The sequence below is a fragment of the Pinus tabuliformis genome, chromosome 5_2 (genome assembly GCF_031772625.1).
Source record: "Pinus tabuliformis cultivar Carrire ecotype Pingquan chromosome 5_2, CPIR1, whole genome shotgun sequence".
Classification (NCBI taxonomy): domain Eukaryota; kingdom Viridiplantae; phylum Streptophyta; class Pinopsida; order Pinales; family Pinaceae; genus Pinus; species Pinus tabuliformis.
Window position 1 is genome coordinate 956,198,362 of NC_142306.1, and position 72,089 is coordinate 956,270,450.

General features: G+C 36.3%; 1 long non-coding RNA gene, 1 other non-coding gene and 1 pseudogene across 2 annotated transcripts; 1 reads left to right on the top strand and 2 right to left on the bottom strand.

The window, feature by feature from the left end:
- The first annotated feature begins 13,153 nt into the window (after window positions 1-13,153).
- LOC149162448 (phospholipase A1-II 1 pseudogene) lies at window positions 13,154-14,601 on the top strand (annotated as a pseudogene).
- A 34,892-nt stretch (window positions 14,602-49,493) lies between these two features.
- Window positions 49,494-49,582, bottom strand: TRNAS-UGA (transfer RNA serine (anticodon UGA)). Its single transcript has one exon. It is a non-coding gene; the product is annotated as a tRNA-Ser (tRNA).
- A 9,175-nt stretch (window positions 49,583-58,757) lies between these two features.
- LOC149162450 (uncharacterized) lies at window positions 58,758-59,649 on the bottom strand. Its single transcript, XR_016261551.1, has 3 exons — window positions 59,619-59,649; window positions 59,084-59,116; window positions 58,758-58,979 (listed from the first exon to the last, which is right to left on the bottom strand). It is a non-coding gene; the product is annotated as an uncharacterized LOC149162450 (long non-coding RNA).
- Between the last annotated feature and the right edge of the window lie 12,440 nt (window positions 59,650-72,089).

The window sequence follows — 72,089 nt, forward strand, 5'->3', positions numbered from 1 at the left end:
TACATGTTTTGTTACAATTTTGTTGCATTTCTGCTACAAATTTTGTTACATCTTCGTTGTTTTTTTTCCAATTTATATATCAGATTCATGATTAGACACCAATGTATGTGTTGGGACTCAGAAATGTCATATTTTCATCCACCTTTTTCTTCACGATTCCTTACATTTCATCATCCCATTAACCTTTTGTCATATCATTTTCATACATACATTTGGGTTTCACCTTCTTATTTTCCATTTTATTCATTTTTGTATTACAAGTGAATTTATGATTAAATATTATAAAATATACATATTTTTATATATATCTCAAGAATATGTGAGTTTTGTGATGTGTATGAAATATGTGAAGAATTAATATCTCCTCCACCATATTAAGGAGATAATTATGCAAGCCTATTCCTAAGCAAGAAATCATGGAGGATTTGGTTGGCATATCTTATCCAATTCCTAAGGAGAAAATCATGGAGGATTTGGTTGGCATATCTTATCCAATTCCTAAGGAGAAAATCATGGAGGATTTGGTTGGCATGTCTTATCCAAGATATGTGAGAGATTTATGGAGGATTCAAAGGGATCATATTTTGTAATAATGGGAAAGTAGTTAAAAATGCTTGAGAGATTTGTGGGATCATATCTTGTAATAATGGGAAATTAGTTGAGAGTGCTTGGGAGAATATTGGATATGTAATTATGAGAAGGTTATCTTCCTCGTGTATATAAGAGAGTGCTCTCTCTTCATTTTAATGATGAATGTGTTGGGTGTGGAGCCTGATTATCTTCTATATTCAAAGGTATCGCCACATAGGACCCCAATTCGAAATGCCGCCCGTAAAATATTTGCTGCAGGGGGGGTCCAGGGGGGGGAAACTGTGACCTTTGGGAGCCCCCCCCCTGGCGGGGGGTTTCGGGGGCAGCGCCCTCGAAGCTAAAAACAACTGTAAAATTGCCTTGTAAAAGTATAGTAATTTCTAGTCAATCTGGGCCATTCATTAGGCGGATGATCTGACGGTAGAACTTATGTTTAGTTTAGGGTTTTTTGCCCTAGAAGGCAACCCATCTCTTTGTATGAGGGTATTGTATTTGAGGCTGTGAGATAGATGTGTATTCTGTGTGTGAGCGAGAAATAGAGAGGTGAGGCTGTGAGAGAAAACAGAGGATATTACAGCGGATTTGTTGTAGATTGTGTCTCTTCATTTTGCTGGATAATAAAAAGGAAGGACTGGTTGTTCAGGGTGGACGTAGCCCAAACTGGGTGAACCACGTATATCTGTGTCTCTCTTGTTTGGTGCGTTTTCTGTGTTTATATTTCTGCAATATTTTATGTGTTCCATTGCTCCATAATATATAATTTTCTAACAGAATGATGGAAAGGAATTCTTAGTTTTTCATTTTTATTGTTATGCTTTCATGATTTGTAATTTGGTTTTTGTAATATAAGATATTTTTATTGTTGTGAGCTCACATATGTTGTTTGTCATTCAATTCTTCACATGTTGTATTGCTTTTCCTTTATGCAATTTCCTGCTTTCCTAGTTAGTGTTTCAATGCTTTTCTAGATTAATTTGATTTCAGTAATTTAGATTAGATTAGATTAGTTCCACTTCAGTCCTGCATATATAGTGCATGTGTCTTGTAAGTCTACAGACCTCGGATTGACAAATTAAATAGTTGGGCAAATACTACAACAGAATTAAACGAACATATTTTCACCCAACATTTTGGCGCCGTTGCCGGGGAGGCACGATGGATTGAAGTTTAGTTTGATTTTTCATGCAAGTGTGTTTAGACATGTTCCTAACTCTGAGGTGTTAAGGCGGTAAGATGTGGGGAATAGCCTACGCATCGCATTCGAGGTACCGTAACGGGCTCGACCTCTTATGGATGAGGGCATGTAGGGTGTGTTTACATTCATGCAAGTGTGAATTTCAATTTCTGCAAGTGTGTTTGATTTTCGCAACTGTGAAGAGTGTTTGATAAATTCATGGTTCATGGTTGTAATTGAAGAATTCAATTACTAAATTAATGAGTAGTCCTTGTAAGAGGGTTTAATTGAGTATTGAATTCAAGATTATTTCTGTGGTCCTTTTGTTTTTAATTCAATTTTTAGTGTGCTGATTTTTTTTGTTTTTTAGAATCTCTTTCAACATGGTTTAACAATGAGTTTCAACTTGGAACTACTCACTCAGATCCTAGCAGAAGTCGGGATCTCTTCTTCCTTGGAAGAGGAGATCTTGACAAGAATTAAAGGTTCAACTACTCCCCAAGAAACAAACGAAGATTCAACATCTGAAGAATCCTGCATATCTGATGGCGAACAATCATTTGAACAGGAGATCGAGGAAGAAGAACAGCAGATCGGAGAAGAAGAACAGGAGTTACAACATGATCTGAGTGAGAGAAACTGTACCTATCAAAGCTTTATCGAACAATGGTTCCAGGTAAGTACTAGATTAGATTCATCTTTTTATTTTTTAGTTGATTTGCAGTTACAACAACTAGACTCATCCACTCTTGAATATTTTCATCCATCATTTAAAGAATTGCTACTGAATCTATTGTTGTTATTGCTACGTGAGTGGCTTCATTGGAAGTTTAACTACACGTAACTAATTTGTAAATTCTAATTAGTATAGAGTAGGTAGGCTTTCAGTTTTAGTTTTTGCTTTCATTTTCAGTTTTTCTTTTACCTAGAATAAGTATGCTCTCCTCCTGCGTCTTTGTACGATCTCGAGGATCAGAAAATAGGGATGATTTAGACTAATTTCAAGAATAAATTCATGTTTTGCAATATGCTTTATCACAAACATCTTTCAATATGCAAATCATTATGTCCATTTGTTAAAAAAAAGTTTAGTTTCTTTCTCAATTTTAGTTTTTCATTGATTAAGAAAAAAAAAAAATTTAAATTTAAAAACTAACCATTTTTGTTTTTGTAAAGATAGGGTTAATTTCTTTTTTTTTAAGACTTAAAAAAAAAAAAAAAAAATTGATTTTGAACTAACAATTTTTCTAAGATAGGATACAATCTTATTTTTTAAAATTTAAACAAACAAAAACAAAATAATTCATGAAAACAAAACTAATTAAAACTCATGTATTAAAAAAAAAAATGATGGCGGAAAGAACGAAACAATCAATTGAGAGCCACCAGTTGAGGTTTCTGATTTTTGGAATAAATCCATGCGCATTTGGGGTGGCCTTTGAAGCTTAGTTTGAGAACCTTGTCTTTTTTTCTAAAGTTCTGCAAGTGGTCGACTTTCCCTCCCTCTCGTGGATTGAATTGATCATCGTCCTCTCCTTCGTCGAGAGTTCGACAAGCTCACCCTCCCGCATTGCTAATTTCAAGTTTTGCATCCTAGTCTTCGGTGGGATTAGTGGCCTCTGGAATAGCGCCCATGTGGACACTTCTGAAACCTGAGTTTAGTTCTTTCACTTCTTCAGGGTGATCTGTTGCAAGGGACTTAGGGCCTGAGGGTTCTTCATTGAGTCCTAGTGTTGAACCGCCAATTCAGTAGTTGGTTTACGTCTTTACAGAGAAAGCAGCGAGATAAGTCCTACCCCCCCTTGCTTGGGGTTACGCTTTCCCTTCAAGATCTGAAGCTTTACCACTAGACTGAGCAGCTCCGGAATCGATACTCATACCGCAAATCAATAAGGAAACAATCAAAACCAGAACCAGTCCGTCCTTGGCTTTCCCATCTACGCCCAGTATTCCTCTCTCTCTCATTATGCTCCAAACAGCCCTCAAGTGGGTAACCGATTGCGCATATCGATTTTTGGATACGTTCAGCCTGCCTTTCACCTTATACATAGGCTGCTCGCATACGTGCCCATCTCGTCCACTGTGTCCGCTGACTCCCGGGAGAGGAGAGCGCAACCCTCGGCCTTTCAACCGACCACACTCACCAAATTAGGATCGCAAGGCAGACTTCCCTAAATCGAAAATAAAAAAATCAAACACCCATGCAATTTTTGGATTCATCTTCCTAAATTGAGATTAAATGATTATATTGTTGCTTATTAGAAAGATCCCTTCCTTGCTGGCTACGAGTTTTTCTCCATCGCTTCTCTTGGAGGAAGCATTCTTATCATGAGATATACACAAATCCAGTAATCAAACTACCGTAGCATGCTTTGTGATCTAATATGAATTGACTGAAGAAGTGTGTAAGCAGATCATTGGGAATGAAGTGAGAAGCAAGGAAGGTAGAGGCGCTATCAAAAAGGAGTCCAGATGCTTTACGCTCAAGTCCTAAAAGCTGGAACGTGAGTCACTGTAGAACCCATACCAAACGCCTTCGTCATCCATTTGGGAGATCAGGTGCAGGTTGTGAGCATTGGGAGATTCCAGAGTGTTGTGCATCGAGCAGTAACCCACTCTTCCTCTGCGCGTATATCCATTCCTACGTTCCATCCCCCTTCCATGGATTCCTTCGTTGCTCCTGCAGCGCCCTTGATTGATGATAAGCATCCCGCTCTGTACCGAGGATACAAGTATGGGGACTTCTACGAAGCTTGGTCGAACAAGCCACCAATGGGTAAGGTTCTGTTGGATCACCTCAAGATTGAATATCCAAAGAAAGCTCGTTGAGTTGATTTCTGGTCTGCGCAGGATAGTTACACAACCGGTAGTTTTCATCTCCAAGCCCTTGGTCGTTTTTTTATTAGGGTAGGTTTTTGATTATTTTTGTTTTTCATCAATAAATAACACAATCGACATAAATAATAAATTAACCACTTTTGTTTTTTAATTTGTTATTTATTAACAAATGATATTAAAAAAAAAAATCAAATAAAATTGCCCTCATTCATTCATCAACTCACTACTTGTTCCCTACCAAATACAATGCCTTTTCAAATGTTTTCAATCAATTTTCCTGCAAACCAATAAAAACATTTTGAACAAGTATTGCACAATCAATGAGTACAGTGCATGGGGACATGCAATATTTCTAGTTGGGGGGGAAATCAAAGTATGTTGGATTTTTTTGTGAATTTGTGGGCAAGAGTTAGGATGCACATACTAACAAGTGAAATGAGATTGGTGTTATGTGTAGGTCAACGAGAAGCTTATGCAGAAAGCTCAACATTCCAATGCAACACCCTTTTCATCCACAATTAGTGTAACTTTGAAAAATAATTAAAAAAAAGGACATTTCATAAATTCTTGAAAATGCGCTAATTTGTTTTTGAGTCACTTCATACAGGAATGATCAATGGAGATGGCACACAAAGGTAATAATTTTTATGCAGGAATGGTGCTAAGTTTTTCAGAGTGAAGACAATCTAATGCAAAAGTGATTTTTTTGAAATCACAATGAAACATGCATCATTGGACGCTTGAAGGAACTAATTCTTCACTGCACATTTTCCACTACACAAAAATCCTTTTGCGTCATGACTACTCATCTTTTTCCTTTCAAACGCCTAGACCATCCTTGTGTTGCAGCCCATCTTCCATTTCCTTATCTTTCACGACTTCATGCAGGCCTATTCTTCTGAATCGCATACATCCCTTTATCCTTTTCAGTTTATTTTTGCCTTCTAGTTTGCCTTTTGAATAAAACTCATTCCCTTTCCATAATTACATTGCCTTGATTTCCTAGCCATGCTGATCCACACTGCTTGTCCATGAGTTCTTTCCATTTATATTCCTACCAAATCTTTTTGTACAAACTCGCGTTGACTGATGTGGGATTCCTTAAGGCCCACCTTTCAACAAGTCTTGCCCCATCAACATCAGCACCTTATCTGGGAAATAGACTAGAGTTCCTTTTGAGTACCTAGAGGCTTGCATGCCTTAATGGCCAATTCTCTCGCTGACGATCATGGGAATACATCAATGTCCCTTGATCTTCAGATCTTGCAAGTGGCTCGACCTCAACACATCCATTCGCACTTTGCAAGATGTACTCGGGTACCTTGGCACTCATTGACATCAATGGTGAGTTGCCTCGCATTGGTTAACGAGATGCATCAATGGCCGATAATCCAATGATTTCTATTCATGCTCGACATCGACATATTCATTCGCATGTTTAGAATTTGAACCATTGACCAGAGAATCCACAGTATGAAAACCACAGATCTCTTAAATCCAAAATGTTTAGAATTGTACCATCGGGTTTGTAGTGGATGGAGACTATACACTTTTTCACGACTCCCTCAGTAGTTATAGCAACATGCATTCTGATCTATGAAAGTACCACAGTTCCTCTTTCAGCATTTATCTTTTCCATGATTCAGCATCAGCAGTTCAGATTCCTTCATTTCCCAGGATCCAGTTACAACAACATCACTCACATTTTCCTGATCCAGCAGCAGCAGTAGCTACATTCCTATTGCATAGTTCATCATTCTTAGGTAAGTAGAGGTATGCTGTTTTCTAATATTTAATCATGCAATTCCTTATATACTAACTTGAATATTTTGGAAAATTCCCTCACCATGCTACATTTCCTTTCATAAGCCATGTCAAGTTGCATGAGGACATGCAACCAATTCAGTTGGGGGGGGGGGGGGGTGGAGAACTATATTCACTTTCATGATTCCATTTCTTCACCACTATCACTCCATTTACCATTCACCAAAATTTATTTTCCAATGATACTTTGTTGCACTTTGCTTCATACGCAATAATGGCATGCTTCATTAATATTACAAAAGGGCTTTCTTATGCACATTATGATTTCCAGTGAGTGTTTACATTGTTATTGAAGAAAAGAGAACAGAAAATGAAATGAATGTTGTTAACACAAGAACCAACATTCTTTGTATTCATGGTTGTCACACAAGAACCAACCATAAGAAAATGTAAATTGTTACTCATGTCTTTCACATATCTTGGAAACATTCATTATTAAAAGACATCATCATGTAACGCCAAAGTTCAAAATGCCAAATGTTCTTAAAGAGACCCATGCATGGTTGCATGAGGACATGCAACAAGTTCAGTTGGGGAGGATGTTGGGACTCAGAAATGTCATATTTTCATCCACCTTTTTCTTCACTATTCCTTACATTTCATCATCCCATTAACCTTTTGTCATATCATTTTCATACATACATTTGGGTTTCACCTTCTTATTTTCCATTTTATTCATTTTTGTATTACAAGTGAATTTATGATTAAATATTAGAAAATATACATATTTTTATATATATCTCAAGAATATGTGAGTTTTGTGATGTGTAGGAAATATGTGAAGAATTAATATCTCCTCCACCATATTAAGGAGATAATTATGCAAGCCTATTCCTAAGCAAAAAATCATGGAGGATTTGGTTGGCATATCTTATCCAACTCCTAAGGAGAAAATCATGGAGGATTTGGTTGGCATATCTTATCCAATTCCTAAGGAGAAAATCATGGAGGCTTTGGTTGGCATGTCTTATCCAAGATATGTGAGAGATTTATGGAGGATTCAAAGGGATCATATTTTGTAATAATGGGAAAGTAGTTAAAAATGCTTGAGAGATTTGTGGGATCATATCTTGTAATAATGGGAAATTAGTTGAGAGTGCTTGAGAGAATATTGGATATGTAATTATGAGAAGGTTATCTTCCTCATGTATATAAGAGAGTGCTCTCTCTTCATTTTAATGATGAATGATGGAAAGGAATTCTTAGTTTTTCATTTTTATTGTTATGCTTTCATGATTTGTAATTTGGTTTTTGTAATATAAGATATTTTTATTGTTGTGAGCTCACATATGTTGTTTGTCATTCAATTCTTCACATGTTGTATTTCTTTTCCTTTATGCAATTTCTTGCTTTCCTAGTTAGTGTTTCAATGCTTTTCTAGATTAATTTGATTTCAGTAATTTAGATTAGATTAGATTAGTTCCACTTTAGTCCTGCATATATAGTGCATGTGTCTCGTAAGTCTACGGACCTCGGATTGACAAATTAAATAGTTGGGCAAATACTACAACAGAATTAAACAAACATATTTTCACCCAATAGTATGCAAGCATAATGCAAGTATTGAACAACCCTATGAAAGTTATCTTCCATAACATACAAAGTAATTGATGTATTGAAATATTGAGTGTAAATGCATGGAGTTATTTACTGACTTTAAATGGCAATTCAAACAAAATTCCCAATTCAGACAAATATATCCTCACCACCTATCAAACATACATTAAAATACTCAACAAAACAATAATACATTAAATACATGTAATACACTAATAAATATTAAAATCAAATTGAAAAAAATGTATCACAATAACCTGGAAAACCATGCATTGTTGGAGTGAGGGCGACCTCGGTTATTGAATTTTTCACACTCAAATGGTTCATCTTCATCTGCAGTGATATTCAAGTCAACATTCAATTTGGCATTTTGTTTGCTTGTTTTTCTTCTCTTTTTGGGGCTCAAGAAACTCTTCCCTCTTCGAAGATGACTCAAAAGCACCCAACCCAAATGTGAATTCATAATCTATAATATGAAGATTGTTGGTGTCATCCAACATTTTTTTAACCAAAGCAATGAATTGTTCAGTCTTGATAATATTATTAAGAGGATTGTTTTGAACCAAGTCTATGTAGCCAAATAAATCCTCTTTGGCCAAATCATGTCCTTCAACATTTACATCAACATTGTGACTATCCATGGCAAATGTGTTTGCATCTTCACCAAGATCTGATATTGCCTCTATATTTATCTCAGGAGGGTCATTTTATGAATCAATTGTGCTTTGATTATTTAGTAATTGGGTTGAATCCATTGAACGAGAAGGAAACCAACCCACCTTTATGGCATGATTGAAAATGTTTCCACAAATAGACCATGGGAAATCACAAGTTAAGAAATTTGTGTGATGACAAGATATTTCTTATTAGGATTGGATTGACTCCTCACCCAAAAAGCATGAGACATTTTCTCATGAGGGGTGCAATCACTATCTAGAATTCTTTATTCTTTTTTCCTTTGATATTTCAATTTTTTTCTCTTTCCTATAATTATTCAAAAATCCTTCCTTTTTTAGAATTTCCTTAAACCGATAACAGGGTTCAAAATTTGTGAGAATAACATATATGAACCAATGCATCCTACAAGCACATTTCTTTATTCTATCAGATAGAAATTTTTTCTTTAGGTAATAGTGATATGGCTCCACAACATTATTTATCACCTGATTTGCATGGGGAAAATCTCAACAACCTTTTACCCACATCCCTAATTGCGAAAAAGTTGTGTTAATGAATATATTTCACCCGTATGAAAACCAAAAAGGGAAATGTAAGAAAGAGTTTGTCAACTTACAAATATTGTCACCAACAACCCAATTCTTATGGAAATACTCTAGGAACTTCTCCTCATTAGAAAATTTGTTGAAGAAATCATTAATTGCATTGCTCACTTCAGCACTGGAACAATAATTCATAATTAAACCCAAATCACTAAACATCTCTTTTTTTGTTTCTGGACTATTGGCAAATCGATTCACATTTTTTAACCATGCTTGACTTACATTCCAAACACACAAGATAACATTGCACCTTGTGAATCTCTTGCCACATTTAATTCATTTCAAGCGTGTTCTTTGTGTAATAAAGACAAGTTGCACTGTAAAAAAAGAAGATTGAAGTTACCCTAAAGCACCGATTTAAGCTAATGCATCATCAACCATGAAGGCATTAACTTTCCAACCATGATCAACTTGGTGACACCTATGAATGAGGTGCTCCAACCATAGTGAAATGTCCAATGATGTATTACGTGATGCCACCACCCATGCAAATGGCACCCCACTTTGTTTTTCATCAAACACCACGAGTGTGTACAATTGATACTATCACATTCAAAAAACATACAAAGTCAACTTCAACTAATTAATCATTATCAATTAGTACAAATCATATTATTGTACTAAACAAATCATTCTTAATACACTCACCCCATATTTATTTGTGGATAATGTTGAATCCATGGCTATTAGGCTATTATTCGACAACTTCACCATGGTATCCAACATCCACTTTGTCTGAATTCCAACTATAAAAGGAATCTCTCCACCATTGGGCTTTTGATAAAAGAAAAAAACATCTTGGTGTTTTCTATACCCAAGGTTCACACTCATTTCATCCTTCTTATGCAATTGATACTTTCCTTTCATTAGAAGATTATAGATGTTAACATCTTTCCTACACAAAAAGAAATCCCTATCTCGAGTTGTGGCATCCATGTTAACATATTTTTTAACATGAATTTTGCAAACCGAGTCAATCGACACTTTCAAGAAGAAACAACTCTCTATATAGGAAACCATGTCCCTTGATAACTTTGGTTGATGCAGGGACCTAACATCACTCGAAGTGTCATGTTGGCCATGACAAGGCCATCCTTGGCTATCTTCAGGCTCATACATGTTATATGTTATTATTGCTATCTTAAGGATCTGAACCATAAATTTTACAATGAAATGGCATTGGCAACCCCTCTTTTTCACAAATGAGGAAATTCACTGCATTTCATTTTGTCCTCTTCTTTCCTCGAGGCCATATGAACAAGCATAGCTACATAAAAACATTTGAAAAGTCAATACATATGAATCCATGAAAAATGATCGAGCACTATTAATACCAACATATAAACCATGCATCTCTAAAAAATTTACACTTCATATCACGAGGAAGTAGTAGGACTTGAGCCTAGGCGTTTATTTTGTACCCAAGTGAAAGGGCATGGAGGATCTGGGTTCACTCCCTCTCCTCTAATAAAGTCTCCAATTCTATTTGAAGGGATTTTTTCAATTCGACCAATCTCCATGTGTTTTCCATGTACTTCAGACCAATCTAAATCCTTTATAGAAAATATGATCTTTTCTTTAAGGTCTTGTTCGAGAAGGGAAACGATTGTTTCCCATTTGACTTTCTTTACCATTTTGTGACCCAAGAGGTTGTTGCAATAGTGACCCAGCGAGTTGCCATGATGGTGACCTAGTGAGTTGCCACAACTGTAAATCGACGAGTCGCTGCAAAGTTGAACTAATGGGTTGCCACAATGGTAAACCAATGATCTGCCACAATGGTCAACTAGTGAATTGCCGCAATAGTCAAACAACGAGTTTCCACAACATTTAACCATCGAGTTGTCGCAATGGTTAGCCAACAAGTCCCTGCAAGGGTTAACAAGCGAGTTGTCGCAAAGGGTTAACAAGTGAATTGCTACAACAGTTAACCATTGAGTTTTCGCAATCGTTAACCAACGAGTTGCCGCAACGGTTAGCCAGTGAGTTTCCGCATCAGTCAACTAGCAAGTTACCACAGCGATGAAACAATTTGTTGCTAAAACAGTCAACCAATGGATTTTTTGCAATCAAATTTGGTGCTCTCCTAACTCTTGACAAGGAAAAACAAGTCGTGTGCTCTCCTAATTCTGTTAAGGAACTAGTCAAACAATAGAGTATTGCCTGCATAAATAAAGAAAGCAACCTAGAACAACATTTCTTTTATATAATAGTATGCTAATAAATTATATAATAGTATAAGCACAAAGATATATACTGAGATTTATTTCCGGAATCTTAATTAGTAATGTGGAGGGTGAAGGGTTTTACAAATTGGGTTTTAGTAATGTGGAGGATGAAGGGTTTTACAAATTGAGCTTTAGTATTGTGGAGGATGAAGGCTTTTGCAAATTGGGCTTTAACCAACACCATAAAAAATAACAGAAAACAAACACTATGCTTATAACCAGAGTTGGAATCTGCGTAGGTACGAAATTGCGTAGGTTTTGACATGCAGAAAAACAACATTATGCTTATAGCTAGAGCTGGAATCTACGTAGGTAGGACAGGAAAGGAATTACACGTTTATGAGCCTGCTTCCATTTTAACTATGCTAAAGAAATTTAAAGCTAAACAAAAATTTCCTATTTTGAACTTACAATATGAGCGACATCGAACTTCGCTGCTCGCGTCCTAGGTACAAAATAAATGTTTGTCGTGATTTTTGCATGTTCTTTACAAAATCAATACAAAATTCACGCTGAACATTGAAGCGATTTTTGCAATCCAATCAATGAAAACACTGTGCCGAATCTCAATTTTCTCTGTCTGAGGGTGTAGGGGTTTCAAAATGATTAGGGAGCGAATGGAATTTAGAATAACGAAGGCGGGAAAGAAAAGTGAGGCTCGCCATTGATTCGTTTCAATGTGTGAGTTAAGTGAGTCGTCGTGTCGTAACCAGCGAGTTTGCAGACAAAACTCCGCGAACAGTGATGGCAAGAGTGATGCAGACAAAGATGTCGATGGAGAGTCGGAGACAAAGAAGTTTCTGTTTGGAGACGTAATTGATTAAGGGGCCCACGTAGCGGAGGGTGGCCGCCCACGGTGAACGAGCACAAAATGCAAAAAGTGTTTTATTGAATAGTTAACTTCGTTTTTTATCCTTTCGTAATTTTAGAAAAATATTGTAATTTTAAAAAATTGAATCACGCCATTAAATATTTCAATAATTTTTCTTAAAACTCGATCTATTTTATAATTTATATCAAAATACATTACATTTTGAAATCCATATATCATTACACCATATTCTCACATAAAAGGGGGGAAAAAATTATCCATACCATTGTCATGTCACCATATTTTCACTGAAAAAAAGAAAATAAACTGGCCAGGGTTGCTTGGTACTTTGTTTACAACGTTTTTCCATTTTCTAAATTGATTTCGGAGTAGGCGTGCTTAGCCATTTCATGTCACCAGATTCTAGTATAACGAGCGAAAAAATTGCCCATGGTTGCTTGATAAACAAGTAATCAATTAAATTAATTAAACGTGGGATTTGACATTATAGGAATGATATCTTTGTTGAAATTTGGGAGTGCTTCAGGGAAGATATTTCACTTGGGATGTGATCATTGATTGGTAGGGGTCATGAAGTTAGGTTAATTTCTAGAATAAAGATTAAGACTAAGACTAAGTTGTATAAAGATTAAGATATTTTCCTTCCCTGCACCACTGATGTACCTCATCCTTCGTTTCGCATTCCATATTGGACTTTGAGGCCACATCGAAATATTCTGTCTCACGCCATCTCGGGACTGTAGCCTTCACATCTTTATGACACATGGCCAGCCCCAGATTCTCTCACGGGATCATAAGATATAATTTAATTATTTAAATCCAATTTTGTTTTAAAGATCGCACACTGCAATAGTCGACTCTGTAAAAGAAACGATCATGGCAGATATGGGTGTCGCAGGAAGCATCGCCAGGAGATGGAGATTACTGCAGGGGAGCAACCAGTGGGAGGGACTCCTGAACCCTCTCGACTCTGACCTCCGTAAAAGCATTCTCATCTACGGAGACCATTCTCAGGCAACCTACAATACATTCATCAGCGGGCGCCGCTCCAAATACGCGGGCAGCTCCAGATATGGCGGCCCTCATTTCTTCGACGACCTCGGCTTAACAAAGCGGCCGACAGAGTGGGGATACAGCATTTCCAAATTCATCTACGCCACCTCCACCATCGATTTGCCGGAGGCCTTTATTGTGACATCCCTCTCCCGCGAGGCATGGAGTCGCGAGTCCAACTGGATGGGCTACGTTGCCCACGTTACCGACACCGGAAAAACCCAATACGGGCGGCGCGACATCACAGTGGCATGGAGAGGAACCATCGAGTCCCTCGAGTGGATTAACGACTTCGACCCTGGCCAGGCCACGCTCTCCACTCTCCTCCCCGACCAAACGGGGCTGGACCAAGAGACCGACAAGGTGGCTAGGCACGATGCGAGGGTGCAAAGGGGCTGGTTCTCTATCTACACTTCTGACGACCCGCGCTCGCCCTTCAACAAAACCAGCGCCAGACAACAAGTCCTGCAAGAGCTCAAGCGGCTCCTGGAATTATACAAGGACGAGGAGATCAGCATCACCACCACGGGTCACAGCCTCGGTGCCGCCCTCGCCACGCTCTGCGCCTTCGACATCGTCATCAACGGCCTCAATAAACCCTCTGGCAGAGCCACACCGATTCCCGTGACCGCCATAGTCTTTGCCAGCCCCCGGGTGGGCAACGATGCGTTCAAGAAAGTGGTCGACAAGCTCCCCGACCTCAGAGTCCTGCGCATCACTAATAACCCCGACCTCGTCCCGCTGCATCCGTTGCTGGGCTACGCAGATGTCGGCGTCGAGCTACGGGTCGATACCGGCAAGTCACCGTACCTGAAGAATCCCGGCGACGCCTCCCACTGGCACAACCTGGAAGCGTATCTGCACGCGGTGGCCGGCACAAGAGGGAAAAACGATCCGTTCAAGCTGGAGGTGGATCGAGATATTGCCCTTGTCAATAAGTCCACAGATTGGTTGAAGGATGATTATATGGTTCTTGATTCATGGTGGGTTGAAAAGAACAAGGGGATGGTGCAGGGAAACGACGGGCACTGGCTCATGTCCAAACCTCCTGACGAAGATCTTGCACAGCCTGATCACGACTCACTCTCTACTAAATCATAGTATGCGTTGTAAAATAGTAGTAATTTAGCAGTGTATATTTGCAGCATGCAGCTTCACATTCTATATATATTTAGCTGCTTTTAGCTATATATATATATTGCCCAATTATATATTTGTATAATATTTGTGAGAATGTAGTGTGAAAAATTATTTGTGGTGTGATTTGATTTTCTAGTATTTTTAAGTGTAGTTATTGGCTCTTGCTACAGTAGACATTAAGGTATTAAGAGCCTTGGCAATTCTTTCTAAATAACTATTATTCAAAGGCATTAAGCTGGCAATTTCTTCTTAGTCAAGGTTGAAAGTAAGTATGGCAGCAATAGATTTATCATTGATTTTGCATTACTTATGTTTTGATTATAAATATTTATTTATTTACTAATGTAAAATATTAAATAAATATTTTTTATTTTATTTTATCTTTTGTGATATATTAAAATTTTGTTTTTATCATTATTAGTTAAAAGAATCAAATATTACAAAATTAAATTGAAAATGATAATAAAAGAAAATGTTAAAAAAAAATTAGAACAATTAAAAGTAAAAGTTAATAAAGTTAAATAGAGAAAGCAATAAAACAACTCATGACTAATATAGACAAATGTAGGCATTGTATCTATCTTATTTATTTATTTCTTTTAATTTAAAATTCTTAATCTTGTGAAGTGTTTTTAACCACATTATATTCATTAGTGGATATAATATAAATATAATAATATGATATATACTTATTACTAATTTAGTATATGATATATATCTATTTTTATTTATATATAATATGTTAATATGGTGCAAATATTTAATTTAGAGTGTTTATACAAACATGTTGTTCAAAAAAATTATATCTCCTTTTGCTATTATGATAGACGGTTCAATCATCTTTAGAAAATATTTTGTGAATAAATAATATTTTTCTTATTTAGTTATTTTTTAATAAGAAACACTATTTACTTGTGGACTAAGCTATCATACAACACTTGTTTGTATAGAATTTGTCCTCATTTCATATTTATATAGGTGGTATTGAATCTAAACAAATACTATTTTTTTAATGCTTTTTGTTATGCTCTTTAGTTTCAAAGGGTTTTTCCTATGCACCTCTAGGATGCACGACGATAAGTGAGAAAATGCTAAAGTGGACATGCTATGGGAGAGAAGGGAGCAAACCTACCTATCTTAATGATGGAAGTCTTACAGAGAAATTTAGTTCCATGTTTAACAGAAATTTAAAAAAATGAACCATGAGGAAAATTCAATGGCATTTTAATGAAAAATGAAGCATGAGGATAATCTAGTGGGATTTTAATGCTTTGTTGAATGAACAGTAACCAGTGGTTCAAAGCGTCGTTAATGAGGAGGACAACACACACACACACACATGTTTGAATTACACATCTCCCTCATATTAAGTTATGGAAAACAACACACGCACACACACACACATTTTTGAATTACACATCTCCCTCATATTAAGTTATGGAAAACAAGACACATACACACACATACACACATGTTTGAATTACACTTCTCCCTCATATTAAGTTATGGAAAACAAGAGACACACACACACACATGTTTGAATTACATATCTCCCTCATATTAAGTTATGGAAATCCCCTTTAGGTGCCATACATTTTATTTATGGAAAATTTATAATTTACATAAAATCCATAATCAGATGTTACCTTTCCTCTAAAATATGATGTCAATGTTAATGCTAATATATAGTTTAGTACTTAAATGCTAAATTTTCTTGAAACAAATTTATATAAAAGTCTTATTTTAGTGTTTAGGGTTTGGTTTATATTTCACTCTACAATTTTGTTATAGATAATTAAAGAGTAAGTCAAATACCACATGGCTTAGAATAAATAGTGACATGGTGTCATGTTAGGGCACTCTTTGGTGAAAAGGTCACGACTTAGATGCCTCTGGGTTGCAGTTACTCAAGCCATAGGTTAGACATGTCAATCATCTGAAGAGCCACATTACCTAACAAACAAAAAATAAATAAAAACATAAGTCAAATTAAAAATCTATTTATTTTATAATTATGATATATACAAATATAAAATAGAAAACAATATTTCTGGAATTTTCATATTAACCATATTAAAAAGTCTAGTAAGAAAAGGGAGATAAAAACAAGGAGTTGGAACAATTAGTGTCCTTTCGTTTATGCAGTTTGAATTACTAGGTTTATTAATTTAAAGCTAAAATAAAAGTATCCAACTCATCCAACATGTAAAAAAAGAGAGAAGGGTGAAAACGTGAAGTTGGGTTACACTTTTGTGAAAAACAACCACCGAAAAATTCACAATCTCGATTTTTCGGCCGAACAATTTTTTTTTTTGACCGAATTTTCTAAATATATTCGACCAAACTTTTGGCCGTTTAAAATAACGTCGACCGTTAAACAGATTTTTTTCGGAGTTGAAAAAGTCGGAAAAAAATAGTTGGGCTGAATAAATAATTCGACTGAATAAATGATTCGGCCGAACTATTTGTTCGACCGAACTATAGTTTTTGACCTAATTATTTATTCGGCCGAAAAAACATTTATATATATGATGGGTCAGACGCTGCTGCAGAGTTTTCGATGTTGTTGATTTTTGTCTGTGGTCTGTTTAGTCGAGCGTTGTTACTGCTCTGTGTTGTGATTATGGTTAGTTAAGCAGAGCATTGTTACTGCTCTATGTTGTGATTGTGGTTAGTTTGAGTCGAGTGTTGTTACTACTTTGTGTTGTGATTGTGGTTGGTTTGAGCTAAGCCGAAGTTGAGCACTGTGTGAGTTTCGTTCTTTATTTTAAAAAAAATTACAGGAATTTTTTAATTTGAATTTTTTATAATGTTTTTTGTTTTTCTGCAGCGTGGCGGCAGAGGAATTTTGGTTGGTTGCACTTGTCGTTGGCATATTTCTCAACCTCCTCATGCAACCTCCTCATCTGGACCAGGTAAGTCACCCAAGGCTCTCTTGTAAAATATAAAATCTAAGAACGAAAAGAAAAAATAATGATAATGGTAATGATTTTAATTGTGTGCACCTTAACTATGTAGAAATCTGTCAAAAACCTTGTTATGCTTAATAAGAAGGAATACGAACTTCAAAATTGGTAGAACATTGAACACAAATGTATGTTTAATAAATTGGATTCTATTCCATAGAATTTGATTAAGTCTTAATTGTGCCGAAAATATGAGCAACGTCACCTAACATGATTGTAAGCAATAACAGAACAATCAGAGCAAAGCCCTTCATCATTCAATTTATTTACGTTTTGCAACTTCTCTATTTGGATTCAATGTGACTATAGCAAGAAAAGCAAAGGAAAACACCATAAGCTATTATCCAGAGAGAAAATATGTTACTTTGACTAACAAATTCTAGAAAAAGCAACCAGAAGAGAAGATAAGGGACACTGCGAGATAAGTCTCTCTAATAGAACTACAATTCAATAGACAATAATATGAATGGTGAAATGGTTACACCTCGCCATTCTATTTATCTATGAGCACTAGAGCCCAGTCCAACTAAACTCGACCTTTGTCATGTCATGGAGCAACTATTTAATAAATTTCAAGTATAACCCCACCTCTGACAATATGAGTCATCGACTCTTGTGACAATGAAAGGACACCAAAAAACTGTAAAATAATAGAACCAAAGTTTGGCAATACAGTCCAAACGTATTTCGACAAGTCTTCTGATTGTTTTCTTTATGGTCCAAGACATTGGCATCCAGTCACACTCTTGAATAATTAAATTACATTCTACTTTCGTACACCTTTACATTTTTCTAGTTTTAATCCTGTGTTGAGAAGTGTTGCCTCGTCACTTCTTTCCTTGATCATTACAACTCCAAAACTAGTAGAACATTTCACTCAAATGTATGTTTAATAAATTAGATTATATTCCAGAGAATTTGATTAAGTCTTAATAGTGCTCAAACCACACTACTTATGTCTACGCTTTTTCCTACCCTATACTGCTAGTGTTTTTTCATAACCTTTCTCAAAATCTTTTGCCACACCAGAGCCTATAGGATATACAGATATCGAGATATGGGTATGGGAACTTAACTTATCAAAACTATAGGGAATGGAAAAACATAGTAAAACTAAGAACTGAAATCTAAATCAATTGAAAATGTCAGGCTAGATTCTACTCTTGGCAAAGAGAAAACAATTATGAAGCTAACATTCAGAAACAGATTTGTGAGTTCATTCACATCAATCATCACATTTAAAACATCCGTGCTCAAAGGTTCAGTAACTAGGTAGTTGTAAATAAATACAAACAATAGAACATTTATAGGTAATTAGAATAGTATAAAAGTAATTTAGAGGTAACATTTTCTACAACAAAGTTAGCTCAAGTTTTTTGGGAAGTCAATTAGGATAGTTTAATTTCCTTAAAAATGGTTTTCTTTCAATTTTTTCATGAAATTTGAATGTACAAGGATTAATCTCACACATATCAATTAATCTATATCTCATGAAATTTGAATGTATAAATATTAACCCCACACATACCAATTAATCTATATCTTATAATTATTTAAAAAAAATTGAAATAATTAAAATATCATTGAAAGAGACATAAAAAGCTTCCAAAATATAAACCAAAGCTTGTTCTACCTTGATTTATCTCGTAGAACAACCTTGATGGTTGTTGGTAACATATTTCTTTGCTTATATTGTTATATGTTTAGTTGTGTTTCCTTTTTCATTATGTGTAATTCACTTTGCTTCCGTATTTGCTTGGAACATGGGTCTTATTAGCTTCCTAAGATGAGGCAGAATACACTTAATTGAAGGTTCTTGTATTTTATCTTTTCAAGTAGTAGTTTCTTTTTGAGATGAATTTTTATCATTTCTATTCTGTTGGGTGCATGAGATAGAAGCTAATTAGAATGTTGGCATTGCTTTGTCATTTATTTTTGTTTTTTTAATTTTAATGTTATTGAGTTTCTAATTAGAGTGTTTGCATTGCTTTGTCATCTATTTTGGTGTTTTAATTTTAATGTTATTGGGTTGACTAATGTTATTGGGTTGGTAATTAGAGTGTTTCCATTGCTTTGTCATCCATTTTTGGTGTTTTAATTTTAATGTTATTGGGTTGACTTGTTCTACCTTGATTTATGACATAGAGATCAACCTTGATGCTTCTTGGTAACATACCTTCCTTGCTTTTGTTGTTATGTGTTCATTTATGTTTCATTTTTCATTATGTGTAATTAATTTCAAGCTTCCTTATTTTCTTGGAACATGGGTCTTATTAGCTTCTTAAGATTAGTCATAATATACTTAATTGAAGGTTCTTGTACTTGCTCTTTTCAAGTAGTAGTTTCCTTTTTAGATGCATCTTTTTCATTTCTATTTTATTGGGTGCATGAGATTGAAGCTAATTAGAGTGTTGACATTGCTTTGTAATCTATTTTAGGTGTTTTAATTTTAATGTTATTGGGTTGACTTGTTCTACCTTGATTTATATCGTAGAACAACCTTGATGCTTCTTGGTAACTGTTGATGGTGCTGGACCCACCAACATGTCAAGGGGATCTCCCTGGCAAGAAGTCCCAATCAGACCTCAGACAATTTGGTGTAGGAGTCCTAGCAGTGGGTTGTAAGTTAATGCCTTGACCGTGATGTCGCATAAAGGCAAGTAAGATAACTCTGTCAGTAGCAAGGGTGTGACGTTGCAATGAGTCAGGAAAGATGCATGAAAGGCTCTAACACAAAGGGGGTGAGATGAGTGCGCCCCTTGACAACCTATATTAGTACTCAGCTGGGAAGGGAACACACGAGTGAAGATGCATCACAAGCTGGAATCAGAACAATCAATAATCCAAAGTGATGGTTAAACCAACAACACATTTGTAACAAGATTCTTATAATTGCATACGAATTAGTTCATACACAAATACGTAAGTTAAACAACATATATCATTAAGGCAACCGGAATAGTCCAACTACAATAACAACATATGCATGAAAATGTGCTGGCTCTTATTATATAAATAAGTGTAAGTTCCAATCATACAATACATCCATGTAAACCTACTAACCCCATCAGTGAAACGTTACAACCACATCTGCCTGCTCCTCCAAAGATATGTACTAGCTCCGTGCAGTGGAGAAGCCAAGGCGCGTTACAATATTGTCCAAGCTTTCTTCAAGATAGTCTTAATAGAAGCTTGGTTGACCAAAAGCCTCTACAATGAGTTATGAGGGACTATTTATAGCAAAGGGTGGGGTGACCCTTGACATTCCCCTTTGTGACCATTCAACTACCCTCATGAATCTTCACCTACTCTATGACTGTTACATCCACTATTGAGACTTGAATTACACTTGACATGACTCAACATTACAATGCACATGTACCCATGTGAACAATGGCTTGAAAAAGCCAAACTAGACATCATTCTGACTTAGACAACTATAGAAGTCCAACTGCTCGACATCCTCATGTTGATCAACAGTAACATATTGATGCCAAGATTGGTAGTCCTTGATAGTGTCTGTGTGTTCCACTGTGACATCTGTCTAAAACCTGAACCTTGCCTCCATAGCATCCAGGTACACTGCTCGGGCTCCTTTGTCCAACTCGTCTGAGAGCATGCGCATCATTGTCTTCAATGTGGCCAGACCAACAACGTACTTGTGCATGATGTCTGCACTGATAGGCAAGTTTAGGCTAGTGGCAGTGCGCATCAACTCGTCAAAGTACGAGTCAAGCTCCTGTCGGACCTACTTCTTCGTCTTCGCTTGGGTGAGAGTCCCAAGTGATGGGATCGCATGAGTGTGCATTATAACATCCATGCTCTTGAATACTCGTGCATGGGAAGCATGTATGCTAGTGATGAGCTACGGTAGGTCTTCATAGTTCTGGATCTGACTCCGGATACGTGCTTGCAGCTTGACTGCATTGGCCCTCATCATCTTTGGTAAGTGAAGCAGGGCTCCCTTGTACTTCATTGTCCATGCTTGCATGTTATCAACAACAACATGTATGTTCTTCAAGATGTGTGCTCTTCTTACACATCGCTGTTGCCATCCATGGAGATGAACGACTACTTAGTGCATGGTAACAAACTTGGAGTACAATGCTCACATAACTATATCAAGGGATAATACCTCATCTAGTATTGCCTTCTTTAGTTCAACTCGAGCAGACGTTGTCACCAAGTCTCCTCCTTGCTTGGCCACCTATAGTTCCTTCGCCATTCGCTCATTCTCAGCTATGAGGAAGTGAACACTTGAGCTAGTGGCATCGGCATACACTCTAGTTGCATTGGCCAAAGCAACTGGTTTCTTATGCACATCAGTCACAATCACTTGTTCTTCAACTTGCGCAGGAGATGTTTGGTCCTCCGAAGTCGGTACTCTGTGGGATTTCACAACTATGTAATGAGATTCGTCAAAGGAGATGTTGTGCACCTCTGCTTCTAGCTGACCACCAAGGATCTTAGTGCCTCCTTGGTCATTCGATACTTGCTCATCATCTAGATGCATTGAAGCGGGTGAGTCGACCTCTTTGTGGTGAGGCATGAGGACGATGTCATGTTCCAACTCCTGTTGCTCCATGTCTACATCACACTATTCAAGCACCTATTCTATCTCATGAGCAAAGTCTTGCCCCTGCGATGGTTCACCCTATTCGCTTGATGCCAGCTATTTAGATGAATCAACTACTTGTACGGGCACTGCTTCATCTCTTTGCACATGATGCGCCCCCTGTTATATTTGTTGTTGTTGCGCTTCCTTCTCCTGTTGGCACAGCTCTTGTTCTCTCCGAAGTTTCTCCCTCAACTCGTGAAACTCCTTCTCTTCTTCTTCCATTCTCTTCTTATCCCTCTGCCTTCACGCGATTCATTTGTCGCGCTGCTGCCTCTTTTCCTAAATAGCCATAGTTGCTTGTTATACAAGTGGATCTGCTCGAAACTTGCAGCTTTTCTCCTCCTTCATGCAGTCGACAATCTTCCTCTTCCCTTTGTCACACACATCTATGCTTAGCTCTGCTGCCTTTGCTGCTGGTGCTCTCTGTGATGCTGCTTCATGTTGCTTTGCTAACCACTTTATGGGGAAGCTGACCTGTTCAATCGGTCCAGAGGAATTGTAGCAATACCTCCATGAGTCTTCCTTGACCCAATGAAATGCCCCATGGATCTAGTTGAACTGAACTCTCATACAGTGATCCTTCACAATGCAATGTGAGTCATACGGATTGAAGCTTTGGAGGTCGAACGGGTACTTCTTCATCTGTTCTGCTTCGACATCCACTTGCTTGATACTCCGGATATCATATAACCCAATCCGCAACGGAAGAGTGGGCCAAGGTGACTTCTTCTTCCGCTACAGTTTGGTTGTCAATCTTGCTGAGATGTGATACACTACTTCCTACATGACAAGTACATCCAAGGAAAACTTTGGTAGAACATGCGGAGGCTTCTCTGCACTGAACATTCAGATGAAAGTGCCAGATGGTGAGGCATACCAATCTGAAATGCCTAACAACGCCTCCATTGCTTCCTTTGACATGCAGGGTGGATCATGTTCAAATATCATCCTGTATACTGGGGTGACAAAATGGTCGGAAAACCGTATGATTACTCCCCTGAAGCTACATTCAGACAACAACTTGAAATATGTGTTCACAACAGTCTCCACCAGTGACCATGCCCACTCCAAGCCCGGGAACTCATAGCGGGCACATATTACATCTAGGATGTAGGTGGACATGTAAATCTCTGCATGCATACCCTCGGGTGACTGTCGAGCCTTCGTGACTTGTTCCTTCAGCTGATGAGCTAGTATGCCGGACTAGTTGCATGGTCTTCCTTCTCTAGATAGTTGGTCCAATGCGATCACCCAACTCTGAGGAAAGGTTTCAGTGCTCACTTGGCCACTCAGTCGACATGTGAATATGACCAAGTATTGGTATGCATTTCTCAATATCTTTGTCTTGTATATCTGGTTGGGTGTCATCCTGAAATGAGCTGGCTCCTTTACCTAATCCTTTAGAATGTCTCTAGAGTTACCTCTGCTGCTGGGAAAGCTAAATGGAGGACTCATGATAGTCACGGGATTTGACATCTAATACATCTCATCATAATCTCGTGCCCAGAAGGTTGCAAGCTTCATCCCACTGACACTGCTCAAGGTGATCGTCTTGGGGTTAGTGTGAGAGATGATTCAGTGAATCATGTCCATGCATGGGAACACGGGGTATCTGCATGCAATCCAGTACAATATGGACTTGTGAATGTTCACGAACACCTGACGGTCTTTGAGGTCTTCTCAAAAAGTGCCTACGAATGTTTCATTAACCTCTTTCCACTTCAGTTTGATGTCCTTGTCTAGATACAACTTTGTATCTTCGTAGATCGGTAGACTAGAGGACACCTGCTCAACTACTGCTCCAGCTGCAACTCCATCAGTGTCCTATGATCCTGTTCTCTTGGAAGCCATTGAGATAGATGAACACCTGAAATATATGGAAACAAGCAACATGCATGGCAAGAAATATGTTAGTGGAAACAAAACAAATCCGGGGAAGGACACAACACATACCTAGGAAACTGATGAGCAATATTGCGCAAATTTTACTGGGAGGCTGGGTGATTGGCTGCCAGAACTGCGCAAAAGGCAGTATGGGCTATCTGGGAGGCAGGACTGGCTATTGGATCTACGAAATGTGCAATCCAGTCAGGCAGCTGGTTGCTGGGATTGCGTAATGTCTAATTCCAACTGGGAAGGACTGCTGGCCCAGGGACAGATTTGCGCAATTTCTTGGGCCAAGCAGCCACTACCCTCTAGAAATGTGCAAAATAGTCCTAGAGGTCAGTTTTGGGTAGGAATGCACATTTCTATAGAGGAAGGTGAGTCTTCCTTCCCTAGATTGTGTAATGCAGCCTTGGTGAAGTTAGAGTCCGGACCAAGGTTGGCCTGACTCGCCGATGGGAAACTGAAAGTAAATAAGACAGTGAATGCATGGTGACACTAAGTGATAGTAGAAGTCATTGAAAGTGCATGTAAAACATGAATGAAATATTTAGCAAACAGATCAACATGCATGTGGGTGAGGCAGTTCACCAGTTGGGCGAACGTCCGTGCAAAACAGTTTCATGCATGCGACAACAGTGAGATAGCAACAAAAACTGAAACAGAGCTAGGAAAAGTTAGTATACATGTAAATGACAACAAGCATTCAAATAAATCAAGTAAACAACACTCACACAAGAAAATATACAAAAAGCGACAGAAATGTTGAAAAAGACAAGTTGAGGCCACTTACCTGTGAATAGCTGAGTCGAATGTGTCGAAGAGTCCTGGATGTGTTGTGGTATGTCAGAGCTCCAAGATCAATGTGAATGAATGAGCTCTGATGTGTCGAATAAATAAGTTTTGTCTCATGACGTGCATGCCTTAAATCTAGGAAAAAGCGACACTTGGAGGGAAACTTCTAAAACAAATTTTCAAGTAACCCCCCGGCTACTAAAAATATCTCCCTTAATCGTGAGATTCCTATTGCATGTTGTCTCTTGCTATTCCGAGAAGAGAAAGTCTTGCATGAATGCAATTCAAGCCTCCTCGGTCCAGGGTGGAACTGGTCAACTGGACTGTTCATGCGTGTAGTTGCTCAACTGCTTGGGAAAAATGTGCATTCTTAGTTGGGAGTTGGGCTGAATGCCCAGGAGGATTGCGCAATTTTTGGGCAGAGTAGCTGACTACTGCCCAGATTTGCGCAAATCCTGGGCTGAGCAGCCCTGTTGGGGAAATTTGCGCAAATCCTGTTGGGAGTGTTGGTTGGCAGGATTGCACAATCCTAGAGCCCAGCAGGCTGCCAGACAGGATTGTGCAATTTCTTAAGGGAAGGCTAGATGCCCTCCAGAAATGCGCAATTTTTAAGGGGAAGTTGTTTAGCTTGCAGCTGGACCAAGTCCGAGTGATCAGCCTGTGAGGGGAATGGATCGACTATGATCGACAGGCTGCCTTTGTGTGAGGAAAACACTGAAGCTTGAGTACTTGATGAAGCAAGACAAAGTGTTGCGAAAATTTGGTAGGAGGCTCCAAAACAGGCTAAGGAAAAATTTTGGAGGGTGGTTGTAGCTGCTACAACACTTTGTAACACACTGGTAAAACTCCAGCTCTCTGAATAGACCTTGTTCACGAAAAGAAAGTCTAACACCTCCGGAAGTATTGTTTAGTTCTCAGCTCATCTTGGTTTCACACTAACTTGATTATAAGATGCAACATCTGCAAAACTATTTTTCGATTAACACACATTCCAAGCCAAGGAAACACAGTTTTTTCGATTGGGGTTGAGGGGTGTATAGGTGCATAAGAAGTATAATCTTTAGAGTCTTAGGTTCATCTCTGATGTTGCCAAACTGCTAGAAGGCCTGGACAGTACCCCGGTGGAGTCAAATGGGAACACAAGGATGCCTCTGCTGCCAACGAGCCTGGTCAGTACCCCAGTGGAGTTACTTGCATCACCTCCTTATGTAGGAAGCCTTTCTCTTCTTTTGTCTTATTCATTTTTTATTTTGAATTTTTTTGACTTTTCATTTTTCATTTTCACTGTGCATAACACTTATTCATTTCAGAGGCGGAAGAGGGATCCCAACTTATTGAGAGTAGAAGAGGTTGTTCTAGTAGAGAAGTAGTTTATTGTATCTCTGACGTGCCTGTTAAGGTTTTCCCCCTCACCTTACTCTACTTGACTGAGATGACAAGGGTTAACCCAAAAACAACCGACTAGAGAAGGTGACACTAGTTAGCGCGCAAGCGTTGTGTTATCACCAAGGTTCACTTCAAACAGAACGTATTTTCCTTCGACATATCATGGACTAAAAGTAACAAGCTCATCATACAAAGGCAAGATGACAAATTACCAAGTAGTGATAGCTGTACAAGCCCTCTTGTACTTTACCCAGCTCGCTTCAAGAGTCATACATGGTTTCATGCAAAACTAACCCACGAACGAAACAAACGAACTAACAAACATCAAAGCAAAGAAAAAGCAGAAACAAAAGTGAAAGCAAATCGAATAAGCAAACAAACCAAACAACTAAAAGCAAACACTACTCCTACTCCTACACTAACGGTGCATGGGCCTGATCACGTGAAGTGGTACTTCCAATGCAGCCACCGGCGTATTAGTAGACCCATGTTGGTGAAGGCTTGGTCGGCGAGCAACCCGATTGTGTGGACCAACAAGCAAGAAAGATATAACAATGAAGCCAACCACACTTCGTGTTTCAAAGTGCTCACGTGACATAAGTGAGTGCATGTGCATGACGGGCAGTCTGTGGACTTACCATGGTGTTGGGTGACACTACGTGCAGCTTTGAAGCACAAGCACACTCTTGACTGTGACATGCAAGCAAACAAAAGAAACAAAGATAACTTGCCTCCCACACGAGTGCTTGCTATGTAAGACTCCTCCAATGCATGACCAATGGGATCATGCAGTTTGAGTGGAGGAAGTGTGATCTGTGAGTGAGATGAAGCTTCAATGCATACGGATGAGTGATGAGGAGCCTTGGGTGATTGAACAATTTCATGATCGGAAGTGAGACTAACCCCAAGAGAGTGAGGACCTGACATAACCATCAGCTTGGGCTGAAGTTCCTCGACAATGTTGGGTGTCTCAAATTCATCATCAGGTAGATCACCATAAACCGGTGGCTTTCAAATATCAACTGTGATAGAGTCATGATCGTGATAAAAAATGGAAGTAAATGGATCACAACCGCCATGATTTTAAATCAATAAATTCTTCAGCATCCTCATGATCAGATAAATCAAACAGAGGGGTAGATGAAAAGCGAACAAACTCATTCTCTATTTTTCTGTAAAAGATAGATGAAGGATCAAGTGGATCTTCAATGAGTAACTTATCTCCTTCGTTGTCGAATGATGGACTAACATCCAGTGAGTCCTGCGAGTGATCAACAATGTGTCCATCTGTGGATGAAGACACACATGCAAAATCATGGATGACAGGTTCACGAAAGAGGTTAGGAAAGAACGCAGGGGGCTGAGACGGAAGGGAGTCATCCTTCACCGAGTGTTGATGCTCAAGCTCCCACTCATACACTTCATGAATGATAACGCATGTTGGTTACGCAAAACAAACTCCATCAATGGGTTTTTCCTTGTTCACAACAAGTGAAGAGTTTTGGAATGGATGAACACAAGACAACATCATTCAGAGGAACACCCAAGTGCGAAGATGGAGGTCATAGACAAGAATGCATATGAGAACTCAAAGGACTCACAACCAAATTTGCACGAAAATTGAGTGAAGTGATGTTGGGAGAGTGTGAAGGATGAACAGGTGTGTGAGTATGCTCTTCAGCATCACTTGGCAATGGTGGAGCTGTTGAATGAGAGGAAGGCAGACAGTTAGTTGAGACGGTGTCCACATCCACATGAGATTGCATAGCTCCATCAATGAATAATGTTGAGCGAGGCTTGATTTCAAGCTTTCTCTTGGGATAGGAAGATTTCTTAAGGTAATACTCGAACCGGTCTCAAAGATAGGAAAATTTCATTTAGCTCCTCGGAGCTTGAAACTGCAAGTCACGGAAGTGCTACCAAAAATCAATAATTGATTCATGTAGAGCCCTCCGTTGTTGTAACAGTTTCCAGTCAAGATGGTCTGGATCAAAATGATAGAACGTGTCTTCAATGAGATCACAGAAGTGCTCAAATGAGTGCACGGTGTTAGTCGGTAGGCTGAGCACCCAATGAAATGGAGATTCGCGAAGTGTGTATGCAAGCAGCAAACCGACTTGTTCGTCAGAAAACTCATCTTCCTCATGAAGCATGGAAAGAAAGTTATGTAAGTGCTCAGGCTAGGCCACTTTACCTTCACCATCATACGTGTGAGTGGACAAGAGATTGAAAAGCTTCCCCATGATGGAGACATCTTCACGATTCAAAAAACACTGCGAGGGAAGAAGAGTGCAAGACTCCATGAGAGATATGCAAAGGTTCAAAACTGGATGAGAGGACACAACTTGTCATCAGGCCCTCCTTCTAGTGCCAGAAATGTTGACGGTGCTGGACCTGCTAACATGTCAAGGGGATCTCCTTGGTAAGAAGTCCCAATTAGACCTCAAACCGTTTGGTGTAGGAGTCCCAGTAGTGGGTCGTAAGGTAATGCCTTGACCGTGATGTCGCACAGAGGTAAGTAAGATAACTTTGTCAGTAGCAAGGGTGTGACCGCTGCAGTGAGTCAGGGAAGATGCATGAAAGGTTCTAACACAAAGGGGGTGAGATGCGTGTGCCCCTTGACAACCTGTATCAGTACTCAGCTGGGAAGGGAACACACAAGCGAAGATGCATCACAAGCTAGAAAGCAGAACAGTCGAAAATCCAAAGTGATGGTTAAATCAGCAACACATTTGCAACAAGATTCTTATAATTGCATACGAATCAGTTACGTAAGTTAAACAACATATATCATTAAGGCAACCAAAACAGTCCAACTACAATAAAAACATATGCATGAAAATGTGTTGGCTCTTATTATATAAAGAAGTGTAAGTTCCAATCATACAATACATCCATGTAAACCTGCTAGCCCCATCAGTGAAACATTACAGCCACATCCGCCTGCTCCTCCAAAGAGATGTACTAGCTCTGTGCAGTGGAGAAGCCAAGGCACGTTACAATATTGTCCAAGCTTTCTTCAAGATAGTCTTAATAGAAGCTTCGCTGACCAAAAGCCTCTACAATGAGTTACAAGGGACTATTTATAGCAAAGGGTGGGGTGACCCTTGACATTCCCCTTTGTGACCATTCAACTACCCTCATGACTCTTCACCTACTCTGTGACTGTTACATCCACTATTGAGACTTGACTTATAGTTGACATGACTCAACATTACAATGCACATGTACCCATGTGAATAATGGCTTGAACAAGCCAAACTAGACATATTTCTAACTTAGACAACTATAGAATTCCAACTACTTGACATTCTCATCTTGATCAACAATAACATATTGATGCCAAGATTGGTAGTCCTTGATAGTGTCCGTGTGTTCCACTGTGACATCTATCTGAAATCTGAACCTTGCCCCCATAGCATTCGGGTACACTGCTCGGGCTCCTCTATCCAACTCGTCTGAGAGCATGTGCATCATTGTCTTCAATATGGCCAGACTAGCAACGTACTTGTGCATGATGTCTGCATTGATAGGAAAGTATGGGTTGGTGGTGGTGCACATCAACTCGTCGAAGTACGAGTCAAGCTCCTGTCGGACCTGCTTCTTTTTCTTCACCTGGGTGAGAGTCCCAAGTGATGGGATCACATGAGTGTGCACTATAACATCCATGCTCTTGAATACTCATGCATGGGAAGCTTGTATTCTAGTAATGAGCTGCGATAGGTCTTCATAGTCTTTGGAAAGTGAAGCGGGGCTCCCTTGTACATCATCGTCCATGCTTGCATGTTATCAACAACAACATGTATGCTCTTCAAGATGCGTGCTCTTCTTACACATCGTTGTTGCCATCCGTGGAGATGAACGACTACTTGGTGCACGGTACCAAAATTGGATTACAATGCTCGCATAGATGTATCAAGGGAAAATACCTCACCTAGTATTGCCTTCTTTAGTTCAGCTTGGGAAGACATTGTCACCAAGTCTCCTTCTTGCTTGGCCACCTATAGTTCCTTCGCCATTCGCTCATTCTCAACTATGAGGAAGTGAACACTTGAACTAGTGGCTTCGGCATACACTCTAGTTTCATTGGCCAAAGCAACTGGTTTCTTATGCACATCAGTGACAATCACTTGTTCTTCAACTTACGTAGGAGATGTTTGGTCCTTCGGATTCGGTACTCTGTGAGACTGCACAACTCTATGATGAGATTTGTCAAAGGATATGTTGTGCACCTCTGCTTTCGGCTGACCACCAAGGATCTCAGTGCCTCCTTGGTCATTCAAGACTTGCTCATCATCTGGATGCATTGAAGCAGGTGAGTCGACCTCTTTATGGTGAGGCATGAGGTCAGTGTCCTGTTCCAACTCCTGTTGCTCCATGTCTACATCCAACTGTTCAAGTGCTTGTTCTATCTCATGAGAAAAGTCTTGCCCCTGCGATGGTTCACCCTGTTCGCCTGATGCTAGTTGTTCAGATGAATCAACTACTTGTACGGGTGCTGCTTCATCTGTCTGCACATGATGTGCCCCTTGCTGTATTTGTTATTGCTGCGCTTCCTTCTCCTGTTGGCGTAACTCTTGTTCTTTTCGGAGTTTCTCCCTCAACTCATGCAACTCCTTCTCTGCTTCTTCCATTCTCTTCTTATCCCTCTACCTTCATGCGATTTTCTTATCGCATTGCTACCTCTTTGCCTGAATAGCCATAGCTGCTTGTTCTACAAGTGGATCTGCTCAAAACTTACAGCTTTTCTCCTCCTCCATGCAGTCAAAAATATTCCTCTTCCCTTTGTCACGCATAGGTATGCTTGGCTCTACTACCTCTGCTGCTGATGCTACTGCTAGTGCTCTCCATGATGTTGCTTCATGCTGCTTTTCTAACCACTCTACAACGAAGCCAACTTGTTCATTGGGTCTAGAGGAATTGTAGCAATACCTCCATGAGTCTTCCTCGACCCAATGAAATGCCCCATGGATCTAGTTGAACTGAACTCTCATGTAGTGATCCTTCACAATGTAATGTGGGTCATACGGGTTGAAGCTTCGGAGGTCGAATGGGTACTTCTTCATATGTTCTGCTTCGACATCCACGTGCTTGATACTTTCTATCTCATATAACCCAACCCGCAATGGAAGAGTGGACCAAGATGCCTTCTTCTTCTGTTGCAGTCTAGCTGTCAATCCTGCTGAGATGTGATATGCTACTTCTTATATGACAAGTACGTCCAAGGAAAACTTTGGAAGAACATGTGGAGGCTTCTCCGCACTGAACATTCGAATGAAAGTGTCAAACAGTGAGGCATACCAATCTGCAATGCCTAAAAACACCTCCATTTCTTCCTTTGACATGCAGGGTGGATCCTGTTCGAATATCATCCTATATACTGGGGTGACAAAATGGTCGGACAACTGTATGATTACTCCCCTGAAGCTGCATTCAGACAACAACTTGAAATATGTGTTCACAATAGTCTCCGCCGGTGACCATGCCCACTCCAAGCCCAGGAACTCATGTCGGGCACAGACTGCATCTAGGATGTAGGCGAACATGTAAATCTCTGCATGCATACCCTCGAGCCTTCGTGACTTATTCCTTCAGCTGATGAGCCAGTATGTCAGACCAGTTGCATGGTCTTCCTTCTCTAGCTAGTAGGTCCCATGCAACCACCCAACTCTGAGGAAAGGTTTTAGTGCTCACTTGGCCACTCAGTCGACATGCGAATATGACCAAGTATTGGTACACCTTCCTCAATATATTTGTCTTGTAGATCTGGTTGGGTGTCATCCTGAAACGAGCTGGCTCCTTTACCCAATCCTTCAGAATGTCTCTAGAGTTACCTCTGTTGCTGGGCAAGCTGAATGGAGGACTCATGACAGTGACAGGCCCTGACATCTGATACATCTTATCATAATCTCATGCCCAGAAGGTTGCAAGCTTTGTCCCACTGACACTTCTCAAGGTCAGCGTCTTGGGGTCAATGTGCGAGACGATCCAGTGAATCATGTTCACGCATGGGAACGCTGGGTATCTGCATGCAATCTAGTACAAGCCAGACTTGTGAATGTTCACGTACACCTGACGGTCTTCGACGTCTTCGCCAAAAGTGCCTGCTAATGGTTCATTAACCTCTTTCCACTCTAGTTTGATGTCCTTGTCTAGATACAACTTTGTATGTTCATAGATCGACAGACTAGAGGACACCTGCTCAACTGTTGCTCCAGCTGCAACTCCATTAGTGTCCTATGATCCTGTTCTCTTGGAAGCCATTGAGACAGATGAACACCTGAAAGATCTCAAAACAAGCCGCATGCATGGAAAGAAATATGTCAATGGAAACAAAGCAAATATGGGGAAGGACACAACACATACCTAGGAAACTCATAAGCAAGATTGCGAAAATTTTACTGGGAGGCTGGGTGACTAGCTACCAGAACTGTGCAAAAGGCAGTCTGGTTGTCTCGGAGGTAGGACTGACTAGTGGATCTGTGAAATGCGTAATCCAGCCAGGCAGCTGGCTGCTATGATTGCGCAATGCGCAATTCCAGCTTGGAAGGAATGTTGGCCCAGGGATAGATTTGCGCAATTTCTTGGGCCAAGCAGCCACTGTCCTCCAAAAATGCGCAAAACAGTCCTGGGGGCTAGTGCTGGGAAGGAATGCACATTTCTGGAGAGGAAGGTGAGTCTTCCTTCCCCATATTACGCAATGCAGCCTTGGTGAAGGCACAATTCGGGCCAAGGTTGGTCCGACTCGCCGAAGGGCAACTGAAACTAAACAAGATAATGAATGCATGGCGACACTAAGTGATAGCAGAAGTGATTGACAATGCATGCAAAACATGAATGAAAGATTCAGCAAACAGATCAACATGCATGTGGGTGAAGTAGTTCGCTGGTTGGGCAAACGTCCATGCAAAACAATTTCATGCATGCGACAACAGTGAGATAGCAACAAAAACTGAAACAGAGCTAGGAAAAGCTAGTATACATGTAAACGACTGCATGCATTCAAAGAAATCAAGCAAACAACACTCACACAAGAAAATACACAAAAAGTGATAGAAATGCTAAAAATGACAAGTTGAGGCCACATACCTATGAATAGTTGATCTGGATGTGTCGAAGAGTCCTAGATGTGCTGTGGGATGTTAGAGCTCCAAGATCGATGTGAATTAATGAGCTTTGATGCATCGAATAAATAAGTTTGGTCTCATGACGTGCATGCCACAAATCTAGGAAAAAACGACACTTGGAGGGAAACTTCTAAAATAAATTTGCATGTAACCCCCCGGATGCTAAAAATATCTCCCTGAATCATGGGATGCCTTTTTCATGTTGTCTCTTGCTATTCTGGGAAGAGCAAGTCATGCATGCATGCAAGTCAAGTCTCCTCGGTCCCGGGTGGAACTGGTCAACTGGATTGTTCATGTTGAGCAACCCTGCTGAGGAAATTTGTGCAAATCATGCTGGGAGTGTTCATTGGCAGGATTGTGCAATCCTGGAGCGCAAGAGGCTACCAAAGAGGATTGCAAAATTTCTAGAGGGAAGGGTGGCTTCCCTCCAGAAATGCGCAATTTTCAAGGGGAATCTGCTTAGCCTGCAGCTGGACCAAGTCCGGGTGATCAGCCTGTGAGGGGAATGGATCGACTGTGATTGACAGGTTGTCTTTGTGCAAGGAAAACACTGAAGCTTGAGTACTTGATGAAGCAAGACAAAGTGATATGAAAGGTTGGTATGGAGTATCAAAAACAGGCTAAGGCAAAATTTTGGAGGGTGGTTGTAGCCGCTACAATAGTAACATACTTTCCTAACATGAGGAAGAATACAATTAATTGAAGGTTCTTGTACTTTCTCTTTTCAAGCAGTAGTTTCTTTTTGAGATACATCTTTTCCATTTTTATTTTGTTAGGTGCATGAGATTAAAGATGATTAGAGTGTTGGCATTGCTTGTCATCTAATTTTGGTGTTTTAATATTAAGAAGGCAACATAGATATTAAATTTACTAGAATAAAACTGGGTCTATATGTTTCATTTTTTTCTCTTTCTTAACTATATTTTGAAAGAAACATATATAAATAGACCCATTTAGGCCATATAAATAAACATGGAATCATTCTAGAATAAACTAGAATAAAATTGATCTATCATTTTTCATTTTAATTTTATAACAAGGCATGAATAAGTGTTAAATTTCCAAGAATGAAAATAAAAATAAATTAAGAAATACTTTCAAACTTGGATGATTTGAAGCTAAGTTGAATTAGAAAGATTTGTATCTGTGGAATGAACATAAAAATAAATTAGTAAATACTTTCAACCTTCAGTTGAGTTGAAGCTAAGTTGAATGAATTAGAGATTTGTAGTTGAGTTGAATTAGAGATCTCTAGTTGTTTTCTTCTTGCAATTCTCCAACCATCCAACCAAGTAGAAACAACCTTTCTTGCTACCTAGCCTTTCGACATATTTGTCTAAACAGTAATCTTTTGCACAACCTAACAATACTTGTATAAATATATAAAATTCATTTTATTGAATTTATTTTTTTGCAGGGATCAGAAAACCTATTAAACATGGTTGAAAAATGGACACTATGCATAGAAATTTTTTGTTATCCAAATCCAGGGAAAGTAGTGATTACTTATGTGTTATGCAATATTGTGACGAACAAAGTCCTCCAAAGGAAAAGGAATGTACCTGGAAGAACAACAAACAATGAAGCATATTATATTGCATTGATATAAGGCTTAGGAAAAGTTAGGGAGTATGGATCTAATGGAATTGTAGTCTACACCAATTCCAAACTTGTGTGCAAGAAGATGAAAGGAATGTACCAAGTTCAAAAAGAGAGGTTAAAACAACTATATGGAGAAGCAAAAAATATTTTCATTCGATTTCAATCATTTAGAATAAGACATTGTGCAAATGTTAATAATATGTCTAGTGATCTATTGTATGGGGCAATGCCAATTCAAGATTTGTGTGTGAAAGATGAATTAGTGTTAAGAAGTTCTCCATCAATATTTATTTATGGACATTGTAAGATATATGTGATATGTGTATGCTTTTTAGTTATCAATGTGTCAATTTTAATGACCATGTGTTTTTTTCAATTCTATACCAAGTGTGCCCCCACTATGTGAGCACAACTTGATGAACTTGACATGTTTTAGAACTTGATGAATTGGATTCTTTCAATGTTTTTAAATAACAATTTTAAGATCTTAAAATGCATGATGTAATTTCAAGGGTTACATCAATTAAATGCACGAGGTAACTTTTTAAATATCATGCATGTATATATCTATAGATATCCATATCATGGATGAGAATTTTCCACATGATTATTTGAGGTGAACATCAATAGAGTCTCATGCATCTACTAGAGTGGGAGGTCGAGGTCATGGGTCAAAGAGAAGATCAAATAAATCGGGGGAGGTCCATCATTCACATTGTGGTATATATATATATATATATATATATATATATATATATATATATATATATATATATATATATATATATATATATATCCATTTACTGAAGTGATAAATAAGTAGAATCATATGTATGTACACACAAATATTGAATTGATTTTCTATTTTTTTTTATAGATGCTTCGCTGACAATGTCGTCGTGTGACAGTGGTCAACATTCTTCGAGTGGTCATATTAATTTCAAAGAAGGGCCGAAAAGAAAGATGCTCAATGTAAAATATTTCAAGCACCCTCATAAAGCACACCATTTGTATGATAGGTTCCTTACAGCATATGGAAAGTTGCCATGGAATGATGATGTTCCAGTTTATTTTGAAAAAATATTTTATGCATAATTTTTTTTGGGTATGAAACCCGATTATACTGACCTTCCATCTGAATATTATGGTACTGGAAAACATCGGTTATATGATCGTAAGGGCGCATTACATGATACTGAATTGCCTCGCCCTAGACCAACTTTGGTACTCCAACCTCCTTGTCTGGTAACTTTGCAGTGATATATGCATGCCACTTCTAAAATTAGTCAAGAAGGAATGGATGCCATTATAGACAACATATAGAGTGCATTGATCGGAATTGATATCGGTCTAAATCGGCAAAGAGCATGAGCTAATGCACATGCTAATTTTGTATATAAAACAGATGAGGAGATAGATAATATGAATACTGAGGAGCTTAAATCATATGCAAAGGCTTGTCGTAATGGTTGGCAAGACCTAATTGTTCATGAAGAAGAGGGTGTGGGATTGGTATGTGTTAATGGTTAGGGTGGGTAGTTTAATGTAAATTGTAATGTATGTTTTAATGTCGATTCACATACATTTTGTTATTTTTTTCAGATATAATCTAACACAAATGTATCATATGTTCACCATTTGCAGTTAACTCATTTGTTGAATGAAAATTTTGATAATTTCACGGTCCCAGGTTCAAGTTCCAATGAAGATATTTTGAGAGATGTTAGTTTTTTTGAAGGGTTCATGTTGATACAATTATTATTTTACTTTTATTATATCGGTATATTGTGAGGACATATTTTTAAAACAAATAACTATGTATATATAATTAAATGTTAACATATTTCGATTTCGACCTATGTTTTGGACATTGATCCACCTTCTTCCTCCCTATTAGGAGATGTACCACAAGTATTGAATATTTGACTTATGTTTTGTTATAAATTGAACCACAACTTTCATTAAAAAATGAGATAGATTTATCTTATAGTTTTAAAATTTTGGAATTTTAGGTTTGGGGAGATGATTTCCATTCTCCAAGGACTTTAGCGATGGAGTCAACAATGGGGATAGGATCATCTAAACAATTTGAAAAAGACGTGTAACATTTTTTTTTTAATATTGTGAGTTTATGCATAATTTTCATTTGCAATTTAAAATTTTTAACTTATACCTGTACATGTATTGTATAGAGCATCCAAGAGGGCGCAATTCATGGTGAACACCAAAAGGGGACAATGGAGGGGGGACACCGTGAAGTATTGCATGGAATTTGAAACTTTTTATAATTTTGTTTCAATGATCTTACATTCTCATTTAATTTTAAAGTACAAAATCTTGTGTATATATGCAATTACACATGTTGTTCAGGGCACCAATGATACTGATGAGAGCACGAGGATGTTGATAAATCATATATTTCAATGAGATTCTCTTTGATGCAACTTTTTATTTGACGGTATTTTTATATTATATTTACTTTTATCATGATATAAATTTTGGACATATTTAAAGTAGAACTCTTTATTATGAATTGATGTATCTTATTATTTGACAACTTTTTATTATATATTTAATTTTATAATAATAGAAATTTTGGACATATTTTAAATCTTGAACTCTTTATTATGATTTAATACATGCTAATTTTGGAGTTTATGTACATTTTGCATGGTACAATTTGCATGGTGTATGGTTTGATGCTTAAAACTTGGTTTTACATATTTAAGTTCATGAATATGTAGCAATGAAAGTAAATTTGCATTTAGTTGGTGCATTTTGCATTCAATCATTCCTATAATGTTAGTAGATGATTCTTAGGTTTTGTTTAAAGTTGTTTTGTTTTGACTTATTTAAAATGAATTTATTAAAATTGAAAATTACAAAATGTGAAGTCTACATTTTGCATTTGAATGAATCTTATAATTCGTTGTAGATGTCTAACACAATGATAACTTAAAATTGTATTATAAAATATGGTATGTACTTAAATTGGATTCATATAGAAAGGCTACTATGGATGTCGGTTGATAGTTAACATTGAATATAAAGTTGTTTGAATGCACATTTACATAAGTTAAACAAAATTTCATCATAAAACATTAAATTTACATAAGTTATATAAGTTTGAATGCCCACAATTTGCATGATGCATGCATGGTTTGATGCCTTTAAATGTTTTACATATAATTTAAGTTCATGATAATGTAGAAATGAAAGTAAATTTGCATTTAGTTGGTACATTTTGCATTCAATCATTCTTATAATGTTAGTAAATGATTCTTAGTAAATGGCTCAATCAACCACAATCACAAATTAACATAGTAGTAAAATTACTCTATACATCACAAATTAACAGAGCAGTAAATCCTCAATACAAGTCTACATAACATGCAGTTCAATTAAAAAAATTATAATGGAATGCCATCTTCAATGATCCGTTCATGGCCAATTTTTGACATTCTCTATTTTTTAGCTTTCAATTTTTTTATTCGAGTTGTCTTCATTGCGACTTTTTGGAAGCTTTTCCGGTGGGTTTTTCAGTATAATTTCTCTAAAATCCAGCAAAAATTTATTGAAATCACAAGTTTGATGAGTAACCCCTGCATAATCCAAGTGCCCTAGGGGTTTTTGAGGGTGTTGAATCCATCTATACAGTAAAAAAATCAGTTTAAATAACACAAATAAAGATTTCACCTCAAAATTTTCCACCGGATTCCGACACTGGAAAGTCCAAAAAGTCGCACTAAAGAAAATTTCTTTTTTATTTATTGAACTTCTATCAACTTTATGCATGTTGCACACACCAAGTGACTATATTGACAACTTATGACATTGGGTTGATAGTCTTGAAAGTAAACATTACTCTCAGTTTGGTGAGTTTCTTGGAAAAAATAACCTTTCAGTATAATAGACCCTCTTTCATATATAAAATCGTTATCATCATAGTCTTCCAATAACTTCATTTTTCGTTCAGTGCACCACATCAAATAATACTTGACATTTTCTATGTTGTTAATGGGTGCAACTACAACAAAAACATCTCCTGCACAATAAAACAAGTGTAAATTCAGATCATAATTAACATGAAATTAACTAAATATCAATATGGACTTGATTTTATTATCTATTTCTAGATCTCTATATTATAAATATTATCTCTAGATACTTATACGCATTGATTTTAAAAACATTATATATATATATATATATATATATATATATATATATATCAATTGAAATGTTACATTCTCTAACAAGATCAAAAACTCGATCACCTTCAGATGATATTATAGTCTCCTCTGATTCCATCTCTTCGAAGTTTGCAACTGACATTTTCCCCTTTGTATTTAATTCTATATGTTGCCAAGGTTTTACATACATATTGTTTTCACAAACATCATTGGATTGTATGCCCTCTATGCAAATAGGACAAAAACAAGAATATTTTCTTTTATCAAATGTAAACGCATTTCAGTAATCCTTTGTTTTAATTGAATGCAATTTTTGAGTCCCTTTTACTATTTCATCTTCATATGTAATTGATCTATCTACATCTTCGACTCCAATATGCCAAAAAAACCTATAGTAAATTCAAACAAGAATTTAAATATGTTATTTAAAATACAATTTATATATGTTGAAGATAATCATCCTCATATTGTTTAAACTATATAATTTATAAATGTTTAAAATTAGAAAATTAATAAAAATGATCATATATTAAAACTATATACAAGTTAATTTGTATATATGTACATACCTTCATACCTCCCTTGATGGGTTAGTCTGATGGCTTAGTGCAACATCACACCATTGAAAAACTTGTTCAACTGAGACAAGTTTGTTTACAGAGTGGTCCATTTGATATCTTCGAAGTGCTCGTTTTATACATGCCCCTGCACCATCATGTTCTCCTTTTCCATGACCAGTCTCAAAGAAATTCCAACGTTGTTTAATGTGGGTTTTATTATGAAGCCGACACAACCAGAATGATCATGAAGATTTGAATTAACCTACGCATCCATCTGACCATATCCAATGTTCATTGAATTTTATTCCATGACCTTTCAATGAATCATAAATCTTATCAAAACAATGTTGTACAAAATGTGTACCATGTGCACGATCATCATTGATATTAAAGTGATATTCTTTAATAACATGTCAATTCTCACTAGTGCTTTCTATATCATCAACATTTTGTTCAACATGTCTATATAGAATATGGACAAGCATAGATACTTGGTCAGAATGATAATATTCACTCTATATTTCATTTTATGCAACAAATGTGTAATTATTTGCAAAATCAACTATTGACAAAGTTGTCCCCGGTGGAAACATTTCATGAGATTTTTTGAATTGTAGGTCCTTCCATCAAGCTCTAGCAGAGTGGTCCATTTGATATCTTTGAAGTGCTTGTTTTATACATGCCCCTGCAACATCATGTTCTCCTTTTCCATGACCAGTCCCAAAGAAATTCCAACGATGTTTAATGTGGGTTTTATTATGAAGACAACACAACCAAAGAATGATCATGAAGAATTGAATTAACCTATGCATCCATCTGACCATATCCAATGTTCATTGAATTTTATTCCATGACCTTTCAATGAGTCATAAATCTTATCAAAACAATGTTGTACAAAATGTGTATCATGTGTACGATCATCGTTGATATAAAAGTGATATTCTTTAATAACATGTCAATTCTCACTAGTGTTTTCTATATCATCAACATTTTGTTCAACATGTCTATATAGAATATGGACAAGCATAGATACTTGGTCAGAATGATAACATTCACTCTATATTTCATTTTATGCAACAAATGTGTAATTATTTGCAAAATCAACTATTGACAAAGTTGTCTCCGGTGGAAACATTTCATGAGATTTTTTGAATTGCAGGTCCTTCCATCAAGCTCTATGCGAATGCTTTGTGTACTTATAAATTTATGTCTCAAATTTCTTCAAAAACTCTATCACAGGAATTTCTTCTTCTTGTAATTCAATCATTTTAGCACTTGTACTATTATTTGAACTAATCGATGTATGGATACATTCATATCTCTTCCATTTCAATTTTAGGTTAGAAAATGATTGATCATTTATATCAATAGAATATTTGTTGTGAAATAAATTCAAATTTCCACAATGATCACTTTTTTTACCACAAACACATTTCTTTTGGTAAAATAATTCATCACTTTCTCTTTCACATAGAATTTCAGATATGAACCATGGATAGTGGAAGGAGGAGGTGAATTTTTCCAAAATGTTTTACCAAAATTAAGGAAAGTGTCATAATATAATTGAAATTCCACATGATAACGACAACAACAAGTGTCACGTACAGTGATAGGTTTAACATACCATGGTTTTTGTTGCACAAAAGCACTGATTGAGACATTCATTCCATGATTTTCTTCTATGAACTTATTGAACAATTCTATCTGAGTGGTGTCCAAGATATGTTTTGCATATTCTTCATACTGATTTTGTGTTATTCTTTGCCACATCACATCCCTTGCTTTTGGTGAAACACGTGAATTTTTCATCCAATATTCATATATTATTATTTTTATCATCTTCTCCAAATCTATCTTTGTATGGTTGCCTACAAATAACTATCCAATAGCGAGCTCATCATTTACATCTATTTGTAATCGAAATTTCCTATGTTTGTGCAATGTTTTTCGTGAGGTCCCTAATATTTTTCCCATAGATTTTACTAATCGATTTTCTTTAGTAGTTGATGAAACCACTGCCATTTGTTTTGTTCTATGTGCAGCTACATCATTTTTCATTCTAGATCTTTCAATTTTTTGTAGAGCATTATTTATATTTTGAATCACATTTTCCTTCACCTTTTTATCTATCCTTGATTTTCGAATAACCAATAGTGTTGTAGTGTCTTTTAATTTCTTTAATGTTAACAGACCTCTCAAAATTTGAGCTTGAAATGTCACACTTTCATCTTTGAAAAACTTCTCAAAAATGACATTAACATGATATCGTATAATATGGTCATCTTTTTTATCTCCATATATGTCAGTGTCAACGTTTTCTAACATCTCATCATCGATATTGATTTCATTTGTACATATAAAAATTAAATGTAAATGGGTATAAATATTCATTAAATAATAAAATTAAAAAATAGAGTTTGAATGAAATTGAAGTTAATAAATATGTATAATTTCAATAATACACATGGTGATTCAAGTATATATATATACTTGATGGTGATTCAACTTCTTCATTTGAATCTCTTTCAACATTTTCAACAACATCATCAATCATTGATTCATTATCTTTTTCACTTTGCCTTTCAACTTTCTCAATCTCATCAACAATATTATGAGGAATATCTCTCTCTGTTTACATTGCAAAATATTTTTCAAATTAGTTCATCAAATAAAAATTAAATTTCACAATACACTAGTTAAATTTTAAATATCATTTATAATATTTATATTTACATACGTGCTTCAACTTCTAGTTGAGATTCATTTTCCTTTTCAATATTAGTGTGCTCTTCCTTCTTTCTTTTGTAATAGTTCCTCCCGTATTTTGTATGATCTTCATTGTCTATTGTTAGATCATATTTTCTCTTGCAATTTCTTTGATTTCCCATGATAATTCAATCTATGGAGATTTTTAAAATCCAACAAAAAAAAAAATCTATTTCAAAATCGTGCAAAAAAACTCACTTTCAAAATTTAGACAAAAAAAGTCACTTTAAAAATTTAGCACAAAAGAATTACTTTCAAAAAAGCTCGCTTTAAAAATTCAACCAAAAAAGTTTACTTAAAAAAAAGTCACTTTAAAAATTCAACCCAAAAAAGTCACTTTAAAATTTTAGCCCACGACCAAAAGTTTTTATTGCCTAACTCTTGTCAACTTCATCATGAAACCAGGTGTTGGAAAAGACCAAAAGATGTTTGGAGGAAAGAGTGTATTTTTTGCACCTCCAGAAAAGTGGAAACATAAAAACATTTCATTTTAGAGTGTGAGACTTTCAAAGACAATGGGAACAATTATATAAATATCATGACAGCTAGTTATTAAGATAATTTATTTAGCGAGTATTATTGTCACAATTCATAAAAAAATAACTAAATACAAAAATCAAATTTTAAAGTGGTAAGTTCTAAATTTCTTCTTCTTTTCCTAATTCCAAAATAATATCATAATTTTTAAAAACTTTATTTTGATGTAAATTTTATAGCCTTTACCGAGAAGGCCCAAAACATTTAAATCCATCAGTACTTTTGTTGTAAAAAAAGATAGAATACGAATAAGAATAAAATCCTTCGTTTGGTTGCCCGTAAATTAAATTTGATCATTAGATACGTAAAACATCAATTTATTTATTATTTTCAGAAAACAATAATGAGATGCACATGTAGTTTTCGTAAAAATATCTTGAGATACAAACACTTTTGTTTTTTATTTTTAGGAATGAAGTGATATTTTATAAAAGTGATTTTATTTTTGTTTGATATTAATTTTGGAAAAATATTATAATTTTAAAATTTTGAATTCGCATAATTAAATATTTTAAGAAATTAAATTGATTTTATATTTAAAATTATAGTTTAAATAACAAAACATTATAATTTTTTGGTACAGATATAATTCAATTAATTATATTACAAAATAATATATAAATAGAAAAATTCCGAATTCAAATCTCTCATAAATATTTAACAACAAAGTAATCAAAACATTACAATTTTATCTATACCATGTTCATGTCACCAAATTCCGACATAAAAGGGAAAAAAAACAAAAAAAATTGCCAAGGGTTGCTTGATACTTTGGTTACACTCACGACCTTTTCCATTTCCTAAATTCATTTTGGAGTAGGTCCTCTTAGCCATTTCCTGTCATCAGATTCCTACGTAAAAAGAATAGAGATGGCGGCGGTTTCTTGATAAACGGGTAATCAATTAAATTAATTAAACATGGGGCCTGACATTATAGAATGATAACTTCGTTGAAATTTGGGAGTGGGTAAGGGAAAATATTTCTCAAATCGTTTTTACTTGGTATGTGATCATTGATTAGTAGGGTTCATGAAATTAGCTTTGTTTATCGGATAACGATTAAGACTAAATTGTGTCATGGTGACTAACCTAAACTCATTCTATATTTAAAATTAATTTAAATAACAAAAACATTACAATTTTATCTATTTTATGTCGCCAGATTCCACATAAAAAACAAAATAAAAGTTGCCTGCCTGATACTTTGCTCGCAACCTTTTTCCATTTCCTAAATTCATTTCGGAGTAGGCCCATCTTAGAGCCAAAGCCCAGTTAGCCATTTCATGTCACCAGATTCCTACGTAAAAAGCAAAAAAAATTGCCTAGGGTTGCTTGATAAACAGGTAATCAATTAAACATGGGATTTGACATTATAGAATGATAACTTTGTTAAAATTTGAGAGCGATTGAGGGATGATATTTCACTTGGGATGAGATCATTGATTTGCAGGGTTCATGAAGTTAGTTTTATTTATGGACTAAAGATTAAGACTAACTTGAGTAAGGATTAAAACATTTTTTTTATTGGCCATTCATATTGGACCTGAAGCCGCATCGGAATATTCTGACCAGCCCCCGTTTTTCTTATGGTGCTAGCCAATAATTAATTCAGTAAATGCTCTGGCGTTTTATTTAGATCACACACTCTGAGATCATCGACGTTGCAAAAGAAACGATCATGGCAGATATGGGTGTAGCAGGAAGCATTGTCAGGAGATGAAGATTTCTGTAGGGAAGCCGCCAATTGAGGGACTCTTGGACTCTATAGACTTTGATTTCAGTAAAAGTTAAGATGGATTTAGGTTAGTTAAAGTTTTTTATCTTCTTTGTATTGCTGAAACAACCAAATTTTCCATTCATAAAAAGTTAGATTTTTTGGCAGACTTTTTGTTAAATCTAGTAAAAATTTAAAAAAAGTCAAGTTACATTTGTCAAGTTGGGAAATTTGGAGTGCCCTCTGTTTTTTTGAAGATATTGAATCTATTTCTAGTATTAAAATTATGATTGAAACACTAAAAACTTAAAATTTTTCTATCTAAAAATATATACTGACTAAATTGTAGCCATTGAATCTCGTAATGAGATCATAATTTTTTAAAACTTTATTTGGAGCAATTTAATTAATAGTTGAAATGATTTTTTTTTGCTTAAATTGGTATTACAATTTTGAGCAAGATTTTAATTTTTTATTGGTTAAATACATTTTTAAATGATAAATAGATTTAATACCTTGATAAAACTTAAATTTATGATTTTTAAAAATTTCTAATAAATTTTAGACAAAATTGATTAAACAATTCCAAAAAAAAAATAATTGGTTGCCATAAATTAAACCCATTTGAAATCATCACTACTTTCATTGTGAAAAATGGGAATATACTTTTAAAAAACAAACTCTTCGGCCGAGGAATTAAATCGGTTGCCCGTAAATTAAACTTGATGATGAGATGTATAAAACACCAATTTTAAAAATTTATCAATGATGAGATGACATACGCCATATGCTACCTTTGGTAACAATATGTTGACAGAGCCATGATGAGAGGCACTCGTTTTTGTTTTACATATAAAGTAGCATTTTAATATTTGAATGGGAGTGATTTTTTATTTGTTTTTTTATCATTTTTATTAAAATGCAATAGAAATAGAAATATGGGATTTGACATTATAGAGTGATATCTTTGTTGAAATTAATTAAACATGGGATTTGACATTTTAGAATGATATCATGTTGAAATTTGGGAGTGGTTGAGAGAAGATATTTCACTTGGGATGTGATCATTGATTGATAGGTAACGAAGTTAGGTTAATTTCTAGAATAAAGATTAAGACTAAGTTGGATAACGATTAACATATTTTTCTTACCAGCACGACGGATGTACCTCCTTCGTTTGGCATTCCATATTGGACTTTGAGGCCACACCGAAATATTCTGTTGCACTCCGTCTTTGGAAATAGCTAAGCTATTATTCAAGGGCATTAAGTTGGCAATTTCTTCTTAGCCAAAGTAAGGTATTAAGTTGGCAATTTCTTAGTTAAGGTTGAAAGTAAGTAGGGTAGTAATAGATTTATTATTGATTTTGCTTTAATTATATTTTGATTATAAATATTTATTTATTTAGTAAGGTAAAGCATTAAGTAACTTTTTTATTTTTTTTTATTTATTAAAAATTTATTTTTATATCGTTTTATTAGTTAAAAGAATCAAAGTTTTAGTATAAAATTAAATTGAAAATAAAAAATAATAATAGAAAATGTAAAAAGAAATTCCAAAAATCAAAAGTAAAATTTAACAAAGCGCTAGCGTTCTTTCAGTTTAAATATAGTTAAATTAAAATAAAAATGCTGGCTCCAAAGCAATTGCATTATATAAAAAGTGTATTCTCCAACTCAAGCATGTAGTTAATGTTGCATTGAATATAATTAATTTTGCATTTACATTTGAAATATATTAATCCGCCTAAAAATTTGGCTTTTGTGCAAATTAGAATAACATGTTATCACATTTTTTAAACACTATGGTTAATCATATTAATAAAATAATTGTGGAACTAAATAAAACAACATTAAAAAATAATACAGTTTTTTTTAACTATGGTTAATCATATTAATAAAATAATTGTGGAACTAAATAAAACAACATTAAAAAATGATACAATTTTTTTAAAATATGGTAATGCTTATTATTCAATATATAGGAATTGATTTAAATTGTTTTAGTTATTTTAATTATATATTTATTAATTTTTATTATGATTTTATTAATTTTAATAATATGTAATTAAAAAATAAAATGATTAAATTATGAAAAATTTTAAGTTATCAATAAATTATGTTACAATATTATGATTTAAACAAAGTCTTTCCGTAGAAATCAAATGAGAGATTTTTCCAACCAACAAGTGTGGTTCATCATCAGGACCACATGAAGAGGCAGACCGTGGCAAAGGCTTAAATAGAGAGCAATGTAGAGACATAATTTCAACCGTTATATTTGAACAATAATGTTTAAATTATAATATTAATTTATTAATATATTAAAAACAAATATTATTAAGTAACGGCTATATTAAACGGCTAGTTTTTGAAAAAAATATTTAAATAATGATATTATTTCATTAATTTATTAAAAATATTAATAAGTAACCACTATATTAAACAGCTAGTTTTTGAAAAATAATATGTTCTTGAAAAATAATATTTAAATAACGATATTAGTTTATTAATTTATTAAAATATTAATATGTAATCGCTATATTAAATGGCTAGTTTTTGAAAAATAATATTTAAATTAATTTATTAAAACCAAATATTATTAGTTTTTGAAAAATAATATTTAAACTGTGATATTAGTTTATTAATTTATTAAAAACAAATATTAATAAGTAACTACTATATTAAACAACTAGTTTTTAAAATAAATAAATAAATAATCAAAGTCAAACTTTAAAGGAGGGGAGTCAAAAATTATAAAAACGAGTGAAGACCCTAATCAATACAATATCATTTGATAAATAAAATAACTAATGGAAATAAAATAAAATAAATTAAAAATAATTAATGGAAAAATAAATAAATAAAACAAAATATACACAAGTGAATATCTATATATATATATATATAATCAATAAATAAAACGGGGTCAACAATAAAATATGGGGCTCAGACCCATTAAACAAATAACAAAAATGAAGGAGTTAAAGAACGAATAGGATGATAAAATACATAAAAAACAAGAAGGATCAAGAAAATAAAATCTAATGAAGAATAAACCAACAACAAATACTACAAAAAGAATTCCAATACCTACATAGGTTAAAAATAAATAAATAAATAAAACAAAACAAAACTGGAGAACAAGACAAAGACCCAACTTCTACTAATATTCCAACCATCAGCTCTATTCAAATTATTGGGTCTTTTTTTAATTTCTTTGGATATATATATATATATATATATATATATATATATATATATATATTTCTGAAATAAATAAATAAAAAAAACACAAATATACATATATATATATATATATGTTTATGTTTTTTTATTTATTTATTTCTATCTATTTATTTTTATTTTATTTCGTTTAATTATTTTTATTTATATATATTCGTTTAATTATTTTTAATTTAATTTATTTTATTTTCATTAGTTATTTTATTTATCAAATGATGTTGGTCTTCACTCGTTTTTATAAAACTTTGACTTTGATTATTTATTTATTTATTTTAAAAACTAGTTGTTTAATATAGTAGTTACTTATTAATAGTTGTTTTTAATAAATTAATAAACTAATATCACAGTTTAAATATTATTTTTCAAAAACTAGTGATATAACCGTTACATATTAATATTTTAATAAATTAATAAATTAATATCATTATTTAAATATTATTTTTCGAGAACTAGTAATATTTGGTTTCAATAAATTAATTTAAATATTATTTTTCAAAAGCTAGCCGTTTAATATAGTCGTTACCTATTAATGTTTTTAATAAATTAATGAAATAATATCATTATTTAAATATTTTTTCAAAAACTACCCGTTTAATATAGCTGTTACGTATTAATATTTTAATAATAATATTTGGTTTTAATAAATTAATTTAAATATTATTTTTCAAAAACTACCGTGTAATATAGCCCTTACCTATTAATATTTTTATTAAATTAATGAAATAATATAATTATTTAAATATATTTTTCAAAAACTAACCGTTTAATATAGCCGTTACTTAATAATATTTGTTTTTAATATAGTAATAAATTAATATTAGAATTTAAACATTATTGTTCAAATATAACCGTTACTTGAAATTATGTCTCTACATTACTCTCTATTTAAGCCTTTGATTGCCTCTCAAGCTCAAGCGTTTACTTTTTTAGTTAGAGACCAACGTCTTGGAGCTAGTGTGGGGTCTGCCCAAGGACCTACTGGTTTAGGTAAATACCTTATGCGTTCTCCGACTGGAGAAATTATCTTTGGAGGGGAAACGATGCGTTTTTGGGATCTCCGTGCTCCTTGGTTGGAACCCCTAAGGGGCCCTAATGGTTTGGATCTGAGCAAGTTGAGAAAAGACATACAGCCTTGGCAGGAACGACGTTCAGCAGAATATATGACTCATGCTCCTTTAGGTTCTTTAAATTATGTGGGTGGTGTAGCTACTGAAATCAATGCGGTGAATTATGTCTCTCCCCGAAGTTGGTTATCCACCTCCCATTTCATTCTAGGATTTTCTTCTTCGTAGGTCATTTGTGGCATGCGAGAAGGGCTCGTGCAGCTGCAGCAGGATTTGAGAAAGGGATTGATCGTGATTTTGAACCTGTCCTTTCTATGACTCCTCTTAACTGAAACAATAGATCAAACCAGATGGAAGAAAAATCGATTCAATTTCATTACATCTATCTCCCATATCGGCGGGATAGGAGTCTTTTCAAATACTCTTTTTCCAACTGGATCCTTGTAGCTTGGCTATATACAGCCGAGCTATTCTCTTTTTTTTTTATTGGACCGGTAAATGCAATTGTTGAAAAACAAAAGGAGAGAGAGGGATTCGAACCCTCGATAGTTTTTTTTATCTATACCGGTTTTCAAGACCGGAGCCATTAACCACTTGGCCATCTCTCCCGGGGACAACTTCTATTCTACCCCTTCGTATAATCCCTAACTATAAGCATAAAGTCGGGTCGATACCAACTATACCTGTGACATATGATGATTTTTCATCATCTGGAATGGAAAAAAAAGAAACGAATTTCCCTCTCCTCTCACACTCAAATATCAAATTGAAAAAGTTTGAAAGCTCGATCAATTTATGGTCAAATCCTTTCCATAGTGCATTTGATCAGAATTGAAAATTGGGGATCTGATGGTATAGTCTATTCAATCTGTTGGGAGCTTGTAAGATCACAACCATGACTATTGATTTCCAATCGGCTGTGTTTGCATTAATTGCTATTTCATTTTTACTAGTGATTGGTGTACCTGTTGCACTTGCCTCTCCCGATGGTTGGTCAAGTAGCAAAAATGTTGTATTTTCGGGTGTATCATTATGGATCGGATCAGTCCTTTTTGTAGGTATCCTTAATTCTTTCATATCTTAGATATGTTCTAGATGTTTTAGGTTCACACTCCCTCCCCCTCCTCCCGGAGGGCTTTATAGCTTTTCTGAAGAGCCTTTTACTTCAGGCCCAAGGAGGAGGGGTTTTCCATATCCGTAATTGAATTAATAATTGGACCATTCAAAAATGGTATCTACTTACGAATGGGATTGAACATATATGTATTTTCCATTTCAATTATATGAATATATAGATATTCATATAATTGAAATGCGGGTATGGTTGAATGGTAAAATTTCTCTTTGCCAAGGAGAAGATGCGGGTTCGATCCCCGCTACCCGCCCTTCACATGGAATATGAAAAAGAATAGTTCATGTATTGATCATTTCTTTTCCTCACTTATAATTCAATTATAAATTGATAAGTGAGAGAGCAATCCTTTCTGGACCAAAATACTTCGTATGTTATGGTCTGGCAGAGACAGGATTTGAACCCGTGACCTCAAGGTTATGAGCCTTGCGAGCTACCAGACTACTCTACTCCGCACCATTGATTTATATCATAATCAGAATGGGTACACAAAACAATAATGGGATATAGTACCCCTATCCCTATATAGGGATAGGGGTACTATATCCCATTATCACAAGAAACTTCAATTACTTTTTTTCTTTTCCTACCAACTCGATTTTTTTATCCCGGGCAATAAACATGCGTGGGCCATCTCACAGAGTATGTGTCCGGACAATCCAAAGTCTCGATAGTTGGCTCTAGGTCTTCCAGTCGAAGAACAACGTCGATGGAGACGTGTAGGTGCACTATTACGTGGTGAAGATTGCAATTTTCTATGAATTTCCCATTTGTCATCCAATGATGACACTTTGCTTTTTTCCTCCAAAGATTGACGAATTAAATGATATTTCCGTTCCAGTGCTTGTCTCTTCTTCTCTCTCTGAATGAGACTCTTTCTCGCCATAATAGTTCAGTCGGTACTATTACCTACCAGGAATCAAAATATAGATCAGATTTTAGATGGAGTAATATTATGTTGATTACTTTTTCTCTGTGGGGTATTGTCATTGTATCAATGACAATACCCCATAGAGAAATTGTTGAAGAAGAATTAACCAAATTTACCTGATGTAGAGGCAATTAAAAAAGCTGCATAAGTGAATATATAACCTACGGAAAAGTGAGCTAATCCAACTAATCATGCTTGAACAATGGAAAGGGCTACTGGCTTGTCTCTCCATCGAACTAAATTAGCTAAAGGCGTGCATTCATGGGCCCATGCAAGAGTTTCGATCAGTTCCTGCCAATATCCACACCAGGAAATAAGGAACATAAATCCAGTAGCCCAAACAAGATGCCCGAATAAGAACATCCACGCCCAAACAGATAAACTGTTCATACCAAAAGGATTGTATCCATTAATAAGTTGTGAAGAATTTAACCATAGATAATCTCTTGACCATCCCATTAAATAAGTGGAAGACTCATTAAATTGTGCTACATTACCCTGCCATAATGTTATATGCTTCCAATGCCAATAGAAAGTAACCCATCCAATAGTATTCAACATCCAGAAAACTGCTAAATAAAAAGCATCCCAGGGCGAGATATCGCAAGTACCACCCTGTCCCGGACCATCGCAAGGAAAACTATAACCAAAATCTTTTTTATCTGGCATTAACCTGGAACCACGCGCATCCAAAGCACCTTTAACTAGGATCAATGTAGTTGTATGCAAACCTAGAGCAATAGCATGATGAACCAAAAAGTCTCCAGGACCAATTGTTGAGAACAACGAATTATTATTATCATTAATAGCATTTAACCAACCGGGTAACCATATGCTCTTACCTGCATCGAATGATGGACCACTTGTTGAAGATAGGAGTATATCGAAACCATATAACGTCTTACCATGAGCAGATTGTATCCACTGAGAAAATATGGGCTCGATCAAGATTTGTTTTTCTGGAGTACCGAAAGCCATAGAACTCAACAGTTACACCTACTTGTTCAACACTATACTTTGATTCTGCCCTCCTAAAAGGAACATCGGCTTTCACAATTCCTTCTTTGTCCACCAGAACTATTGGAAATGTTTCGAAAAAGGTAGGCATACGACGTACAAAAAGCTCATTTCCCTCCTTATCTTTGAAGATAGGGTGTCCTAACCAACCAACAGCTATTCCATCTCCATTGTCCATTGCACCTGCTCTGAATAACCCCCCCTTAGCTGGATTATTACCAATGTAATCATAAAAAGCGAGTTTCTCGGGAATTTTGGACCAAGCTACTGATAGGCTTAAATTTTCGGCTAGACCGGCACGAACCCGTCAATCTATTTCTTGTTGGAAGTATCCCTGATCCCACTGGTAACGAGTGGGACCGAATAATTCGACCGGAGTAGTTGCGGAGCCATACCACATGGTCCCAGCAACAATGAAAGCTGCAAAAAACACAGCAACAATACTGCTGGATAGGACCGTTTCAATATTCCCCATGCGTAATCCTATGTATAAACGTTGGGGAGGATGAACACTGAGATGGAATAGACCTGCTAATATACCCAAAATACCCGCTGCTATATGATGAGAAGCTATTCCTCCTGGAACAAAAGGATCAAAACCTTCAGCTCCCCATGCTGGATCCACTAGTTGTATTTTTCCAGTTAGTCCATAAGGATCAGACACCCATATCCCAGGACCATACAAACTCGTTACATGAAATGCTCCAAATCCGAAACAAGCTACTCCTGAGAGGAATAAATGAATTCCAAATACTTTTGGCAAATCTAAACAACGTTTTCCCATACGTTCATCACAGAATATGTCCAGATCCCAATATACCCAATGTTAGATAGCTGCCAAAAAGCACAGGCCAGAAAACATGATATGTGCCCCGGCCAAACCTTCATAACTCCAAATACTGGGATTAATTACAGTTTCTCCAGTGATGTTCCATCCACTCCATGAATCCTTTATTCCCAAACGAGTCATAAAAGGTATAACGAACATACCTTGTCTCCACATTGGATCAAGAACAGGATCGGATGGATCAAAAACTGCTAATTCGTACAGAGTCATTGAACCAGCCCAACCAGCAACTAGAGCTGTATGCATTATATGTACAGAAATTAACCATCCAGGATCATTCAATACGACGGTATGAACGCGATACCAAGGCAAACCCATGCAAACACCCCTTTATCGGAAAAAGTAGACACTATGTAACTTTCTCACATTGGATTGGAAGAGATCATGTTATCGAGCTAGACCCGGATCATCTCGAAAGTGAACATCTATTCACTTGGACATTGCTAATGATGGAACAGGTTTGAAACAATTTTGTTCATACATAATAGCAGGGAGAGGCAAAGATATTTTATCGTTTGTATGTACCAATACACAATGTAGGGATTGGTCCCATTTATATTGATAAAAAAGAGGAAAGAAACGAGATATTCTAATCCTTCCATTCGTTCATGAACGATACCTTTGCAATTTATGGACTAAGTCAGATATAATTTTTGATGAAAAAATATCATTTTTCTACTAAAGAGTGGAGCTATTACTGTTCCATAAACAGTAATACTTTACTGCACTGCGGGAAAAAATAAAATACTGAGTTCAAATGCTCAGTCAAAATGATAACTTTATCATTTTGTGTTATGCAATGAAAAAAAAGGTCAAAATAGGAAGTCTCTAGGTTAATGGGCCTTTTCCGTTCCGTAGAAAGATTCGGGGTTATTCGTTTTCAGGATCAATAGTGGACGAACGGAGAGAGAGGGATTCGAACTCTCGGTACGGATGATCCGTACTACGGATTAGCAATCCGCCGCTTTGGTCCGCTCAGCCATCTCTCTAAGATGGAAGAGTTCATGTGTAACAAAATGAATGGTGGAGTAAAGGTGTATATCATAGTATGTACAGATTGTATCGGGAATATAATGAATATTGCCATTATTCAGTTGGATAAATAACAATCCAGTCAATCGTATTGTTCATTTCGTTAAAAATAGTTCTGTATGACTGATTTTTTCTGCTTTTCTTGGCCTGGCCGATGGCCAGGCCAAGAAAAGCAGAAAAAATCAGCAGTCATACAGTGCTTGACCTAATTTGATAGCTAGAATACCTGCTGTAAAAGCAAGAAAAAAAGCTATCAAAAATTTAAGCTCTACCATATCTTCATTCCCTCCCCAATCAGTTTGATTAAATGCGTTACATGGATTAGTCCATTTATTTCTCTCCAATATCAAATTTTATTATCTAGATATTGAAGGGTTCTCTATCTATTTAGGGTTCTCTATCTATTTTATGTATTATTGTAAAGATATCAGTTGCTCAAGGCCATAGGTTCCTGATCGAAACTACACCAATGGGTAGGAGTCCGAAGAAGACAAAATAGAAGAAAAGTGATTGATCCCGACAACATTTTATTCATACATTCAATCGATGGAGGGTGAAAGAAAACCAAATGGATCTAGAAGTTATTGCGCAGCTCACTGTTCTGACTCTGATGGTTGTATCGGTCCCTTTAGTTATAGATAGATAGAGCTTTGGATGGATCAGAGATCCATCCAAATATCCTTTAACTATTTAAGTTGATAATGTAACGAATAAAACCCACCTGTATCACTAAACTATACATGCCACAATCCCATTGACGGATATTCCGTCACTTCTTTCCTTCCACATTTGAATCCAAATTCCGGAATTCCTTAATTCTCTCTCTTCTATTTCCGAGAGATAAGAAAGGATTCTATCCATTCTAGTTTTAGAAATTCTAGGTTGTTCTTTCTCTTTATCAAGGAATTTTTTTTTGCTCAACTCCTCTAATCTTCTAATTGAATTCTTTCTAATTCATTTTAGAAAGATCTTCCTCTTCCAGGAAGAAAAAGAGCCATAAAATGGAATGGCTCCATATTCTTAGCTCTCAATCTTTGTTGATCTCTTATAGTAATCACATCTTGAGGATTGCAAGGGTAACTTGGTATATCTACCATATGGTCATTGACCTGGATATGTCCATGATTCACTAATTGTCTAGCTCCGAGAATGGTGGGAGCCATACCCAATCGAAAAAGAATATTATCCAAACGCATTTCAAGTAATTGCAATAGGACCTGACTCGTTGAGTCTTTGTCTCTTCTAGCAATACGAACATATTTCAGCAAATGCTCTCAGGCATAACTTGTCTCCATCCGCTTCGTATCAGCTCAGCCCGGAGTTTCCAGTATAGCGATCCTTACCCTACGAGCTACTATAATATATGTTCTCAACTTGATATCTATAAAGATAGATGGATCATCCATATCCAATTTGTTGTCCATCTACCATAGTAGACTCACTCATTCATATATGATGAGGGGGCCCTTTTAACTCAGCGGTAGAGTAACGCCATGGTAAGGCGTAAGTCATCGGTTCAAGTCCGATAAAGGGCTCATGTTTCCCACGAAGAAAGAAGGCTCGGGTGTCCATTTCTATTATATAGATAGAAATATTTTCACTGAAATATGAAAATGACAACAAATCGGATTCGAATCCAGTCCGTTTTTTATCTTCTTTTATGAGGCGAACGACGGGAATTGAACCCGCGCGTGGTGGATTCACAATCCACTGCCTTGGTCCACTTGGCTACGTCCGCCCCGGAAAAACCAATTTATCTATCTACAGTCATTTCTTCCAAGAATAAAAAATGAGCTAACGTTTGTTCTTATGTGGGTTGTCGGTGACCTCTGATAGGGGATCAAAGCAAGATCGATGACTAACTCTCAACTCTCGAACAAGTTGTATGGCTTATTATCAAATATGTGATAAATATGAAGTATTTTGTATTTCTCCCGGAGAAATATCCCAATCCCATCTTCCCTCCATTCTTTTGAACGTGAAAGAAGAATCTTTCTTCTTTCGTATTGATCCTTTGCCTATTCACTCATGGGCGATAATTATTGTTTTTCCCTATTAGATTTTAGTTTTCAACTAACACAGTTTTGCAGATTGGTTCGGTAGATCCCACGTTATTCGAGTTGTAACGAACGGGCCATAACCATTAAAATTGTTCGGTGTAAATGGAATAGATCGAGATCTATCTCGATATTTATTGTATGTTTTATCTTGATAACTAAGATCTTGTCCATCTGAACAACTCTGGGCAGGGTATTTGATCGGAGAGTCGTTGTTTAAAATGATCAAGGTTGTGGCTGTGTCGACAAGTTCGACCCTATTCGCTTATCATATATTCAAATTTGATGAATCTAGACCATTTGAACTTGTATCCTTCCTTCTCGTATTAGAAGGTATAGGGTTTTCCAATCTGGAAAATTTTGTTATCTTACATGCACGGTTAGGATACAATCAAGTTCTTTGTTATATTATTATGCAGGTTATGGGACAAAGATACAAATTTAAAGGCTCACCTACCGACGGAGATAGTAAACATTTGATGAATCAAATATAAATTTGATTGTTGTCTTTCAGTTAATTCGTTTGAAAGTTTAGATCAAGCGAACAAAATTGGTAGGCGTCAATCGATCTGTGGAACGTATCAAATCTTTCACATATAAGTTCGTTATGAGATGAGCCCACTCATCTCACAATGATATAAAATCATTTCGGACAGATCTATTGCCAAGTAGAGATCTATTTGTAACAGGGCAGAAAGCAGCTTCTTTTGGGCCGCTGTCCACATAATTTCTGGACAAGGGGTAATAGTTTCTTTCTTTCGTCCCAACCCAACAGACTTCTTTATTCTATTGTTTGTTCCAGAACGCATTCCATGAAATATGTGTATTCTATAAAATAGTGGGGTAGATTAAAGCAAACGTTGGTCCAGATGTAGATCTAATATGCATAGCCGGTAGATTGCATTTTTGTGATATGTTACCAGAACGGAACTAGAGGTAAGGAAGAGTGTTTGTCCCAATATGAAAATCTTGGGTCTCAAAAACCATGTGATGATCTTAGGTGAAGAAAGAGAACGAACCAAAGGTTCGCCTTTAGCTAGGATGGATCAACTCCAGAGAATTTCTCTGCCCAGGTATTCGGAATATCCGTCGTACTTGCCACTTCTATGGTTCAAAAATAGGCTCGATTTACCGCACATAACTTATTGTAGAGAATCCTAGTTGATCAAGATCTTCGCCCCAATATTTAGCAAAGGGATAGATACATCCGGGATTTTCGATTGAACGGAAATTTTGTTCAACCCCAACGGAATGCGTTGCGTTTGGATGGAGCTAAAAGTCACATGTCCGATCGATACTTTGACTGCTCTATGAATTGCTTGGAACATATGATATTCGAGAGAACTCTCGAATTTTATTCGAAGAACTAGCGATAAAAATAAATAAAAATAGTTTATAGGTTTGATCATCTGGTATCGGAGCAATCTCGATCGATCCAAAATACTAATATGCCGGCTTTGGTCCAACGTTCCCATCCATCGATCTCGATAAGGACATGAGATTGATAAGGACATGAGATTGATATGATCTGAAAGACTTTTCAAGGCCAAGTCATAGAGACGGACTATGAAGTGATATATACTTCCTCCAGTTATTGTTCGAGCCGGATGATAAAAATTCTCTCATGTGATTTCTACTGAAAAACTTTTTTTAATTCATTTTGGATTATAGAAACTTGAATACAAAAAATATTATGATTTATCAATATCACATATAGAAAAACTATAATAAAACTTATTACTATCTTATTCATAATATCAAAAAAATTCAAAATTCATATGTTAATGTAAAAACTTTAATCAACACATTAGTTAAATGCTTATTTCTTAAGGACAACAAATCTCTAGTTTGGTGAAAGTAGCTGGAAACGTTAAATGCTTATTTCTTAAGGACAACAAATCTCTAGTTTGGTGAAAGTAAGTGGAAACATTATTGAGCATAAATATATTTTTACATCCTTGAGCACAAATATTTTTACATAAATGTTTTTGCATAAATATTATAAAAAAAAATACATAAATATTATAAAAATAAAAAATAAAAAAGTTAGTGTTTATTATGTTCTTGTGCTTTAATTTTAAGTCAAACTTGAAACTAATTTAAATTCAATGATATATGGATTGCGATATATCTGCCTCCACTATATTTCACACTAACTGCAATGGATATTGCAAAGCTAACATTTACTAGCGGTTTACTGCAAAAAAGAAAATAGCGGATCCAATAATTTGGAAAAGTTTCTTCTTCGAAAAGACACTTCTTAAGAGTTTTTTTTTTCCTCATTGATTATATTTTAGCAAAATGCTTCACAATTTATTTTCCCTTCATTAATTATATTTTAGCAAAATGTTTCACAAATAAAAAAAATATACTGTCCAAAATTATGACCTAAAAAGTTTCAAAACTTTTACGTTTCCTTTTTCTTCTAGTTCATAACATATCGACAGTAACGAACATTTGGTTTCGGATTAATTATATTGTTGATTAATTAATCCAATTCATAGATGGTCGTATGGTTTCTCAACCTCCTTTTCCATCGAAGTAAGAGAGGAAGAGAGTTGACTTGGAATTATATGGTTCTTTTGGATGAGCGCAAGGACATGCAGGGCAGGGCACATGAGATGCTCTTCTACCACTGACCTATGTCTTTCATATGTTTTTTTTTTTTCAATCATAAAAAGCCATCTATTTTAACAATATTGTGTCTCCAATCCTTCTTTCATACCAGCTTTTGCAAGAGACACATTCTACCAGCAAAAGTGGAAAATATAAACTACTGACTGAAAAGTCTCAATCGATCTATAAATCGCTGTGTTTGTCGGACAGAGTGCCTCATACAAAAGACAAGGATTATACTACTAATACCCAATAAGCAAAAAACAGTATCACTGACCTAAGTATTTCATATATTTGCTTTTGTGAGATGGAGATTTGAATCAAAAGCCATTCTGTATGCGAACTACAGAATGTATGCGAACTAAAAGTCATGCTGCATATAAAAAAAATGAATTCGCTGTGTCAATCCTGTAAAATACTATTAATCAACATAACGTATGCGAACCAAAAATCATGCTTTAAGAGAAGGAGAATTACCTTTTGTATTTCTTGAGTCGCTTTTGGAAAAGGCTCCACATATAAACAAAAATGAATTAGTTACTGAAATGAATTAGGGAGCTTCAGTGCGCTATTAGAACTAAATAAAAAATATATATACTACTGCTACCATGATGAGATTATTAACAAAGAACTGCAAGAATCCATTCGAAAAATAGAAGGGTAGACAGATGATTTACCCTACTACAATGCAGGAGATAATACCCCTAAAATCTATAAATCAGAACATGAACAAAAAAAGAAAATCTAAAAGAAAAAATAATAATATGGTCGCGGCGTTTCTTAGGTGGCCAAGAAGTAGCCTTGAAAGAATTATGTTACAAATAATTAACAAAATATCCATTTCGAGTATTATAAAAACCCTGAGGATTTTGAAAGGAAGGAAGCCCTTCTTGTAACCCTAATGCTTCAATATTTAGATTGTAAATCCAAGGGAATACATAGTGAAATATTTTAAAAAACAAAATTTATACCCAAAGGATTTACAACAGACAATATTATCTACATAGCTTACCTGCTATATTCATGAGATAAACAGAAAGAAGAAGTATTGTATTACGCGAGCTATGAGAAAACCAAGGGTTTACAATCTCGAGAACAAGGATAATCCTTGACAAAACCTGAGAAAAACATAAAAAGCATGACAATGTAAGATGTTATAGTAAACGAAAACTGTAACTATATGTGAATAAACAAAAAAACTGTAAAAACCAAATGTAGGTCGATACCGTTTTAAAAAGGCGCTACCTTTGGTAGAAGAGTTGACACGCACAGGTGAGAACCCTTCTCAATGCAGTGAAGTAGTTAACACCTTTGGAATGAAAAATGTCGAAAACTTTCTGATAAAGGTCTTAAGAGAACACTTGGTAAGTAATTTGTGGAAAGTTGAATGTGTCTAAAGCATTAGCGACAGATAGTACATACGTGGTACAGTAAGGAAGGCGCCAACTTTTGTATCTGAACCTTAACATTGTAGATGGCTCACATATTTAAACATTTAATTAAAAAAGAGCTGTCAACCATCCACGCCACATGTGTTATTAAATTCGAAAATCTGTGCCTGATGTTCGAGGGATGTGCCACGGTGCCACCATCGTCGCCATCTGTCTACATCTCTGTCATTTGCTGCGTGAGAGACTGAGTTTTAAAAGCAGGCAGATATATATGATAATTACATATCATATATATAACTATGATATATATTTATTTTTCTTTATATATAATATGTTAAGATGGTGCAAATATAGAATTTACAATGAATAGGTGCCTATACAAACTTTTTGTTCAGGAAAATTATATTTTCTTTTGTTATTATGATAAATGGTTCAATCTTTTTTTTGAAAATATTTTATAAATAAATAACAGTTTTTTTTTAAGTTGAAAACTATTTATATGTATGTATTACCTTCTCTGGCAAGGACTAAGCTATGATACAATACTTGTTTGTATAGAATTTGGCTTCATTTCGTATTTATATAGATGGTATTGAATCTAAACAAATACCTTTTTTTTAATGCTCCTTGATATCATATTTAGTTTCAAAAGGTTTTTTCTATGCGCCTCTAAGATTCAACACTACAAGTGAGTAAATGCTAAAGTGGACATGCTATGGGAGAGAAAGGAGAAGACCTACCTATCTTAATGATGGAAAACTTACAAAGAAAATTCATTTATGAGTGTTTAAGAGAAATTCAGTTCTAAGTGTTTAACAAATATTTCAAAAAAAATGAAGCATGAGGATAATTCAGTGGGATTTTAGTGAAAATGAAGCATGAGGATAATTTAGTGGGATTTTAATGCCTTGTTGAATGATAAGTAACAAGTGGTTCAAAGTTTCGTTAATGAGGAGAACAAGATACACACACACATTTGAATTCCACATCTCCCTCATATTAAGTTATAGAAAACCCCTTCAGGTGCCATAAATTTTGTTTATGGATAAATTATATAATTTAGAGAAAGCCTATGTTTTTTTATTAATCATACATTACCTTTCCTCTAAAATATGATGTCTATGCTAGTGCTAATATATAATTTAGTACTTAAATGCTAAAATTTCTTGAAACAATTTATATAAAAGTGTGCTTTTTAGTGTTCAGGGTTTGGTTTATACTTCATTATACAATTTTGTTTTCCCCGTTATAGACAATAAAAAAGTAAGCCAAATCCCACAGGGCTTAGAATAGACAGTGATATGATGTTATGTTAAGGCGCTCTTTAGTGAAAAGGTCACAACTAAGATGCCTCTAGGTCGCAGTTACTCAAGCCACAAGTTAGACTTGTCAATCATCTCAGGAGCCACATTACCTAACAAACAAAAAATAAATAAAAACATAAGCTAAATTAAAAATATATGTATTTTAAAATTATGATACATACATACATAAAATATAAAACAATATTTTTCTTCAAAAAATATGTAGTTGCAATTTGCATCTTAACCATATTAAAAATTCTAGTAAGAAAAGGGAGAAAAACAAGGAGTTGGAAAAATTAGTGTCCTTTCGTTTATGTAGTTTGAATTACTAGGTTTACCAATTTGAATCTAAAATAAAAGTATCCAACTAATCCAACATGTTAAAAGAAAGAAACAATCACAACTCTTTTTTTTTTTTTTTTTCTAAATTCATAGGAATGTAAATGTGCTCATATTATTGTTACATAAAATAAAAATAATAGTAAGATTTTCTCACTTTACATGTCTCAAAAGTGAATCCTTTACACTAAAACCTTCTTTGAGGGGAAAGTGATGTATTTTCTTTTGTTGTGCATAATCAAGGTCCCTAGACCCATCCCCTTTGCACAAAAATAATTAATGGTACATAATACGACTTAGACTTGAAAGGATCCATAGAGGGGGCACATTTTGTGGTTGTAGCCCTTGTTTGTAGCACTTATGTTCAAGAATGTTCATTTTCCTACATAAGGTCTATATTTTCCTCTTTGACCATGGTTTAGACCCCTGGACTAATAACTATTACTCAAAACCACTTAATGAAAATCATATCCTACTCGGGGGCCAAAGTTTACATGGATATAGAAATTATGGTGTAGATTTGCAACTGCTCATGAAATTTTAATCAAAATCATAAGACAAAAACCTACTTTATTTCTCCATAGAATTCAGTTCACAATTTAAAACATCAATCACAAACATGTAATGAGAAATAACACACATTATTTTTCCAAGGGAAAGAAATCTACTAAAAACTCCTTTGCATGTTTGCATTAATCTAATGAATAGAGATGTATTACAATTGCTAGGTCAATCTGAGCTCAACCTGCATGTGAATAACCTATCTCTTTGCTAACTAAAAAAATTTGACCTAGGCTTCGTTAATTTTTTCCTTTGCTTGAACCCCTATTTCCTTGCGTAATTCCTGAGTAAATTAGGCCCCTATTATTTAGGAATTTCCTCCAAAATGCTTGCACAATTCCCAAGGTTGGTCATCTGACTACATGCAAGTGGGGAACTCAAATTCTCTGCATGCAGTAGCTATTTTGGGCTGATTGATTAGTTAATTGGATGATCACTAAGTTAGACTGAAGTCTCACTGCACAACTAACCTTCCATTAGTTCCTCCAATGGTTAGAACTAGTTTAACTAAAAACAACTTAAAATAATTGACCTTGATTTCTACAAATTAGCAATCACACATGCTTCATTGAAATCCAACTCCTCTAACTTGAATTTTCTTTATAAACTGAGTAACACAAGCCATGCCACACAATTTAACTTCTTCCAAGTTGTCTGATGATGTGGAAATTAGAATTTTCTCAATTTGACCAAGGAAAAATCAAATTGAGACTTTCTTGCTACATTTTTCAACACTCCCTCTTCGCAAGAAAGGGGTTATCAACCACCCCTATCCTGCACCTGTGGAACTCGAACTTCCCTCTTGACAAAGCCTTTTTCAAAATGTTGGAATCTTGTTCCTCTGTCAGAATGTATTGTAGCAACATTATCCGCCTCTGCACACAGTCCCATAAATGGTGATACCAGATATATATACATTTGGATTGATCGTGAAATACAAAATTCTCATAGAGTTTAATGCAACTCTAATTATCATAATAGATCACAGTTGGGTCCATCATCTGACCAAATAGTCCCACAAGTATCTTTCTCATCTAGATCGCCTCACATGTTGCTTGACGTGCAACCATATATTTTGTTTCTATCAAGCTAAGCGCCATAGATATTTGCTTCCTTCTATACCAGGCAACCACTACAGACCCAGCACTGAAAATCCACTTGATGTACTCTTTCGGTTGGATGGACTCCCTACCCAATTTGCATCTGTGAAGCCATGCAACTTCACTCCCTCTATCTGTTTGTACCATAGTCCAAACTAGGTAGTGCCTCTAAAGTACCATAAAACATGCTTAACATCCTTCCAAAATAATTTGGTTGGCCTAACTATAGCTTGGCTCAGTTGGTTGACTGCATATCACATATCTAGTCATGAGTTCACAAGATACATCAGTGAACCCACTGGCTGTCGATAAATGGTAGCATCCACTTCCTCACCTAAAGTGGCATCCTCCTTCCTCCAGTTGGTCGCTAGAGGTGTCTCCATGGGTTTATAAATCTCCATGTGGAATATATGTAGTATCCCATTTGCATACTTTCCTTGAGACACAAATAGTTCCCCATCGACTTTCCATACTTCCAACCCTAGGAAGTAATGCATGCGACCCATGTCCCTCATTTCAAATTCCTTTGCAAGATCTGATTAGCTGCTCATCACCGGTTAAAATAAAATCATCAACATATAAGACAATAATAAGAAATTTACCTTGTACCAAAATATGATAGAGGTTTTAATTCGCTTCAATTTTGATGAAGCCCAAACTAGTGAGATCACTATCGATCTTGGCATACCAAGTACATGTTCTCATTTGAGATTGTACAATGCTCGTTTGATTCTGTACACATGAGACTCTTGATAAAATGTCTCAAAACCTTATGGTTTCTCGATGTACACCTCCTCCTCAATAACCCCATTGAGAAATGTTGTCTTTACATCCATATGGTGGATCTTCCACCCCATCTGCATAGCCAGAGCGAGAATTTATCTAATGGATGATTACCTTGCTACATGAGCAAAGGTCTCCTCATAGTCAACTCACTGAACTCCAGAGTACCCCTTGGAAACAAATATGGCCTTATACTTATTTGTGCTTTCGTATGTTGCATGCTTAACCTTGAAGATCCATCTCGAACCCAAAATTGATTTATCTTCCAGTCTTGGGACCACTTCCCAAACATTATTCTTTACAATGGACTCGTATTCCTCCACCATTACATCAAACCATACAGGTTACTCTACTGCTTACTCGAAAGAGGATGGCTTAGTCTCTATAAGTTCGGTCAGTACATCCATGTAGCGAGTGTACCAATTAGGTGACCTCCTTTGCCTGCACAAATTTTATGGAGCTCTCACATTTCGCATCCTACACAAGTCTATCAACTTCCATGGTTCTTTTCTTACCTTCTTTGGATGTTTCTGCTTGAGTGTATGTCTCCCCTCTCTGCTCCTCTACTTGTAGTTGCTCCACCACTTGCTGAGGCTCCTTCTTTGGAGCTAAAATCTAGTCTTCTTATGGGATTTGAAGTTCCTTGTCAAGAGAGCACCGCATCGCTTTCTCTTCATCAAAATTTACATCCCTTTGCATAAATGTCATTCTGAGGGAAGGTAAGTACACATGGTAGTTGTTAGGAGTTTCTGCATAACCCACCAATACCCCCAACTCTATTGTCATCTCAAGATTCTTCCTTGACTTTTTGGAGGCATGCCAGTAAATAAATGCTCCAAAAATCTTGAAGTGCGACACATCTGGCTTTCTCCTTGAGAAAGTCCCCTCCAATGTAATTATACCAAGAATTTGATGAGGACTCTAGTTATGCAAATAGATTGTTGTGTTGCATGCCTCGGCCCACAAATGCATAGGTAGGCCTTGGTCATGTAACATAGTTCTCGTTGCTCCAACAATTCTTTGGTTCTTCCTCTCCACTACCCCATTCTTTTGTGGGTTGTCGGGTGTTGTTAGCTCTCTTCGAATGCCTTCTTTTGTAGAAATTCCCACTATAGATCAACTGATTATGCAATAGACTAAAGCAATATACAAGATCTACTCTACAACAAACTTTGCGGAAGCTTAATCGAATTGAGAACACATATAACTGAGAATGAGAAATCAATCACACATAACACAGAAGAAATAACCCGAGGAAAGCCTCAACCTAAAACCCCAATCTCTGTATTATCATACAAGTGGAAATCTTGTTCAAGTTACAAAAAGAATCAGCTCTCAAGCTATCCTGCTCTCTCTGCAATCAAACAATACAGCTCATGGACTGAATAGACAAAATATATGTCCTCCTCAAGCCCTCCAAGCCACCTATTTCCTTGCGCATTTTTTCTTGGGGTCCAATGATGCCACATGTGTGAATTGGCCTCATCACACTCACAAAACCTGAAGAAGTAACTGCGCAATCCTCAAGGAAAGAATTCATTCTGCATGCAAGGGATATTCACAATGGAATATTATAGCAACTGATAGTACACTATCCCTCCATATGATCTCAACTGGGTCTTTGTCTGAAATGACATGCATGAGTTATTTATGAGAGAATATAATTTATCTGAAGTGCAACAATTACATGCATGCATGCATTAACTAACTGAACTCACAATTAATTCAACAAAATGTTTTGATTAATCTAACTGGACTTGACTCAATTAACTGAGCCAACTAATTACAACTCAATATTACAACTCATCCTTATTTCTTTAACTAATGGATAAATTCCTCAATCAATGGAGAAACTGTTGCATGTCCCCACATAGACTTCATGTTTAATTTTCTACAACTAATTAACTCATGGTGAATTAATTAATTATTTTACAAACAGCTGCTAAGATCAAATTTGAATTTTACTTCTCTATTTTAGTTCAGGGACTAAGTAAAATAGGAAGGTATCCCGAAATGCTATTTATAGCAGTACTAAATTTAACACTTCTATATTTAGCATTTATTGTTGTTATTTTCAACACTCCCTCTCAACAAGAAAGGGATTATCAGTAACCCCAATCCTGTCTCTGTGGAACTCGAACTTGCATTTTGACAATGCCTTCATTAAAATATCTGCATCCTATTCCTCGGTTGAAACATATAGCAATAACATGATCCTCTTGACCACACAGTCTCGAAGATGGTGATACCAAATATCAATGTGCTTGGACCTGTCATGAAAAACTGGATTCTTAGAGAGTTTGATAAAACTCTGGTTATCACTGTAGATCACTGTAGGATCCATCCTCTGACCAAACAATCCCACTAGAATCTTCTGCATCTAAATGGCCTCACATGCAGCTTGACTAGCAGCCATGTATTCAACCTTTGTTGAGCTAAGTGCAACTGATCTCTGTTTCCTGCTGTACCAAGAAACTATAGCTGAACCAAGGTTGAAGATTCCTCCAAAAGTGCCCTTCCAGTCTAATGGACTCCCTACCTAATCCGCATCTGTGAAGCCCTGAAGCTTCACTCCCTCTGTCTGTCTGTACCACAATCCAAATTGAGATGTGCCTCTGAGGTATCTCAGCACATGCTTCGCTGCCTTCCAAAACAACTTGGTAGGTTGAACCATAGCTTGACTCAGCTGGTTCAAAAGCATAAGTTGGGCCGTGTGTTCACCAGATACATAAGTGAACCCACCAACTGCCGATAAATAGTGGCAGCTACTACCTCACCTGAAGTAGCATCCTCCTTCCTCTAGTTCCCAGCTAGCGGAGTCTACATGGGCTTGCACTTCTCCATGTGAAAGTGCCTGAGTATCTCAGTGGCATACTTGCCTTGAGACACAAATACTTCACCATCTTTCTGCCACACCTCCATGCCTAGAAAGTAATGCATCATAACCATGTCTTTCATTTTGAACTCTCTTGCAAGGTCCTCCTTGCAAGACTGTATCAGCTGATCATCACCTATCAAAATCAGATCATCGACATAAAGAACAATGATCAATGGTTTACCTTCTACCATGATGTGGTAAAGGTTCGCATCTGCTTCACTCTTGGTGAAGCCCAACCTGGTGAAATAATTGTCGATCCTGGTGTACCAAGCACGGGGTGCTTGCTTCAGCCCATACAAAGCCCTCTTGAGTCGGCACACATGCGACTCATGATCGAAGGTCTCAAAACCCTCTGGCTACTCAATGTACACCTCCTCCTCAATCTTCCCATTAAGGAATGTTGTCTTCATGTCCATCTGGTGGATCTTTCACCCCATCTGAGCTGAAAGTTCAAACATCGATCTAACTGATAAGTACCTTGCTACGGGAGAAAAAGTCTAATTGTAGTTGATCCCCTTGACCTATGAGAAACTTTTGGCAACAAACCCTGCCTTATGTTTCTCAACACTGCCATCAGCTACCTGCTTTACCTTGTAAAGCCATCTGGAACTCACCACTAACTTGCACTGGGGTCTTGGGACAACATCCCACACACTGTTCTGAATGATAGAGTCACAATCCTCTACCATTGCATCAACCCAGACTTGTTGCTGCTTTGCCTCCTCAAATGAAGAAGGTTCGGTAACTACACACTCCCCAACCAGGGCCATGTACCCAATGTACCGCTCGGGTGGCCTCCTCTATCCGCACTGAGAAGATGGTTGTCCCACATTCTCCCGTGCATCCAGCATCAACTTGTCGGCTTCCCTTAAGCGTTTCCACCCATCTCTGGAAGTCTCAGCATGAGTGGATGTCTCCACTCTCAGATCCTCTGCACGCAGCTGCTCTGAATCAAACTGAGGCTCCTCCTCCTTAGGAATTGAAAGTTCCTCCTCTGCATGCAACTTGAGCTCCCTCTCAAGTGATAATCACATGGCATTCTGCTTGTCGAACTTCAGATCCCTGTGTACCACTATCCTCTGAGTGGTAGGCAGGTACACCCAATAGTTGTGGGGTGTATCCATGTACCCTACAAGTATTCCCAACTCAGCTGTTGGGTCTAGCTTCTTCCTGGCATCTTTGGTCACATGATAGTAAACTGATGATCCAAAGATTCGAAAGTGACTTACATCAGGTCGCTTCCCGGAAAAGGCCTCCATAGGTGTCTTCATTCCCAATATATGGTGCGGGCTTCTGTTCTGCAATTATACTACTATATTGCATGCCTCAACCCACAAATGCAGTGGTAGCCTTTGTTCATGCAACATTGCTCAAGCTACTCCCACAATCGATCTGTTCTTCCTTTTGGCCACCCCATTCTGCTGTGGGTTATGGGGTGTCGTCAATTCCCATTTAATTCCGTCTGTAACGCATAAGTCTTTGAACTGTTGGGAGAGATACTCTCCACCATTGTCACTACGTAAGGCTTTTATTTTCTTCCTAGATTCTTTTTATGCCAAGGCTTTAAACTCACAAAACCTCAAGAAGGTCTGATCCTTCTTTTTCATAAAGTAGATCCAGCATCTACGAGAAAAATCATCAATAAAAATAACATAGTATTTTTGTTTAGTGGTGGAGGCTGTAGAGAATGGTCCACAAACATCTGAGTGAACTCACTCCAGGATTGCTCCAGCTCTACTGTCTTGATCCAGAAAGGAATATTTCGTATACTTACCCAAGGTACAACCTTTGCATGTATTCGTCTACTCAAGTTTTCCCTTGGGTAATTCAATAGAAATATGTTGCATAATCTTCAGGGCTCCATGGTGCAAGTGGCCCAGTCTTCTATGCCATAGCTCGTCAACATCTTGGCTCTGCACCATCTCAGCTTTGGAACTCAATGCAGCACAATCGTCTACCTCCAGCTTGTAGAGATTCTTTACTCGAATCCCAATTCGCTTTGTCTGTCCAATACCAATATGCCTCAAGAATACCTTTCCTTTACTAAAGACTACATCATAGCCTTTATCTTCTAGCAGAGTGACAGACACAAGATTCTTCTTTAGACCAGGTACATACTTTACATCAGTCAGGGTGAGGGGAGCTCCATGCTCCCTCTGAAACACAACTGTACCTTCACCTGAAACACGGTACTTTCCATCATCTCCCATCTCGATCCACATCTGGAGATCCTTCTACTCCAAGCTACTAAAAAGATTCTTGTCACCTAACATGTGGAATGAAGCTCCACTGTCCAGGTACCACACACATACCACCATGGATGAAACCATGCATGAGATAAACGATAAATCCAGCTCAAACTATGAGGCCAATGCCTCACCTTCTGATCCCTTCAAGGAACCCTTCTTGGATTTCGTCTGTGGAAAATTTGTAGCATAATGGCCCACTTCACGACAATGAAAGCATTGCACTTTCGATTTGTTAGCCTTCTTCCCACCATGGGAAGAACCAGATTTGGGATGGGATGCCTTCCCTTTCCCTTTCCTCTCCTTACTCGCTAAGGCTAGATTTTCCTCATCATCTTGCTTCGATGAGGATCCATCTCTGGTGCTTCTTCTTTTTTCCTCCTGCATCAGATCTGGCCAAAGTCGTTCCTAATCTGGCAGTTTTTCTCTTCCATTAACCAAGTCTTGGTAGCTATGCCAGCTCTTACGAAGACCGAGGAGTGCAAGACTTGCAATGTCATCATCAGCAGTCATGATCCCTACACTTCCAAGCTCATCCCTATAGGTGGTGAGCTTTTTCAGATATGTAGAGATCGTGTCACCCCTTTCACACTTGATTTTCTGAAGCTTGTCTTTCAGCGCCAGCTTCCTCTGATTGTTGATGTTCTGATATAGATCTTGAAATGTTTTCCACATCAAAAACGGTGTCTCCTTCGCATGGAGACTCGAGACTATGTGGTCTCGAACTCCCTCCAGAAGGATTCTCCTTGCTCTAGCCACACATTTCTTCCATTCCACCAATTGAGTAGCATTAGTTGGCTTGGGGACTTCTTGATAAATGAAGTCCTTTAGACCGTTATTCTCTAATACTGCTTCCATGCGATCCTTCCAGGCTATATAATTCGAGTTGCCATCAAGGGTATACTCAAGTCTTAAACCGCTGAACGCCATTGGTGAAATTGAGATGTGATAAGAACTCGGTTTCTATGTTCAGGAACCTCAAACTTGGAACTTCTCCCTTCTTGTATATTGTTCTTCGCCTTGATCACCTTTGCTCCAATACCATGTAGAAATTCCCCCTATAGATCAACAGATTATGCAATAGACTAAAGCAAAATACAAGATCTACTTCTACAACAAACTTTGCAGAAGCTTAATCGAATTGAGAAAGATCAATGAGAACACATATAACTAAGAATGAGAAATAAATCACACATAACACAGAAGAAATAACCCAGGAAAGCCTCAGCCTAAAACCCCAATCTCTGTATTATCATACAAGTGGAAATCTTGTTCAAGTTACAAAAAGAATCATCTCTCAAGCTATCATGCTCTCTCTGCAGTCAAACAATACAACTCACAGACTGAATAGACACAGTATATGTCCTCCTCAAGCCCTCCAACCTCCTATTTCCTTACGCAGTTTTTCTTGGGGTCCAGTGATGCCACATGTGTGAAGTGGACTCATCACACTCACAAAACCTGAAGAAGTAACCACACAATCCTCAAGGAAAGAATTCCTTCTGCATGCAGGGGATATTCCCAATGGAATATTCTAGCAACTAATAGTACATTGTCCCTCCATATGATCTCAAATGGGTATCTGTCTAAAATGACATGCATGAGTTATTTATGAGAGAATATTCAGTTATCTGAAGTTCAACAGTTACATGCATGCATGCATTAACTAACTAAACTCACAATTAATTCAACAAACTGTTTGAATTAATCTAACTGGACTTGACTTAGTTAACTGAGCCAACTAATTACAACTCAATATTACAACTCATCCTTATCGCTTTAACTGGTGGATAAATTCCTCAATCAATAGAGAAACTGTTGCATGTCCCCACATAGACTTCATGTTTGATTTTCTACAACTAATTAACTCATGGTGAATTAATTAATTATTTTACAAACAGCTGCTAAGATCAAATTCGAATTTTACTTCTCTATTTTAGTTTAGGGACTAACTAAAATAGGAAGGTATCCTGAAATGCTATTTATAGCAGTACTAAATTTAGCACTTCTATATTTAGCATTTCTTGTTGCTATTTTCAACATCTTTCACACAGAAACTTTTGAATTCATTCAAAACATACGCACCTTCATTATTTCTCCTTACAACCTTCACCTTCTTGTCAATTTTTATCTCAAACGATGCATTGAAATATACGAACCTGGAGAATGTCTCATCTTTCTTCTACATGAATAAGATCGAGCACTTCCTTGAGAAGTCATCAGTAAAAATGACAAAATATTTGTGTTTTGCAGTGGAGGTTGTCGAGAAAGATCCATAGAAATCATATTGGATCCTTTCCAAGACTGCATGTGTTTTGTTGTCCTGATCATGGAATTTGGATTTTGTATACTTCCCCAAAGTACATCCTTTGCATACATCCTGCTGCTCAAGCGCTCCTTTGGGGAGGCCAATGGTTATTTGTTGCATAATCTTCAAGGCACCATGATGCAAATGGCCAAGTATTTTCTGCCAAAGTTCACCAACATTGCGGCTCTGCACTTTCTTTGCCTTACTTCTTAATGCGAAACAATATTCCACATCTAGATTATATAGGTCCTTCACATGAACCCCGATCTGCTTCACCTATCCCATGGATATGTGTCTCAAGAATGCTTTCCTGTTATTGAATATCACAACTGAATAACCACGGTCTTCGAAAACTGCAACAAAGACGAGATTTTTCTTTAGGCCTGGAATGAACATGACATCCTTGAATCTGAGAGGGGAGCCCAACTCCCTCTGTAACGTGACTGTACCAATCCCACTCACGTTGTACCTTCTGTCATCCCCCAACTTGATGTGCATCTGGATATCTTTCTCCTCCAGGTCACTGAAAAACTCTATACACCCTGTCATGTGGAACAATGCACCTAAGTCCAA